The sequence below is a fragment of the Electrona antarctica genome (assembly GCF_951216825.1).
Source record: "Electrona antarctica genome assembly, chromosome: 9".
NCBI classification, from domain to species: Eukaryota; Metazoa; Chordata; class Actinopteri; order Myctophiformes; family Myctophidae; genus Electrona; species Electrona antarctica.
In genome coordinates this window covers 10,275,313-10,347,401 of record NC_136790.1, presented here as the reverse complement: position 1 = coordinate 10,347,401, position 72,089 = coordinate 10,275,313, and the positions used below count along the sequence as shown (strand labels likewise).

Sequence of the window (72,089 nt, the reverse complement as noted above, 5' to 3'; positions counted from 1 at the left end):
CTCATAATGCTCCACTCTACTCATAATGCTCCACTCTACTCATAATGCTCCACTCTACTCATAATGCTCCACTCTACTCATAATGCACCCGCTCCACTCTACTCATAATGCTCCACTCTACTCATAATGCACCCGCTCCACTCTACTCATAATGCTCCACTCTACTCATAATGCTCCACTCTACTCATAATGCACCCGCTCCACTCTACTCATAATGCACCCGCTCCACTCTACTCATAATGCTCCACTCTACTCATAATGCACCCGCTCCACTCTACTCATAATGCTCCACTCTACTCATAATGCTCCACTCTACTCATAATGCTCCACTCTACTCATAATGCTCCACTCTACTCATAATGCTCCACTCTACTCATAATGCTCCACTCTACTCATAATGCTCCACTCTACTCATGATGCACCCGCTCCACTCTACTCATAATGCACCCGCTCCACTCTACTCATAATGCTACCCGCTCCACTCTACTCATAATGCACCCGCTCCACTCTACTCATAATGCTACCCGCTCCACTCTACTCATAATGCACCCGCTCCACTCTACTCATAATGGAGGGGAGGTCGTCTTACCATCACAGGTGAAGGTGAGGGGCTCCCTGAAGTGGTCACTGATGACGGTGACCTTCACGCCGACCCCCAGGTTCTGCAGCAGCTCCTCGCTGCTGACCAGTGGTGACCACACGAAGCCTGCGTTCTTGCAGCGCTCGCTGCACGGGTAGGCTGTGCGCAAGCTGCACGCACACACACACACGCGCGCGCACACACACACACACACACACACACACCGCAGGAAGAGACACCGTCAGTGAATTGACACTCTATATTTTATGTTTTAAAAGATATACGATGGACAAAGGGAATGTTTATTTAAAAAGATATTAGGAGAAAATAAGCTGTGTAATAAAACTACATTGGAACCATAGGAAGGATTATTTTCCATTTCCTAAAAACAGTTTTGAACATAGGTTTCCGTCTGATAGAGACGTGTGTGTGTGTGTGTGTGTGTGTGTGTGTGTGTGTGTGTGTGTGTGTGTGTCACTCACACGTCCAGCATGTGACAGAAGGCAGCCACCTCCTCATCTCTATCTTCAGACACCTGGAAGAGCTCATAGCCAAAACCATTCATCCTGGAGCCCAGTGACACCTACAGACACACAGACACACAGACACACACACACACACACACACACACACACACACACACACACACACACACACACACACACACAGTGCTTTTTCTTAAGTAATCATTTGAAGATTGTGCAAGAGTTGTCTGGCATCCAAGACTAGTTTCCTGCCAACCAGAATTTATAGCGACATCACAGCTGTAGGGAAAAACAAACTTAATCAAAGCAAAGAAGCTGTGTCGACTTCTCAGTGCAGCCTTCATTTAAGTGCGCACTCATGCTGATCAGCTTGTTTTTTTGCTCCACTAAAAACCAATACAAACCATGTTTGTCATTTTGTTACATTAGAAGTGGTTCTACCAGTGTGTTATCTGATATGCTCCAATGGAAATGGAATACAAAAGCCTGATTCATACATGATTGCGCCAAAATAGCTGATCTACAAGCTCAAAACGCATCGCGATTCGTGGTGCAATGTGTTGTTCTCTTGTAGAACAGCTATTTTCACTTTCAGTGACATGATCGTGCAAATCAGGCTAATTTTATTTTGTTAAAGCTCGAGTGAAATGGCCAGTGAAATAGACAATTTGCAATCAAAATTCTGAAAGTTAATTCTAATCTTTTGCAGTTCCTCAGATAAGACAATGTCATTCAATCAATCTGATCTTCTCTTTTTTGCTTAGCTTTATCCTTTATAAAATGTATTTTTATAATTATATTTTATTTATTTATTTCAGTTAACCCATTTAGACCTGAGGACGATTTTGAAAAGGCCTTCTAAAACCTACGGCGTTTTTTATGAAATACACCCTAAAACCCCATGTCTTTCTGAGAAACTTGGAATGGAATGGAATGTGTTAATAACACTACAGAGACTACAAAACTACAAGGAGACGTGCACGCGTTCCCGGCTTCAGAGTAGACTGGAACTCACCTATGCTTTCTATGGCATAGGCAGGAGTGTGTGTGTACGTGCGCGTCAATTTAACAAAGGTGCAGACGATCAGAAATCAGCAGAGAGAGACTGAAGCTGTATGCCGAATTGAAGTGGACTCGGCCCCAGACTTTTTTATTTCTCCCTGGAAATAAAAACGTCTGGGTTTCCGAGATGGGTTTGCAGGCTGCAGCAGCCGGTCTAAATGAGATCTATTCACAAATTGACAACCTGTCTTACATGAACACTGTCGAGGCTTGAACAATAAAAATAAGTATTGAATATTAAATATATTCTCACTGGGTCTGCGGATACCCGCCGCTGATTCTTGTTGCTCTTCGGAACTGGAACGTAAGTCCGGGGCGGTACTTGAGGGGGGAGGGTCTTACTCCGAGCTACGGGCTTGCCCGACTGGTCCCCGGGGGCGCGCCTGCTTCGCGGCACCTGCCAATCCCCGTTGAGCCTGGACAGAGAGTCGTTGAGGTTGTCATAATTCAAGGACTCTCCCACGGTCAGCTTGGGCAGGTCCACCTCAGGGGTAAAGAGGTTGACGTCCCTTGGCATAGTGGAACCACGTGACGATAGGAAGGGGTTCTCCGAGCTCGATGAAGGGGTGATGATGGGCTGCCGCGGGGGGATGGCAGGAGGAGTGTCATTTGGAAGAAATGGGGGGGGACCTTTGGGGACGGATCCCGACCCCGGCCCGAGCGAGTGCCCGTAGCCGGAGTCTGGGTATTCGTGGTCCTTGCGGCCTTCTGGACTCTCGAGGATATACAGGGGTTCTTTGCCGTAGCTGCCCTGGGGAGGGGCGGGCCTGGGCGGGGACAACCGGGGCAACTGAGACCCCCCCGGCTGAAGAAGGTTTAGGGACGAATCCGATCCGGAGAGCCCCCTGAGAAGGCTCCCTCCCGGGGGGCTAGGGATGGGACGGCTGGGACAGGGCCGCGGCCGCTCTATGGAGGAAGGCACCTGAGTCTTGGGAGCGGGAAGGGTCTTGGAGCTGCTTTGATCGGCGGCGACTAGAATGCCGGCCTGGGTGTTCTCCGGGTCCCCCTTGTCCTGCTTGTGACGGGACAGGGCGTCGTACTCCATCTGCAGCGCTTCGGCCAGAACCAGCTCCTTCTGGCTGATGCCCAGGGTTTCCATGCAGCTCCACCCCGACTCGCCGCTCTCCTTCTGCGTCTGAGCTGCTGACATGGTGCTGGTGGCCCTGGAGGACGGGAGGAGGGGGTGGGGGTGGCCCTGGAGGACGGGAGAGGAGGGCGGAGGAGAGGCGGAGAAGAGCAGGGAGTGGAGGACTGCTAGGGGAACGCCCGTGGACACATATGGACATGAAATATGGGCTGTGGAGAGAGAGGGGGTGGAAGGAAAGTGAGAAAAGGAAAGGATGGGGATTGAAAGGGAGGGAGAGAAAAGATGGAGATGTGTGAGCTTTTAGATTAGAAGGTCAGTGGAACAGCATTTTACATTGACACATTTAACCACTTGAACCCAGGCATGCCTATTCTGGATCCTTTTAAAGTGTAGGGAGACCTCCATGGTTAGTTTAGTGGTTGTAACTGAAGATGTGCAAGATTCATATTGGTTCAAATAACATGTCATTCATTAAATTCAGTTCTGGATTGCAGCATTAAGTCTGAGAGTGTACAAACGTAAGCAACAATACTAACAGTAGTAACAAATGGATACATTAACATTGAAGAGTGCATGTGCAATTGTGCATGCATAATTATGTCAAAGGCAAACCTATTAATGTAGGTCAAACGCAACCTTTCTGTGTCATAATGTCACGAGATGAATATGCTTTTATAGGTTTTTGCGTGTGTTTTCATACGGGTTTAACAGACTGGTGTACCTCAGCAGAAAGCTAGCCTAGATTACTTATCCCCTGTGGGGCCAGAACAGAAAAGAGTCGTGACCGTGTTGCTAAACGCACGCATCCACGAGTGGAGCGCACGGACGCGCCACTCGCACTCATTAAGATTTTTCTTTTCCACTATGGGCAGGAAGAAAACGCATGTCTGCAGCACGCATAGTCTCGTAGAAATACAGTACATTGTAGGGTGACCAGGTTTGGCCAGGATTGACGAGTCGAGAATAGTCTAGCACAAAGCCGCAAACCTCTGCACGGTGTAATAAATAGAGGGTATGCGCGTGACATCATCATCAAACTCGGAAGTTATGCAGGAATGCCTACTGAGTGGCAAAAAACTACTTTCTGGCCTTGACAGTCCATACATGCAAACAGAAAAGTCCTGTTTGATTGCATTAAACAACGTTAAACAATGTTAAACTCACTTTGCATGTTGCTTTGCCACTCGATTTGCCACTCGATGTGCCATTCACTTTAAGCATGCGCATACTCTCTATTGCGAGTGCGGACAGACTCTTTTTTTGGTGTCTTGTGTGTGAGAGTGTACTAATAGAACCAATCTGACCCGTAATGGTCCATTTGGGTCCTAACTATCAATAATTTAGGACTCCCTCAAGGACCACTGGGGGCGCTCGAACCTCAGATTGAGAACGATGGACGAACCAAGGGACTAAGCCATGAATAGGGGAACCTCAGATTGAGAACGATGGAGGAACCAAGGGACTAAGCCATGAATAGGAGTAAAGAGTGAACCTCAGATTGAGAACGATGGAGGAACCAAGGGACTAAGCCATGAATAGGAGTGAAGAGTGAAACCTCTTCCCTCTACCAATCACTCACAGCCCTTCAGGCCTGACCCGACCTCCAACGACCCGTCACCATGGTGATGTGGCCAGCCACTCCCACTTGTGGCCAGAGACCATGACCTCCAGCCCACAACAGACTGCTTTCGGAAGTTCCCAACTTCCCATACAGCTGTTCTTACAGCTGTGCGGTGTGTGTGTGTGTGTGTGTGTGTGTGTGTGTGCGCGCGCGCGTCCACTGCAGCAGTTGAATGAAAGACAGCAACAGATGAAACGGAGACAGGGAAAGCGACAGAGATAAAGAGGTATTTTGAGGTATTTGTACATTACTTGGGTATTTCCTATTTCCAATACTTCTACTCCACTACATCTCGGATCCAAATAATGTACTTCTACTACTCCACTACAGAAGAGTTTAGTTACTAGTTATTTTGTAGATTTGGATTATAATTACAAAACATACAGTAACCACTATACATACATTTCAGCCAAAATTAATGATCTAAGCTCACAAGCTCATTGTGATCTTGTAGATCTGCTATTTTCAAAAGATTATTATTATTATACATTTGAAAACTTGGGGGGGGGGGGGGGGATGGGGTCATTTTGCACAATGAGTACTTTTACTTTTGGTCCTTCAAGTACATTTTAATGCCAATAATTTTGTACTTTTACTCAAGTACATTTTGAATTGATACTTTTACTTCCATTTCTACATTGCAGTATTGATACTTTTACTCAAGTACATTTTTAATTCCAGACTTTTACTTCTATTTCTACATTGCAGTATTGATACTTTTACTCAAGTACATTTTTAATTCCAGACTTTTACTTCTATTTCTACATTGCAGTATTGATACTTTTACTTAAGTAAAACAAAATTAGTTTTTCCACCACTGCACATGAGACGAGGCTCAGTCTCTCTCTGACTGACCAGACCAACAGACAGTCTCTCTCTGACTGACCAGACCAACAGACAGTCTCTCTCTGACTGACCAGACCAACAGACAGTCTCTCTCTGACTGACCAGACCTACAGACAGTCTCTCTCTGACTGACCAGACCAACAGACAGTCTCTCTCTGACTGACCAGACCAACAGACAGTCTCTCTCTGACTGACCAGACCAACAGACAGTCTCTCTCTGACTGACCAGACCAACAGACAGTCTCTCTCTGACTGACCAGACCAACAGACAGTCTCTCTCTGACTGACCAGACCAACAGACAGTCTCTCTCTGACTGACCAGACCAACAGACAGTCTCTCTCTGACTGACCAGACCAACAGACAGTCTCTCTCTGACTGACCAGACCAACAGACAGTCTCTCTCTGACTGACCAGACCAACAGACAGTCTCTCTGACTGACCAGACCAACAGACAGTCTCTCTCTGACTGACCAGACCAACAGACAGTCTCTCTGACTGACCAGACCAACAGACAGTCTCTCTCTGACTGACCAGACCAACAGACAGTCTCTCTGACTGACCAGACCAACAGACAGTCTCTCTCTGACTGACCAGACCAACAGACAGTCTCTCTCTGACTGACCAGACCAACAGACAGTCTCTCTGACTGACCAGACCAACAGACAGTCTCTCTCTGACTGACCAGACCAACAGACAGTCTCTCTCTCTGACTGACCAGACCAACAGACAGTCTCTCTCTGACTGACCAGACCAACAGACAGTCTCTCTCTGACTGACCAGACCAACAGACAGTCTCTCTCTGACTGACCAGACCAACAGACAGTCTCTCTGACTGACCAGACCAACAGACAGTCTCTCTGACTGACCAGACCAACAGACAGTCTCTCTGACTGACCAGACCAACAGACAGTCTCTCTCTGACTGACCAGACCAACAGACAGTCTCTCTGACTGACCAGACCAACAGACAGTCTCTCTCTGACTGACCAGACCAACAGACAGTCTCTCTCTGACTGACCAGACCAACAGACAGTCTCTCTCTCTGACTGACCAGACCAACAGACAGTCTCTCTCTGACTGACCAGACCAACAGACAGTCTCTCTCTGACTGACCAGACCAACAGACAGTCTCTCTCTGACTGACCAGACCAACAGACAGTCTCTCTCTGACTGACCAGACCAACAGACTGAGACAGTCTCTCTCTGACTGACCAGACCAACAGACTGAGACAGTCTCTCTCTGACTGACCAGACCAACAGACTGAGACAGTCTCTCTCTGACTGACCAGACCAACAGACTGAGACAGTCTCTCTCTGACTGACCAGACCAACAGACAGTCTCTCTCTGACTGACCAGCCCAACAGACAGTCTCTCTCTGACTGACCAGCCCAACAGACAGTCTCTCTCTGACTGACCAGACCAACAGACAGTCTCTCTCTGACTGACCAGACCAACAGACAGTCTCTCTCTGACTGACCAGACCAACAGACAGTCTCTCTCTGACTGACCAGACCAACAGACTGAGACAGTCTCTCTCTGACTGACCAGACCAACAGACAGTCTCTCTCTGACTGACCAGACCAACAGACAGTCTCTCTCTGACTGACCAGACCAACAGACAGTCTCTCTCTGACTGACCAGACCAACAGACAGTCTCTCTCTGACTGACCAGACCAACAGACAGTCTCTCTCTGACTGACCAGACCAACAGACAGTCTCTCTCTGACTGACCAGACCAACAGACAGTCTCTCTCTGACTGACCAGACCAACAGACAGTCTCTCTCTGACTGACCAGACCAACAGACAGTCTCTCTCTGACTGACCAGACCTACAGACTGAGACAGTCTCTCTCTGACTGACCAGACCAACAGACAGTCTCTCTCTGACTGACCAGACCAACAGACAGTCTCTCTCTGACTGACCAGACCAACAGACAGTCTCTCTCTGACTGACCAGACCTACAGACTGAGACAGTCTCTCTCTGACTGACCAGACCTACAGACTGAGACAGTCTCTCTCTGACTGACCAGACCAACAGACAGTCTCTCTCTGACTGACCAGACCAACAGACAGTCTCTCTCTGACTGACCAGACCAACAGACAGTCTCTCTCTGACTGACCAGACCAACAGACAGTCTCTCTCTGACTGACCAGACCAACAGACAGTCTCTCTCTGACTGACCAGACCAACAGACAGTCTCTCTCTGACTGACCAGACCAACAGACAGTCTCTCTCTGACTGACCAGACCAACAGACAGTCTCTCTCTGACTGACCAGACCAACAGACAGTCTCTCTCTGACTGACCAGACCAACAGACAGTCTCTCTCTGACTGACCAGACCAACAGACAGTCTCTCTCTGACTGACCAGACCTACAGACTGAGACAGTCTATCTCTGACTGACCAGACCAACAGACAGTCTCTCTCTGACTGACCAGACCAACAGACAGTCTCTCTCTCTGACTGACCAGACCAACAGACAGTCTCTCTCTGACTGACCAGACCAACAGACAGTCTCTCTCTGACTGACCAGACCAACAGACAGTCTCTCTCTGACTGACCAGACCTACAGACTGAGACAGTCTATCTCTGACTGACCAGACCAACAGACAGTCTCTCTCTGACTGACCAGACCAACAGACAGTCTCTCTCTGACTGACCAGACCAACAGACAGTCTCTCTCTGACTGACCAGACCAACAGACAGTCTCTCTCTGACTGACCAGACCATCAGACAGTCTCTCTCTCTGACTGACCAGACCAACAGACAGTCTCTCTCTGACTGACCAGACCAACAGACAGTCTCTCTCTCTGACTGACCAGACCAACAGACAGTCTCTCTCTGACTGACCAGACCAACAGACAGTCTCTCTCTCTGACTGACCAGACCAACAGACAGTCTCTCTCTGACTGACCAGACCTACAGACTGAGACAGTCTCTCTCTGACTGACCAGACCAACAGACAGTCTCTCTCTGACTGACCAGACCAACAGACACTCTCTCTCTGACTGACCAGACCAACAGACAGTCTCTCTCTGACTGACCAGACCAACAGACAGTCTCTCTCTGACTGACCAGACCAACAGACAGTCTCTCTCTCTGACTGACCAGACCAACAGACAGTCTCTCTCTGACTGACCAGACCTACAGACTGAGACAGTCTCTCTCTGACTGACCAGACCAACAGACAGTCTCTCTCTGACTGACCAGACCAACAGACACTCTCTCTCTGACTGACCAGACCAACAGACAGTCTCTCTCTGACTGACCAGACCAACAGACAGTCTCTCTCTGACTGACCAGACCATCAGACAGTCTCTCTCTCTGACTGACCAGACCAACAGACAGTCTCTCTCTGACTGACCAGACCAACAGACAGTCTCTCTCTGACTGACCAGACCAACAGACAGTCTCTCTCTCTGACTGACCAGACCAACAGACAGTCTCTCTATGACTGACCAGACCTACAGACTGAGACAGTCTCTCTCTGACTGACCAGACCAACAGACAGTCTCTCTCTGACTGACCAGACCAACAGACACTCTCTCTCTGACTGACCAGACCAACAGACAGTCTCTCTGACTGACCAGACCAACAAACTCAGACAGTCTCTCTCTGACTGACCAGACCAACAGACTCAGACAGTCTCTCTCTGACTGACCAGACCTACAGACTGAGACAGTCTCTCTCTGACTGACCAGACCAACAGACTCAGACAGTCTCTGACTGACCAGACCAACAGACTCAGACAGTCTCTGACTGACCAGACCAACAGACTCAGACAGTCTCTCTCTGACTGACCAGACCAACAGACTCAGACAGTCTCTCTCTGACTGACCAGACCAACAGACAGTCTCTCTCTGACTGACCAGACCAACAGACAGTCTCTCTCTGACTGACCAGACCAACAGACTCAGACAGTCTCTCTCTGACTGACCAGACCAACAGACAGAGACAGTCTCTCTCTGACTGACCAGACCAACAGACAGTCTCTCTCTGACTGACCAGACCAACAGACAGTCTCTCTCTGACTGACCAGACCAACAGACAGTCTCTCTCTGACTGACCAGACCAACAGACAGTCTCTCTCTGACTGACCAGACCAACAGACTGAGACAATCTCTCTCTGACTGACCAGACCAACAGACAGTCTCTCTCTGACTGACCAGACCAACAGACAGTCTCTCTCTGACTGACCAGACCAACAGACTCAGACAGTCTCTCTCTGACTGACCAGACCAACAGACAGTCTCTCTCTGACTGACCAGACCAACAGACTCAGACAGTCTCTCTCTGACTGACCAGACTAACAGACTCAGACAGTCTCTCTCTGACTGACCAGACCAACAGACTCAGACAGTCTCTCTCTGACTGACCAGACCAACAGACTCAGACAGTCTCTCTCTGACTGACCAGACCAACAGACAGTCTCTCTCTGACTGAGACAAAAGGTGGATGCAATAGTGATGAAACCCAGTGTGAAGCAAGGGGGGTGGTTTCACTGTGTCCTTCTAAGCCCCCGGAGCGCGCCGCCAACCCTCGACCCCCACCTCTTATCCGTAAAACTGACGACACGTGAACAAGTATCTCCATTTAACCACGGAGCCTTTGTGAGCGGCGTGCGTGTGAGAAGTTGCGGCTAAGGCCTTTCCCAGACTGACCGAACCTGTGGGGGAAATACTGCTGACTCAGCCTATAAGCCAATCGGCAACCTTACCCCCAAATGTATATGTATTTATTTGGCCATGGACCCGCCATTTGAAAAAGGCTCATGCCAGCCAGGGAAGCCTCTTAAAAGAGGATTTGTCCACATTTTTATTTTATTTTATTTATTTTTTTATTTATTTTAAGTAGTGATCTACAAGCTTGCAGCCTTGCGATAGGGCTTAGGTGTTCCTCAATTTGCTGGGGAACCCATGGAAGACCTTCAAGGACACGTGGGGGTCCCTGGGTCAGTTATTTTTGGTGAAGGGATCTGGTGAGATTTGGTAGGACGACAAATGGAGGGGGCCGAGTACAGACCCCACAGGCCCCCGAAATATGGTTTAAGTGGTCAAAGAGCATTACATCTGTATTGTGGATTACAGGATTATTGTGCATTTATGCATGTGTGCGTGTGCGTGCGTGCGTGCGTGCGTGCGTGCGTGCGTGCGTGCGTGCGTCTGTCTGGGGCTGGCCCAGGGCCAGACATGCTGGTAAACAGTGAAGTCAGCTCCAGACGTCAACAGATGGGCAAGTCAGACACCGCCATGTCTCTGCTCTCTCCAGAGCTGGGACTATTCTCCATATTCAGACCGCAGCCATCATGCCAGCAAGGCGATACCCGGGTGACACTTCCCATAGACAGCCCTTTCATCCAAACTGAAATGTCCTCTCTAATTATATGAAATAACGTCAAAATCACCAACATTGCAGCTGTAGGGAAAGCTTGAATTATCCTCTTTCAATCTGTAAAGTGTTTGTTTCATAAAAATACACTGTAGACATGTTATGAGCTACTTCCTGTCAAGAAATTCCTTGCAGATGATTTTTTTCTAAGTGCTGGAGTTTGGAAGTGCTCGTTGACTATCACTCAACGGCCCATGCGTACCACCTGTTTTGAATGTGCACATAATGCAGGAGGCAGCAGGAGGTTGCTTTACTGATAACGAGCGCTTCCATACTCTGATACTTAGAAAAGAATCACCTGCAAGGAATTTCTTGACAGGAAGTAGCTCATAAAATGTCTAAAGTGGATTTTTATTAAACAAACACTTTACAGATTGAAAGAGGATAATTCAAGCTTTCCCTACAGCTGCAATGTTGGTGATTTTGACGTTGTTTAATATAATTAGAGAGGACTTTTCTGTTTGGATGAATGGGCTCTCTATGGGAAGTGTCACCTAGGTATCACCTTGCTGGCAAGATGGCTGCGGTCTGAATATGGAGAATAGCTGTCAACCTCCATCATTAGTTCAATTAGCCTAGCACTTTGAACACATTGTAAGGGATTTGATTGGTAGACAATGTGACTGTCATGTTGTTACAGAGACTTAGAAAAACAGGAAGGGATATGCACAATCTATCTGTAGGCCTGTGTGTTCTGTACGTCAAAATATGTTTTTACATTTTTATCGCCATTGTTTGTATTTGTATTAACTTTCAATTGTGTCACACAGTATGTGACAAAAATAAAATATGCACCAAACCCAAGAATTTATTGGATAGGATCCTCAAGGGTCTATGCCTGGTCCCATCGTTTATTATATAGAAATAGTCTATCTACAAGACCCAAAAGAGAAATTGGATGTTTGCCTGGGACCCAAACTAGTTAAAATAACAGATCTACAAGCTTGTGGATCTGCTATTTTTGCACTACTTCTTTCACTTCTGGAAATGTTTTTTTCAGAACTACTTTAAAAAAAATTGACATTATTTTTAATTGAAAAGTTTGTTTTAAACATTTTTTTTTTAGCCTTTGAAAGCCTTTAGCCTTTTTTTTAATTAAGGAAACGGAAACAGCGGTATGTTTACTCGAGGCCCATTCAAATTGGTCCGCGACCCAAACATGGATCCCGACCCACTGTTTGGGAAACAGAGATCTAAAAGGACTTAGGCTCATGCTATTGGATCCTTTATGGGGGCGGGGCCGGGCGTAATGGAGAAAAGGATGGCTGGAGGGAAGGTGGTGGGGGGGCTGCCAGACCCCTGCAATCTATCCCCTATCCCCAACAGGGAAATAAGCTCTTTAAATTAGGGGCAGGAGTGGGGGTTCCCCACACAAAGAACAAAGGGGCCAGTGCTGGGGGCTGTGTGCACGCGCACGCACGCACGCACGCACGCACGTGTGTGTGTGTGTGTGTATGTGTGTGTGTGTGTGTGTGTGTGTGTGTGTGTGTGTGTGTGTGTGTGTGTGAGCGAGGTCATACTCAGACAGATTCACACGGCTCGGGCACCTCAAAGACAAAGGGGCTGCTGTCATCGGCATACAAACAACACACACACACACACACACACTTCTGGCCCACGCTCCAGCACATCCCAGTGACAGACACACACACGCACACACACACTGTAAAGAAATGCTGACAAGACATAATGTGACATGCTGTGAAACACACACAAACACACACACACAGGAAGTACAGTTTACACTTTTCCACGCACACTCTCTCCTGCCCCACGGTCCAACACATCGATCCGAGTGACACCAGCACACGCGTCACCGTGCGCACACACAAAACCCCCAAACAGATACCCCCACTCACTCCAGCCAGTCCCACTGGGGCCAGCTGATGCCAGGATTTCTGGGCAAATGATGAACCCCCCCACGCCATCTCTTCATCTCTATACCCCCCCCCCCCCCCCCCCCCCCCCCCTCTGTTGAGGAGGCTCTAAGTACAAGAATTTAACTGCCTGCAATGTGGCCACGGCGGTATTGTAAACTAAAGTGCATAAGACAATAAAAAAAAGCTTGACAAACACCCTCTGACTGCTTGGCTAAATCTGCATATGATCTCGTATTTACCTTCAGCCATTCTCCATCCATACCCTAACGTGAACTTTGACCCTTGCCATAGCCTGATATCTTGTTTCAATCAGGACATGCTGTCGATTAAAGGCAGAATGTACACACAGATGGACACACACACCCACACGCACACACACACACACACACACACACACACACACACACACACACACACACACACACACAGTCAGAAACTGCACAAACAAATGTAATTTTTAACCGATTTCAAAATTCTCAAAGAAATGCGTTTGAATAATTTAGCCAAAGCTTTAGTCTCCAAACTAAGCCCACTAATAGAATAAAACATGAGTCATGGCTGTGTCTTTTTCATGAATTAAATAGTATATTTCATCATCTACTTTGTTCCAGGCCCAACTCGACTTTCTACTTCAAGGATGTAAAATCTATTCTACATTGTGTCTTTTTAAGCTGGAGATCAGACACTGTAATAGAAATCACCACTAATTGAAACCAGCACAATCCCATACCCATGCAAGAGTGTTTCAGAACTATGGCTCTTTGTGTGTGTGTGTGTGTGTGTGTGTGTGTGTGTGTGTGTGTGTGTGTGTGTGTGTGTGTGTGTGTGTGTGTGTGTGTGTGTGTGTGTGTGTGTGTGTGTGTGTGTGCGCGCGTGTGTAGAGGGAGGGTGAGAAATAGAGACATTAAAGTCTACATGAAACTGAAAACTGTATGTCACATGTCTTCATGAAGACATGTGCAGTTGTGCACACAGTTTAGAGACATACTGTAGACTACAGTATGTTCACATTCACAGTATTTGTCAAATGAGTAGTATGACGTCATGATAATGTTGCTGAAAACAACAAAATATTATACATTTTGATTCACAGAGCCAGAGCCTTGTTTTTTGCTCTGAAATTCCTTTTGTCCTATTGCCATAATCGTTGCCATATATGCATATATTTCTCGGTGTGTTTTATTTGTCATTCATATGTATTGATGTAATACACATTTTAATGCTATTTGTAATTGTATTGACATTCATGTGTATTTTGTTCTGACACCCATTATTACAGTTTTGAGCGGTGCACGCCATCTCCAATGTGTGTGTGTGTGTGTGTGTGTGTGTGTGTGTGTGTGTGTGTGTGTGTGTGTGTGTGTGTGTGTGTGTGTGTGTGTGTGTGTGTGTGTGTGTGTGTGTGTGTGTGTGGACACTGGGTGGATTATATGGACACTTGTTTTACATCCAAACTTATGAAATATCAGCTTTTGGTGGAACGTATTATGGCCTTGGGATATAATTGTCAACGTATTGTCCTTGTATTTGGAAGTCTGGGCCATGTCCATAAACTTGTGCTCAGGGGTCTGCAATTGGGTGGATTGCAAAAGACAAATGCAAAAAAGTTGGCTAAATACCTGTTCTGTCTCAGCTATTATGGGCAGTCTGTCTATCTGGAGAAGGCGTCGTTGTTTCATTTATCCCTAGGTGGCTTAAAAAAAATCCTGTCTAGTAGTGTCAAGTAATAGTATGTCATCAATGTGCCATCCTTTTTTCCTCTGTGTGTTAAGCATGTGCAGCAGTTATATCTGGTTGTACCATATAATGTAACCTAATTCTGATCAGTGTTTGGGTCTATTGTATTGCGCCACTTGTGCATATCCAAATAAAATAATTAAAATATGTGTGTGTGTGTGTGTGTGTAGGTCTGTATGTCTATCTGTCCCTATGTCCGAGTATGACCTATTGACCCCTGCAGCTGTGTTGAGCAGTCAGCTAAGTGGGGTCGCATTCCTTTTGACCCTATGTTTTTACACACAAACACGCACGCACGCACACACACACACACACACACACACAATGGAGATGGCGTGCACCGCTCGAAACTTTTTGAGTTTTGTTACTCCTGACGTGTTGTTTTGCACTGTATGGAAAAATAATTTCCCTCCAGGATCTGGATGAGAGTCGAGACCGCCACATAACATTTTGTTCACTGTCATTGGGATAGCTGTATTTTGTCTCCGTGCTCTCTATTGAGACATTTAGAAGAAAATAGTCAGTCAGTTATTCACAGGTTCATTTCGTTCCGCGAATGAGATCATCAGTCATTTTTGATAGTGTGTCTACTAGTATACGTTCCAATGAGGAAAGCGGAACTGACTGCTTAAATGTCTAGGCTGGATAGCAAGTATATCAAAAGTGTCCAACTGGAACTCCAGGAAGTACACAGCTATGGGAAGTCCTGATAGGCTGGACAATGTAGCTCTCTGCTTCCTGTACTACTGGTTAGACACTTTCAGCAGTAGTTCTTTTTCCAGGTTTTATCTCCTCGTGAGATGGAGATAAAAGTGAGAAAAGGGTCACCCAAAAGCTTTATTTCGGCAGCAAAATGATCAAACCGAGCGGAGCTAACGTAGTCTTCATATAATCTTTTCAAGTAATCGTTATAGACAAGTAACAGATTACCTTTCACCAAAATCACGGTGCATCACAAAAGGAATGACAGGGGCAAGCAGCCATGTAACAAACTAACAACACGGACATCATCAGACGTCATAAAATAAACGCAATATTTATACACACCACAGTATAGAAATGTACAGGACAACTAAAGCAATGAACTACAGCTGAGCAGATTGACTGCAAGTACTGCATTTCTTCCTCAGCCTAGTGGGAATATGCATGCACAGTTTCACCGCAATCGGACGCTGCGTTGAGTAGTTGTGGCAATTTGTACAAAACGGGTACAAAGCGGGATACTCCTGAAAGGTTTAGAAGCTAATCGTAGGCAATGGGGGTGGATTATGAGAAATCAAACAAACGTGTCTTGATCACATGACTATGGAGAGCATGTGTACCGATTTGCGTGAAATTTGGATAAAATCTGAAGGAGTAATATTAGAAAATGTGTTTTACATATGTCGGCCTCCTGGTGGCGCTATAAAGAGCAGATGTGAAAAATTCCAGGCAAAGGTTTTTCCTTGGCCTCTAGGGAGTTGGCATACAAAGTTATCCACAGATCCGTGCAGTTAGAGGAAAAAAAACTTTTAGGCGAGTTATAGCGCCACCATGAGGCTGAGTTGAAAATGTTCACGTGGCATTTCTTCCTCGGCCTAGTGGGAATGTGCGTGCACAATTTCACGGAAATCACACGATGTGTTCATGATTTGCAGCATTTTGTTTGAAACTGAGCACTCCTGCGAACTTTGGAAGCCAATCTTAGCCAATCAGGATGGAGTCTGAGAAATCTGAAAGACCTGTTTCGTTGAATCGCTCTAGAGAGACTGTGTACCAATTTGCGTGATGTTTGGACAAAATCTGTAGGTGTACTGTCCAAAAACTTGTTTTGCAAAAATCGGCCTCCTGGTGGCGCTATAACAGGCCCTTCTGGAAATTCTGGGGCAGAGGTTCATCGTTGGCATCCAGGGAGTGTGTGTGCAAAATTTGACATCGACCGGGTTAACGGTGCCGGAGATTAGCTGTTCACAGACGGACGGACGGACACACACACACACGGACACACGGACACACGGACACACACACGGACACACGGACGGACGGAGTGCAAAACATACTCTCTCCCCATGCCTTCGGCCTGGTGGAGACAATAATAAGTTAGCAGCAGGGCCTGACATTATAACTGCCTGGCCTGCTGCTCCAGTCCGGACGTACTACTGAAAAACTCTCGGATATATTTACGTTGGTTGGTCAATGGTCACGTGATTTGAATATGTATCAATGAAGTCTTCCAAGTAAGAGCAAATTGGCTGGTGTGAATAGGATTAATTAGGCCTATATAGCCTTCAGACCTGGTTGGTCAGTCATTCCAATCAGCCAAAGACAGAGATGTAGTGCAAGTTGTGAGTAGACAGTCACACAAACATGTAAAACTAGAAAAAGTGCCCTTCTGGGCACAGGTCTCCACCAGTGTGTGTGATGTTTGGCAAAATGTTTAGGAGTAATATATAAACGTGTGTGTGTGTGTGTGTGTGTGTGTGTGTGTGTGTGTGTGTGTGTGTGAGACGCGGCTTGGTCTGTTGTAGCGCCACCATGAGGCTGATTTGAAAAGTGTCAAGTGGCATTTCTTCCTCAGCCTAGTGGGAATATGCATGCACAGTTTCACCGCAATCGGACGCTGCGTTGAGTAGTTGTGGCGATTTGTACAACACGGGCTACTCCTGAAAAGTTTAGAAGCCAATGGTAGCCAATGAGGGTGGATTATGAGAAATCAAACAAACCCGTCTTGATCACATGACTATGGAGAGCATGTGTACTGATTTGCGTGAAATTTGGATAAAATCTGAAGGAGTAATAGAAAATGTGTTTTACATATGTCGGCCTCCTGGTGGCGCTATAAAGAGCAGATGTGAAAAATTCCGGGCAAAGGTTTTTCCTTGGCCAGTTATAGCGCCACCATGAGGCTGAGTTGAAAATGTTCATGTGGCATTTCTTCCTCGGCCTAGTGGGAATGTGCGTGCACAATTTCACGGAAATCACACGATGTGTTCATGATTTGCAGCATTTTGTTTGAAACTGAGAACTCCTGCGAACTTTGGAAGCCAATCTTAGCCAATCAGGATGGAGTCTGAGAAATCTGAAAGACCAGTTTTGTTGAATGGCTCTAGAGAGACTGTGTACCAATTTGTGTGATGTTTGGACAAAATCTGTAGGTGTACTGTCCAAAAACTTGTTTTGCACAAAGCGGCCTCCTGGTGGCGCTATAACAGGCCGTTCTGGAAATTCTGGGGCAGAGGTTCATCGTTGGCATCCAGGGAGTGTGTGTGCAAAATGTGGCATTGACCGGGTTAACAGTGCCAGAGATTAGCTGTTCACAGACGGACGGACGGACACACGGACACACGGACGGACGGACGGAGTGCAAAACATACTCTCTCCCCATGCCTTCGGCCTGGTGGAGAACACTCTGTCAGAAAAAGAAAATCACACCCATGTGAAGTGAGTGTGGGGGTCCCCGGAAGTTCCCGACCCACAGGACCACAGCCAGGGTGCCGGCCCGTTTCCGGCGAGCCACCCCACATCCGAAACAGTAGAGAAATTAGAGTTACCATGTGGGGGTCTCTGGGGGTCCCCGGGGGGTCCCCGGAACATCCAGACCCCCAGAAACGTGCCCAGGGGGCCGCTCCATGTCCGAAACGGTTGAGAAATGACAGAGTTACCGACGTGTGGGGGTCACTGTACTGTACTGTACTGTACTGTACTGTACTGTACTGTACTGTACTGTACTGTACTGTACTGTACTGTACTGTACTGTACTGTACTGTACTGTACTGTACTGTACTGTACTGTACTGGCACACCCGAAATCATCGTTTGTGTGTGTTAGGTTGCTTGTTAGGTGGTGAAAAACAACCATGCTATTTTCGTGCTCAGACCCACCCAGGCACCCAGCCAGCCAGCCACACACATACTGTAGCTCCGTAAGGGAGTGGTTGCACCACTCAAAAATATACAATACGGACTTGTTGAACATAATGGACATGAGCAGTTGCAAAAACATACATTTTAAATAAAGATGAAAAGGTTAAATGGACTATATGCTGGCAGTGCTGGCACAGAGAGTAGAGTAGGCCTATTCTATTACTAGCTAAATATGAACATTCCTATCCCTGAGCCTCCTTAGCCTCGGATTCCTATACCATACATAGTTGTATGCCGTACAGGCGGCCTTCCTAGCTACAGTCCTGCTCGCTACTATAGGGTTTCCCAACAGCTAAGATCATTCAAGCAGTGAGGAAAAAGAAATTAGTCAGCATTTTCTCCTCTACAACAAGTCTTTAATACAAAGCTTAATCACAATTTACTTTGGCACTAGTGAGATTTGAATTTATTATATCAAATGTAGCCTTTTTTAATATGAAGACTTAAAAGTGTAAAAGTAAAATGTTCATATTTAGTGAGACCTGAATCCTGTTTTATAACAGCTCCCTGGTCTGCATGAGTGTGACTGTGATTGCATTGCATGAAAGGTCATTTTATTGCTGCTGAAGAGGATCAGGGCAAAGTTACACTTGTCCTCCATAACGAGGTTAACTATGGAGCTGTTGTTGGCCCAGAATAAAGCATACAGCAGCTGAGACTATGTGAGGTCACTCACATTGCCGTTTCTCTCGCTCCTACCAGGAAATCAACTGCATTCAATCACCTGTTGACTTTGTCATTCCATATGTTTACTCAAGGTCGGACATGGAATGCAATTTACCTCTCAATAGAATAATAGAAAGCCAGCAGTACCAGGGGTCCCCCGAAGACCATGGGTTGAAGTATCCTCATTCACAGGGTGTTCTGGTGGCTAGGTAGTAGGTGCACAACACATACATAACTAGGTAGTGTATGTGTCCCAAAGATACACAGACCATCTACTACACAGTCACACCATGAGTGTTAATTGAACTTTGATAGTGTAACTCATTCTGTGTTCAAACCCTGCTATATGAGCTCATGACTTAATGACGTGTCATCAAACGCCATCTTACTCGACAGTACTTAAAAGACCAGTCAGTCACTGTAGTGTAGTTAGTAGAGCACTGGTTCCCAAACTTTTCAGGTCGAGACCCAAAAGAGAGATTTATAGACGTTCGCCCAAACTAGAGAAAATAGCAGATGTACAAACTCACAACACGTCGCTTGTGAGCTTGTAGATCAGCTATTTTCACTACTTCTTAAACATCAATTTTGATTTTTCTAATTTATGGAATTTCTTAGAGCAACATTTGTATTTCTTGCTTTTTTGGGGAATGTTAATGAAGGGACCCATAAAAACAATTCCGTGACCCACAGATGGGTGCTGTAGTAGAGAGCTGTTCCTACAACAACAAACACCTGTCCGTCTGGTTATTGACTCTGATTCTCTCTCTTTCCTTACTCCCCCCTCCTCTCCCTATCTCCAGAGGCGGACTTACCGTTGGGCTAGGGTGGGCTGCAGCCCCCGGAATTGGATTTCAAAGTATTGAAATCCAATTCAAGTGAAATGTGTGTATAGTTATTGTATTTAGTTGTATTATGGTTAAACCATTGAGAGCTTCTGCCTGCCTGCCTGCCTCTCTTTTTAGGGGCCTGGGTACCCCAAAATGAAAACAAAATAGCCCAATGTTTTTTTTTTGAGGGCCTCAGCAAGGTAAATCCGGCTCTCCCTATCTCCCAAACACACACTGTTTGCATTACACTACACACATGTCAGGAGTACTCATTCCTAGCCCTATCCTTACCCCTTCCTGCTGTAGTACTGTACATAGCTAACCTTAAGCCCAGCCTCAAGTGTAACCACTAACCTCATTCTAATTCAACCCCCCACCTTAAAATAGCAACACGTCATCATATTTTTCTCCTTGTGAGAAACCTATATCCTCGTAATGTATGTTCACACTGTTTGACTGGACCAATGGCACAGGGCTCCACAGGCACACGCAGGGAGAAAATGAAAGTGGCGATTAATAATTAAAATAGAATGGGCAGCAAATACTAGTTGTGTTGTGTCTTCCACTACATAGATACGTAGATGCCCTATGACTATGTTATCACACTGATCATTGCACATCTGCTTTAATATGTCCAGTTTGGAGATTTATTTGCTTTGCATTTCTGTACGTACTTCTCTTCTGATGCTAAATATCACACCTTCTACTGTATATAGTACTGTAGGTTGCTTTGCTTTGCTTCTATGATCAAACATTATCTGCCAGCGATCAATTATTATTGATCTTAAGACATCTCGTCAATAAAAAGTTGTGGGTCTTGAGCCCTTTCACACTGACTAGAGAATGAATTAACACCGACTATCGTCTATCCGCCTCTAATGTTTTCAGCTGCCGACCTGCAGTCAGGTTTAGAATCAGGCAAACTCTCGCTAGTCTGAAACAAGTTTCAAGTTGCTCTCTGTGAGTGTAAATCACCTCTGGTTTATCAACAGGTCACTTGTAAGCTATCATTTGTGGGACACTGATGTTTAGGACTCGTGGATTTTTGTTAAACATTTTCTGGGGTCGCAGTGAGTTGTGGTGATTCACTGGATCTTTATCAAAACATTCCTTGCATTCGTGTACACATGCCTATTTGAAACTTAGCCCAATACCTTTCACATTTCAATTAAAGTTTGTAATTTATATATTTATTTGTACAACTGAATCATGATTATTTTGCGATACATTATTTATGACACCATTAAAAATACTATGATACAGGTGAAATAGAAGAGATTCATACTGTACCACCCTCAGTTTCAATGTATTGCCTTACAAACAAATATTGTTTTTCACTTTAGGTGAGTGATGATCCCAAAAAGGAAAGTATTGGGTGTTCTGTAGTCACGTGTACAAACTGGAAAAACTGAATCCATTCTCTTTGGATCAAATAGTAAACTCAGCAAGGCAGACAGCTTCTCAGTGAAAGTGGGTGACAATATTATCACACGAAAAGATGAAATGACCTACTGTACCAAGGTTTCATCCTGGAGGCAAATATTTCCGGTGATAAAATGGCCACCAACGTAATAAAAAAGCCAACCAAAGAACAAGATTTGTGTACAGGATCTCCTCACTGGTCAACAAAAACACCTTGAAGACCCTAACAGGAGCCCTTGTACAAGGTTTCTTCGACTAGGCATGCACCTCTTGGTAGCACAGCACCCCAAAGGGCCTTAAAAACAAGGCTCCAGACTTCCCAAAACAAACTGGTCAGGCTACTACTCCCGAACCCACCTCACCCCTGCCCATTTCGATAGGCTGGAATGGCTTAAGGTTGACGACAGAGTACAGCATCTTGCAAAGGGTCTGGTCTACACTCTACAAGACTTGCTACACCACCAAGATACTCATGTACTGTACCTGTCTAAATACTTCCTTAATGTCAACGAAGTCCACACTCACAACACCAGAGGGAGTTCAACAAACCACGTGCAACCCAGATTCGGCTCAAACAAGGGATTAAATTCATTTTGCGCCTATGCCACTAAAATGTGAAACGCCCTACCAACAGCAGAGCACCTACAGATGGCTGCAATTCGAAAGTTGCCCCCATAAAATACAGCCCGAGTCTGAGTCTTTTCCTCATACTGTACATGTTTTTTCTTCCCTTTTTACTTTCTTTATATGATGATTTCCTGTTTTATATATAGAAGTGTATATTTGTACGTCTTTAAAGGTTATGATGAACTGAAAATGGTGGACCCTGTTGTAAACAAGTCTTAATGCTTTATCATGGTTTTGTCCACAAAATAGCACTGAATTTGTGTTGATACTGATAATAGGCTCAATGTCAGAGAGGTCAGTGAGGATACACCTGAATGCCATCCACAATGTAAAACAAAACATGATATTCCCTCGTATGACTAAGTATAAACGGCTTAAAGGACCACTTTATAAATTCTCTTCATATAATTGGTCCGTCATACTTATTATAAGATGTATCATGGTACCATATCTACTTGGTCTCAGAGGAGGGCTGTGGACAATTAAGAAACCTGCCTACCAATGACGTCATCAGTAGGAAGGTTTGGTCATTTCAAATAAGATCTCAAACTTGTATTTTATAGTTTTAATTAGAACAATGGCCTCTACTGCTACCTTTCCAGGAAGAGAAAGGTTGTAGTTTATATTAGCTTGGCACCTTCGATAATGTCAATTGTGCCATCTTGTCATGAGCATTTATAGGACCAATTATACGAAGATAAGGTTGAAAATGGATGAAGTGCCCCTTTATGTGGTTTAAGGAAGTCCCTCCTCCTCTCATGCCTTTATATGACCTCTGATTCCTTGGCTCTGGTGCTATCAAAATCGAAAGACAATACATTGAAAATGAAAACTAAAAGTGACAAAGACAATGGCTTAGCAGGAAAATGTTGAATAGGCCAAACTCACGTAGGTTTTAAGTCTTCATTGTTTGTGGTCAGTATGAAGCATAAAATGAAAAATGTCTCTATAGTATAAACAAACAAGTCAGTCAGCTCAGATAGCCTACACAGTATATGTGTTGAAAGACCACTGGGTGTCTTTATACATTTTCAAAACGGCTAAATTACAAAACAAAAATGAAATAATGTCGTGGTAAATATTAACAGAATTATTTAAGTGATTTTATATAGTGTACTGTGAAGAACTGTGAATGTTTTCGAGCATCTTTGACAGCTGCTACTATCTGATCCCCATGCAGGCTCCCCTGGCCGCTTGCTTTGGCTTGGTGCAATGCCAATGAGTCTACACACCATTCTAACATCTGATATAGTCTATAGCAGATTTCAAAATGTGTTTTAATCCAATTCCAACATTCTTGTCAGCTTCAAATGCAGTCAGTATTGTTAACATGGGACTGCACTGCACACAGCGCTTGTTTGCATACAGGCTCGCCCTCGCCTCAGCAACTGAATAGCGTCATTTGTGCCCATGCAATAGCGCAGTTACTGTGGGGCTACGACAAGTGGACGACTAGACTGCAACTTGTCAAAAACCAAATACAGCTGCTGCTACAGTAATAGCAGCACCAGCGTAACCCCTTTTCAAATATAAATATAATATTGAAAAAACACCTTACCTGTTCTTGAGTCTATGGCCGCCGGGAGCAGGCGGTTGCCATTTTAAAGACGTTTATTCTTCCAGCCATAAACAAGAATTTATTGATCCCAGTTTTAGTGTGTTTGATGTGGCTGATCTGTAATTCCCGAGCAATTAGTAGTTTCCGGCTTCTGATATAAGCGTTGTTTGGCACACACACACATATCACGTCGACATGAGTCCCCCGTGTTGTGTACATTGAACAATGCGACCCTCCTATCCACTCCTCGCGGTCCTCCCGGGTGTTTTGATGCCGTCTCGCTGAGGTTTTCCCTTTTTGCAGCTCGGCTCGTCGGCTGTGCATCGCCCTCTCTCCGCGGCGTCTGCACGGTCAGCTGCTGTTACACGCACATTGGCGAGCTACCGAATGTTGTTGCTCCAGATGTCACTGTTCCGAAATTGCATAGTTAATGCACACACTAGTACATATTACGCAATAATAACGCGCTGAGCAGCCCAGCCAGGAAACGAACCAAAAGTGACCCCGGCGTCCGCCAGGCCAACATTTCGATGGGTCACCAATTTTGCTGTAACAGACTCCGCCGGCGAGCTCGGCCGGGAACAGATGAACAATGGAGAGGAGGAGAGTGCCATCTTGCGGATATACGTTGTAAACGAACTTGGTTTCCTCCCAGCCCGAACACCTTCGAAAGTAATGTCATTGTTATATTTATATATTGTATTGTATTGTTGTTTGTTTTCCTTTTTGTCGTGCTATATTATTGTATGCTGTATTATTCATTTCATTAGACTTTCTGTCTTGTTTTTTGTTTTTTTCTGTTCTGGTTGATTACTAGCTCTGGTGCATAACTATAAATGCTCAACGTTACGTCTCTCTCTCTCTCTGTGTGTGTGTGTGTGTGTGTGTGTGTGTGTGTGTGTGTGTGTGTGTGTGTGTGTGTGTGTGTGTGTGTGTGTGTGTGTGTGTGTGCGTGCGCGTGTACGGTTGTAATGCACGTAAGCCCGTTTGCCCCACCGACTTCACATTTGACACACGCGTTCCAAACCACCACAGGGAGGGAGTTTGATTGATTGATTGATTGAAAAATGTATTAACAGTTTGCAGAATTACAGTACATTTCAAGCACAAACTCAATACAAAGGCTGTTAACTGTGAGTGGACGACCCAATTAAGCATTACACTTGTTTCCAATAGGGTCCACAATGTTCAATTCATCAAAAACATTTAGAGACGTACAAATAGACACTTCTATATAGACAAAGGACAGAACAGGAATTCATCATAAGTGGAGTGGAGTGCACTCAGACACTCAGACAGTGCAGTGCCCGGCCTTGAGTCTGTGGGACGCATCGTTGTCCAGAAAGACCACAAAAGGCTCTGGTCAGGCTCTGCCATAGGTCCCCTCACGGCCTCACCTGTGCAATTTCCAGCCTCTGCCTCAGCCAATTGATTGCCATGGCAACCCCACATCTGCCAATTGGTTACTTAACCAGTCCACTTTTCACAGTCAATTTGCACTCTTCAGACACAGGCAGATACAGCGATCTCCATTATAGTATGGGCACGTATGGGCACAAAAGGGACACAGCAGATAGTTATAACGCCGGGTGCTATGACAACGGGTACTAGGTTCCCAAGTTGCATCGTTCCCAAGTAGGCCGTCAGAAAATATTAGAATACATGAGACAAAATAAACCATCTGAAAAGTATATTAAAAATTCAATCAAGAAGAATTGGGATTAAAAGCTAGTCTATAGAAGTGGTGTCTCACACTTTCCTCTTGACAATACCAGTTGGCTGGTCAGTTAAGCACAGTAATAGGATGATAGCATATGAGTACAGTACACCAATTACTAGTAGTTCCGGCACTGTGGGCAGGTGCAAAGTCCTGCTGGAAAAGAAAATCTGCATCTCCATAAAGCTTGTCAACATAAGGAAGCACAACATGCTCTAAAATATCCGTATACATGGCTGTGTTGACTCTGGACTTGATACACAACAGTGACAACACAGTGGACCAACACCAGCAGATGACATATGGCACAAACCATCTCTGACAGAGAAAACTTCACACTGGTGTGTGTGTGTGTGTGTGTGTGTGTGTGTGTGTGTGTGTGTGTGTGTGTGTGTGTGTGTGTGTGTGTGTGCGTGTGCGCGTGTGTCTGTCTGTGTGTACCGAATGTGTGGCCCTCACCACACATTCTGCCTTTAATGGACAGCATGTCCTGATTGAAACAAGATATCAGGCTATGGCAAGGGTCAAAGTTCATGTTAGGGTATGGATGGAGAATGGCTGAAGGTAAATACGAGATGATATGCAGATTTAGCCAAGCAGAGGGTGTTTGTCAAGCTTTTTTTATTGTCTTATGCACTTTAGTTTACAATACCGCCGTGGCCACATTGCAGGCAGTTACATTCTTGTACTTAGAGCCTCCTCAACAGAGGGGGGGGGGGTCATCATTTGCCCAGAAATCCTGGCATCAGCTGGCCCCAGTGGGACTGGCTGGAGTGAGTGGGGGTATCTATGTGGGGGCGACTGTGGCTCAAGAGGTAGAGCAGGTCGTCCAATGATCCATGGGTTTGATTGATTGATTGATTGAAATATTTATTAACAGTTTGCAGAATTACAGTACATTTCAAGCACAAACTCAATACAAAGACTGTTAACTGTGAGTGGACGACCCAATTAAGCATTACACTTGTTTACAAGAGGGTCCACCGTGTTCAATTCATCAAAACATTTAGAGACGTACAAATAGACACTTCTATATAGTCAAAGAACAGAACAGGAATTCATCATAAAGGAGGTAAAAAGGGAAAATAAATATATACAGTGAGGGGAAAAAGGGGTGGGGGGGATTCAGATTTTACGGGGGCCAGTTTCGAATTGCAGCCGTCCGTAGGTGCCCTTTGAGAGCGGTTTTGAAGGAGTCAAGGGATTCACATGTCTTAATGACTGTTGGTAGGGCGTTCCACATTTTGGTGGCATAGGAGCGAAAATAATTTAGTCCCTTGTTTGTGCAGAATCTGGGTTGTACATGGTTTGTTGCACTCCCTCTGTACTGGTGTTGTGGGTCTGGACTTCATTAACATTAAGGAAGTATTTAGACAGGTGCATGGGTATCTTGGTGGTGTATCGAATCTTGTGGACCAGACCCATTGCAAGATGCTGTACTCTGTCGTCGACCCTAAGCCATTCCAGCCTGTCAAAGTGGGCAGGGGTGAGGTGGGGTCGGGGAGTGAGGCCAAGTAGGAGCCTGACCAGTTTGTTTTGGGAGGTCTGGAGCCTTGTTTTAAGGGCCTTTGAGGTGCTGTAGTACCAAGAGGTGCATGCATAGTCAAAGAAATCTTGTACGAGGGCTCCTGTTAAGGTCTTCAAGGTGTTTTTTGTTGACCAGTGAGGAGATCCTGTAAAGGAATCTTGTTCTTTGATTGACTTTTTTGATTACGTTGGTGGCCATTTTATCACCGGAAAGATTAGCCTCCAGTATGGAACCTAGGTAGGTAATTTCATCTTTTCGTGTGATAATATTGTCACCCACTCTAACCAAGAAGCCATCTGCCTTGCTGAGATTACTATTTGATCCGAAGAGAATGAGAATGGGTTGAGAATGGGTCGGTGGTTCGAATCCCGTCTCCTCCTGTCTACATGTCCTTGGGCAAGACACTGAACCCCAAATTGCTCCCGATGTGCTGGTTGGTACCTTGCATGGCTTCCGCTGCAATCGGTGTATGAATGTGTGTGTGAATGGGTGAATGTAATGCACAATCAATGTAAAGCGCCTTGGATAAAGGCGCTATATAAATGCACCATTTACCATTTATGTGGGGATTTTGGGGTCGATGTGTTGGACCGTGGGGCAGGAGAGTGTGTGCGTGGAAAAGTGTACTTCCTGTGTGTGTGTGTGTGTTTCACAGCATGTCACATTATGTCTTGTCAGCATTTCTTTAGTGTGTGTGTGTGTGTGTGTGTGTGTGTGTGTTCGATGAATTTAGTACAAAGGACCCCAATGGAAACAACTTAAGCCAATAGGCTTTCTTGGATTTTAAATCCTCTTAGCAGACCTTGTATTGAGCTGTACTTTCCTGTGCTTTTCTCCAAAACTGTTAATAAAGCAATCAATGCCGTCCCTATTTATATAAAATCTACAGGTGGACAGCACTGTAGAAACACAATGGTATAGCCTACGCTGGCCAGCAGGCTGCAGCACTGTGCAGCAGTATAGTCTGCAAGGAGAACAGACAAAACTTTATCCGCAATACAAAACATAATACAACTCACAGAGTCACATACGATAAGTTCAAGTCATTGCATTTCCGGAGATCCAATCTCAGTGGGTACCCATTGGAAAAACCACAGAAAAACAGCCTCTTTCCTTTGAATTTGTGTCACAGTCTGTTAATCTGTCAATTAATTAATTTAGCACATCAACATGTGTCAAAATGATGTGTTCTAAATTCTATTACCATCCGAAATGATCAGACCTTTGACAGATTGTCCAGTACTTCCTATGCTGCTCAAAATGTTATTACAATTTCTACAATCATCATTAAACTATTACCAAGCTGAGAACAATTATTTTAAAGAGGGAGTGCCACAATTTTTGTATTTTTCATGTGTCTATGAGGTGACAGTACTTCATTAGACACCCTGGAGTCGTTTTTATGTGCAATGGTGTATTAACTTTGTATTTAGGGTTTCTTCCTTGAGGCTGAACCCTTGACAGTCAAACGGGCCAATGAAATAAACAGTAATATACTGTATATTACTATACAGTAATATACTACTATACATACTTAATTAACTGGTGGGCGTGCCCACATAAAAACAACATTTTAACAAATACTGTACACTCTTTTGGAAAAATTATACCTCCTTATATAACAATATCATGATCATGTTTTAGGGTGGAAAAAATCACGGCACTCCATCTTTAAACAAACACCACCAGACAGACTAGAGTCAGAGAAACCCTGTCAGGACCACCAGGTACATTTGATCTGACACAGTGCCCAAGTTCACACCTTATTTTATTGTCACACAAAATATAATTTTGTCAAAATCAAAAATAAAAGAATAATCACAGAGGACATTAGTTTAGTAAGCAAATCATTTTCAAAAAATATATTTACAAAATAGATTTATACATTATACAGTATATTTATAAAACATTAGTGCCGATGCTAGTAATGCAAAGTATTAGAAAAAAAGAGGTAGAGAGAACTTCTTTTTGTCCAACATCGCACACAACATGACTGCTTCAGAAAGGATCAATATACACAGAATATCCACAAGGCCGCAGGGCTTTGACCTGAAGCCTAAGGCAGACTTGAATCATTTCAAATTCAATATTTACAACAAAGTCAACAAAAGCAAGAAATTGGCTTAGGAAGGAAACTATAGAGAAGAAACTGCCTTCACACAGTAAAGAGGGGAAGACATTTCTTTTTTACGACAAAACGCAGCAGTAGTGATAAAATTGTGAACTGAAACTCAGTGAAAGTAGCTTTTCCTTAACACCCGCCTACCTCTTAAGTAAGAGCATCTTTCACTCTAGATGTAGCAAGTTTGGTTTCCAAATACATATAAATTCACTTCAAGCCAATTAGAATTTGGAGCTTCACTGCTGGTGAATAAGCCTATCTCACAGAATTTCCCCGCCCCCCTAAATACGCCCCCTTTCGGGGTTAGTGGTGATAGCGTGACGTCACTCCATAGACGCTACATGTTAACAGAGGTAATTTAAGAAGTCTACAACTTTTGTTTTCTCAAGGTAAGGTTTGTTCTATCTGTTCGACCTGATTTACCATCTTGTTTGCTTCATAATAATATTGGTCTGTCACATTTTTACATTAGAAAATGTACTTAGATTCTCCAGAGAAAAAAAACGTGTAAATGCTCATGTTAAAGACACCACTATTTACCGGAAGTGGGCGTGGAAAGCGGGCTGTGAGATAGGCCTATTGAAACTGGAAGAAAAACAAGGGGGAGGAAAAAAAACAACACTATTTTCAAATCTGAAACCAATGTGATTTAAAAAAAAAAAAAAAGGATCAGTCTCAAATGGACAGTTTTAAGTTAACATCTAACCCGTAGTTACCATTAAATTAACACAAATTAAATGGCTGCTTGTTGGGAGGAAAGTCCCAAATAATTGCCATTAAAACAACAGTCTATTCGATTACCATTTAGCCACAAAACAAGTGTTGGTTAAGTCAATGGTCTTTTGTGTGGCATCTTTTTGCATTGGATGATAATGCCATTCACATTCAACTGGAGCAACCGATTCTTAATTTATACTTAATATATGAAGGACCTCAATGGAAACAAGCCATAGGCTTTCTTGGGGTTTAAAATCCTCTTAGCAGACCTTGTATTGAACTGTACTCTTTTTCTGTAAACTGTTAATGGTTTTGTTTTAGGAAAAAAAAAATCAGATTGGACATCGCATTTAAACCGAGGAACGAGGGTTGCATTTCAATAAGCAGAGATCTATGAGTGTAACACATTATGCGCTTGCATAATTAGCATTGATGTCATCACACCTGCTGTGTGAATAACTCTGGGGGCGGCGTTTGATTCAGTGTTCATCTTAAGGAGGATTCATGCTTCAGCACTGAGGTGTCTACATTGTAGCTGCCCACAACGTACCCAACAAGAACTGTGACACTTCGACACAGAAGCATAAGATAGCCTTTAGTGGCAAGAGCATTACAATTTTTGCAGTCTTTTAATTACCGACATACAAATTCAGTCAGACTTGCTCTTAGTATTTGCACATGCATATTATCTTTCAAAATGTGTCGAAATATATAAAAAAATATTTGCACAATGAAATGTGCAAATATTTGAAATGGCAGAGTGAGTGTGAGAGCTAGTGCTCACACAATTTCTGGTTTTGATCACATACCAGACCGGTTTGCTGGTCCAGCAAAAGGAAAGACACAAAAAAAACAAAAACAATGACAGGCATCGTTTTCATTGTTCCTGTCCACTGTCCCCCACTTGAATACAAACCCTGCATTCTGTCCTTAGTGGTACCAGTAGTCAGGTACTCTGTGTAAATCTACAGGTAAGATAGAAAACAGGTAAAATAGAAAACCATGAGGGCTACAGGGGTTTCTAGGATGGTCTCATACAATGGAATGCTAGTGTTTGGTGGAAAATTCTACATCTCTTTTGGAAGGCTAAACCAAAAATAACACATTCATTTATCACCACTAATTATTTTATCACTCATTAACATTTTGTTTTATATTATGTAAATATTTAAAACGGGGGAACATTTATGATCATAGTTGGACACTACATTGTGTATTAAACAATTGCAGTACTTGTTGGGGGGTTCTTGACAATATCTGTCATTGTTATGGGCTGTTAATTGGTTTCCAATAATACGCATATTGAAACACTTCAAAACTATCCCTTAAAGATACATTTTGAACATTGATGTTTTAAGATACATTTTTGGTGGCATTTTGTACACTTTCTTTCAGACACAGGACAGAGACAGGAAACCAAGGGCAGAAAGAGAGGTGGCATGCAAGACAATAATAGATTAAGATTGGAACCAGGGCAGGGTCCTCGTGCTCACTATGAGCATGGTCTGTGCACTAACTGGTGTAGTAAGTATAAAACAGATGATTTATTTGGGATTAATTTTGATTTAACTAAGTTTGTATAAAAAAATCATGCTAGTAATCATGATTAAAATAATTTGACAGCACACACACCCACCCACCCACCCACCCACACCTCTCTCATATATACGTATGTGTACGCACACAGTATATGATGGTAGGTGTGGCATTCCACCTCAGCAGTCATTTTCCGATAGACTGTTCGGCTGATACCGAAAATAAGCCATATTATAAGAACATAGCCGTGTGTCTTTCACACTGCTTCTGGCAGTGACAGAGCACTGGTTCATGCAGTCAGGTGCTTATGGTGCCATGCATGTCAAAAACCAATGCTCTTAAATCTAAGTCAGTCAGTCAATCACTCTTTACATCTCAGGGGGTGCATGCAGCTATAGAATATCAACATGTGATATGCATTGGTGAAAGGCTTTTTGTGTCCCCGCACCGAGGTTTGGTTAGTGGCGCCCGTTGATGATGTTCTTGTGGAGCAGCACTTGGTCTTGGTTGTGCTGGGCATGGCTCACCTCCTCCTCCTCACACAGCTGTGCGTTCTTTCTGATCTCCTCCAGCGAGTAGTCCTGCATGAGGGTGCCATTCTCGAACACCGTCACCAGCATGTCCTGCGGAGGAAGGGCGAGTGAGAGAGATGAATGAGGCGGGGCGAGGCATCTGCACAACCTGAAATATGAATAATGTACTCGGTTGTACGGCAGTACAAGAGTTGATCTACAAGTTCACAACTCGTCGCGACACGTTGTGATCTTGTAGATCGGCTCTTGAACACGGAAATGAACACTGTCATACTTTATAAGAGTAAATAAGGCATTGGGTGCAGTAGTGTTATGACTTCGTACTTTACTGGGGGGTCAAGTGTACTATAAGTTGTGATACATGTTAAACATCTTGCAATCATCATGCATTCTGTTCATGTCACCATACATAAATATCAATATGTTTGCCTGTAGCCTAATCAAATGCAACAGGAACTTGTGTCTAAAATAATGGTATTCAAATAACCACCATCAGAGTCAACAATCCTCTCATGAGGACTAATGATGTTTTAAAATATTACTACAAGGTTAATATTAACGGGACCATGCAAAGCATCATATTTGAAAAGAAAGTTAACCAAGTGAGAATCTGTAGTGTATAGATTCAAGTAGTACACAGTTCCTGCTGAATGCATGTTCTGCAATTGAAACAGCACATCCAGTTAAGATCAATCACTTGATATGCCATTATTACCTGTGAAAATACAAGTATTGAAAAAGAAAATATACTATTCATTAGTTAGTTATTAGCAGCACATTAATGGTGGTCGTATCAAAGACTCAATCAATCAAGCTCAAGGACCAACCTCCTCCGGCTTCCCTGCTCCTCGCTCTATGGTCTCTAGGAAGCCATCAGAATTCCTCCTCAGTGACAGGCGACCTCTCTTTGACCCCTTGGTGGGGTCAGTCACAGGCTGCTTGTACACGTCCATCTAGACAAAGACAAATAGAATAGGTTCATTTTGTACTGAATATAGAATAAAGAGCATGGCTGGTCGTGCTCATTTACAATGACCCTGGCGACCCTGGCGAGAACAACTTTCAAACAAAGAACAAGTTATCCAGAGAGTGTTGTAATACCAAAGAATTTCAAAATCTCCCAAAGAAGCAAACGAACACAATACACAGGATGTGCTGGAACTAAGCCTTGTGCTAGTTAGAATGAGAAACGGTTACAGCAGATGCTATTGAGAATGTGTGTCATCATATCAAAAGGATGCCTTGAGCCCAGGCGGTGGCGTAACCGTCTGGGCACCCGACTGGTAATCCAGTCGCAGTGTGCCGCGGGTTCGACTCCCGAGCCCGACACGGCCTTTACTGCATGTCTTCCCCCATCTCTCTCCCGTTTCCTGTCAGCCTACTGTCTGTCCCTTCAAAAAAAAAAAAACCAATAAAAGGCGTAAGCCGCAAAAAATATCTTAAAAAAAAAAAAAAAAAGGTGTTTTGTTTAATTAAATATACTGCAACACCTCCTCCAGAATGCTCAAAGGGGAATTCTGACTGCCAGACTAACATCTAAGTGAACTTCTAAGACCAGTGGTGTCATGCTCGTAGAACGCAGTACCACGCCGTGGTAATGTTTTGACGTGCACCCGCACTCGCGCAGGGATGGAACGGAACGGTGCACGTGCAGACACTAGAACGCACCCCCCTAGATTCAAGAGAAGACGCACCTAACCTCAGGTCACGAGACTTTCCAAGACGCACCAAGTATCCAACCCAGTGCTGAGTTGTCTAGGTTTACTGGCGGTGGGCGCCGGCGGTGGGCGGTAGTTTCGTTACTGTGCAGTAAAGAAGTTTATCTGATTATTTTAAGTCTACTTTTGTGTTTGTGTGTCTAAAACGCTCATACACTATAAACAACATAGGCTAGGCTATCAGCTGTTCTGTGCGCATCACACATGCAGGCACGTGCACGGCTGCGCGCGAGAGTGCACGTGCGTGCATGTGCGTGACATTCCGTGGTACGGGGGAAAAAAAATCACCATTGCACCACTGTCTAAGACAGAGTAGCGACAACTCCATTAATACCAAGCGACAACTCCATTAATACAAATGACCCAACACTAGTGGTTCAGTTGAGTTGCAGTAGAACAAACTGTTTGAGATGAGCTTTAATTAGCTTTAGTTAAAGGTAACAATCAAATATTAGCAGCTCTTTCATTTGATAGAACTACAGTACATAAATATTGTAAATCAAAGCATTTATTGTCTACTAATGACCAAAAAGTGCAGTTGTGTCTCTCTGTATAATGCATTAAAAAGGCCAACAGGGAGTAAACTAATTCATGTCTACAGGAGTGACATGACGATCAGGTATCTTGGAGTTCCGTTCACTCTCTCTTTTACACCACTATGTTGCATACATGCAATGAAATTCTTGAGATTATGGAATTAATTTGAACCTCGACAATGACACCCCACGAATACCGGTGAAACATGCCAACATACCCCCTTGCCGTTGCTCTCCACGTAGCTGCACTTGAAGGCACAATTGAGTGTGTCTCTGTTAAGTTTCTGCAGCAAGGAGCTGCCGCAGCCAAAGAAGACGTTCTCTGCACTCCAACCCATATCGGTCAACTTCTGGAGGATCTGCGTGGAGTTGAAACAAGGCTCACAGTCAGGATACACACAGGGCAGGCACCATAACTACACGCACGCAGCCATTGCCTGTAGGGACCTATGGGACCGATACTCAGTGAGACAAAGGATCATAATAATCATTGCTGTCAGGAGGAAACCACCTACCTAACTCAATTTGAGGTTTTAGATTCATAAATCAATGCTGTTGAACACCCTTTACATCTGTGTGTTGGTTAAAAAAAACATTAAACCAATGAAAAGTAGTAAAAAGAGCTAAAACCTCTTAACTCCATTGGTCTGCTAAAGCAACTAACTCCACCCCCTCTCATGCAAGTAATTCAGTCACAACACCAACTTTGCTTTGTTTCCATCCTGAAAACATTATATTTTTCATTTGCTTTCATTTTGGAGTTAGGTGGTTAACAGCAGAGATATGTAACATTTTTTAGATTAAAACAAACCCAGAAGATAAGGACCTTGACCACAACAAAGCAACATTAGACAAAGGGGAGAGAGTGTTCTGGGAAGAACTTCAGCCGGGTGAAATGTCAAGCTGACTTCTGTTGGCAGCGTTGATGAAACCGCAGGGAAAGTAAAGACAGCAGTCAAATCTGTCTCTGGAAGAACTGTAGCTGAACTGCTAGATATAATGAATTTGTTCAAGATGACTTCCAAAGCACTCATTTGATTGTGTCACCCTTATCTGCTATGTGAAAGAACTGGTGGAGCAACCAGCATGGCACATGATATGTAGACAAAGATATGGTGGGTGTCGTGTATGTAACTCATATTTGTCAGTCTTGCTCCCTTCCTCCCCGCCGATTATAGAAAGCAAATAGTGAGATAGGCAGAGAATGAGGGGGAGTGAAAGAGACAGATAGAGTGAGAGAACAGGCGATCCAGGGAGAGACATAGACAGTGAGTTTCTTACCTCCTCCACTGAGTTGAGGTCAATGCCGTCTCCTTGGATGATGCGGAGGTAAGAAGGCAGAACTTTGTAACCAACAGAGTTCACTATACATCCGAAGCACTCCTCTAGAATCCTGATGACCTAAAAAGAAAGGGGAAAAGGAGGGAGGGTATCAGAGACCTCTCCCTGAGTAATTCTTCTGCATTCCTTGCAAGTGAATTTTTTTGTTCAGCCATATAACAGTAAATAACAGACATTACCGCCGTCACTATTTTTGTATGTTAATTATTATTAATATCTCTCCACACACACACACACACACACACACACACACACACACACACACACACACACACACACACACACACACACACACACACACACACACACACACACACACACACACACACACACACACACACACACACACACACACACACACACACACACACACACACACACACACACACACACACACACACACACACACACACACACACACAGTGCAGTTAGGAGTGCATTTAACCCTGTGTGTGAATTATCATCAGTGGCAAAAAAAAACTACTTTCTGGCCTTGACAGCCCAGGCCCCATACATCCATACATCCAAACCTGATTGCATTAAACTATGTTAAACTCACTTTATGCATGAGCATACCCTCCATTGTGCGATTCCTCCTTACCTCGAGGAGAGTCTCAGCAGGATCTCCCGAGTCGGGTCGGATCACCAGACAGTTGTCCTGGTTACGTTCCATCACGCGCTCCTTCAGCTTGTCTCCCCAGATGTGCTTGCAGGCCTTGAAGATGTCATAGCTGTCGCTGACCACGGACACGGGCCCCGTGGAGAACTCGTCCAACAGCCTCTCGAAGGCGTCCTTCTCCCGACTCCTACCCCAGGAGATGATGGTGCTGGAGATGAGAGTATAGATGATGAGACCTGCAGGGCATCAATACATACCCAAAAAAGTTGTGTGTGCGAAAGACAGCAAGCAATACCTGTGCTCTGCTGCTGGGATGGAGAAGCCCGCCATTGGGCAGCTATAGTAACGCTGGGCCATCAGCAGTCCTGCCACTGTGTCCGTACTGGAGAAGTTGACCAGGTGAGCTGCCCCTCCTAGTGCTGCAGACTACACACACACACATGCAGGACACAAGCTGTTAGATGTGTCCGTACTGGAGAAGTTGACCAGGTGAGCTGCCCCTCCTAGTGCTGCAGACTACACACAACACATGAAGTTGACCAGATGTTGACCAGGTGAGCTGCCCCTCCTAGTGCTGCAGACTACACACACACAACACATGCAGGACACAAGCCGTTAGATGCAACCAGTTCATCTAACCAATTGATTTGATTGATTATAAAAGATAATAGGTTAGAATTAAATCCCTATTTTGGGCATGACATTATAGGCAAAAATTGTTTTTTTGTAGCTATTTTCACCATTTATAAACAGCTTCAGAAATGTCACTCACCTACTCTACAGCACCACAGAGATCAAGTCTAATGTTTCCTTGTCCAGTTTCAGAGTCACATCTTTGAACATTAGCCCCAACAGCACAGCATGTGAGAGAACAGCTCAGCTCACACACAGTATATTGAAATCCTATTGAGGTTCTGAGAAATAATCATGTGCTGGCAATTTGCTCCTTTAGTCACAATTCAATCCTAAACCAGCTTTATTCAGTTAGGCCTAGGGAAAGTATGCATGTTGTGAGTGAGCACATACAGGCATCCACGTGCACTAAACTATACTGTATGAACAGTTTGAACACGCAAGAGAATGTTACATTGTTCCACGAAGCTGGTATAACCAACCATGTATAATTCTTTGTGGTCATCTCATGTATTATATGCATGGCACTGTGTTGCAACTCTGGCATGTGACCAGTGACCACCACATGAACGCTTCAGGCACTAGTCTGAATGACATGAACGCTTCAGGCACTAGTCTGAATGACATGAACACTTCAGGCACTAGTCTGACTGACATGAACACTTCAGGCACTAGTCTGAATGGCATGAACGCTTCAGGCACTAGTCTGAATGACATGAACACTTCAGGCACTAGTCTGAATGACATGAACACTTCAGGCACTAGTCTGAATGACATGAACGCTTCAGGCACTAGTCTGAATGACATGAACGCTTCAGGCACTAGTCTGACTGACATGAACGCTTCAGGCACTAGTCTGAATGACATGAACGCTTCAGGCACTAGTCTGAATGACATGAACACTTCAGGCACTAGTCTGAATGACATGAACACTTCAGGCACTAGTCTGACTGACATGAACACGTCAGGCACTAGTCTGATTGACATGAACGCTTCAGGCACTAGTCTGAATGACATGAACACTTCAGGCACTAGTCTGACTGACATGAACACTTCAGGCACTAGTCTGATTGACATGAACACTTCAGGCACTAGTCTGACTGACATGAACACTTCAGGCACTAGTCTGACTGACATGAACACTTCAGGCACTAGTCTGACTGACATGAACACTTCAGGCACTAGTCTGATTGACATGAACACGTCAGGCACTAGTCTGAATGACATGAACACTTCAGGCACTAGTCTGAATGACATGAACACTTCAGGCACTAGTCTGAATGACATGAACACTTCAGGCACTAGTCTAACCCTAACCCTAACCCATTAATGCAGCCACGTAATGCAATAATAATAAAAATTAAAATAAAAAATAAAAACTGGAAAGGTGCAATTCTGGGAGAAAAAAAAGTGTGGTTGTACTGACACGAGCCGCTTCATGTGGGAAGCTATTTGCACACTTGTAATACAGTAGAAAGTTATGTTCTTTCTTGCCATTTATATTACATATTGTGATGTCACTCCTGTCTGATTAGACATTATATTGTCCAATCAGAAAAGGGACAGAAAATTGACTTTTGGGACGACACTATACAAAAGTATTGGCATCACAATATATTTTAAGTAAAAGTACTCACATTTTCCCAAAGATTGTCGAGCTTTTTCCAAAATAGCAGATCTACAAGCTCACAGGGACATTTTTGAACAATCTTGAAAGTGTGAGAACTACTGATTTGGAAGGCATTTGTAGAATTGGCCTTATGTCTTAATTAAGTGTCTTGCTCAGGGACACTTTGATACATAGCCGAACCAGCAACCTTCTGATTCGTATTGGCCTCGGTCTCTACCCAGAATATCTCTGCATTGTGACCTTATTCCTCGAGGCTGACCGGTGCGTGTTTGGAGGACCATAAATATCAGACTGGGGCCCTAACTACTTGAACTGAACGATCTTCTTTGCCTGAATTCCTTGATGTCAAGAGTGTGCCAATACCTTTTTGTGGGTGCAAACTATTTTCTCTTTCATAGGTCTTCCCTCAAACATCCTGTTTCAAACAGGATGCCTGGGTAATTGAGCAAATAATTGAGCAAATCCCACCTGTGTCCCCTTGACAGTCTCTCTGTTCATTTAACTCTAAAAAAAAAAAAAAAAGGAATTGTAAGGCTCAACTTTATGCTTTCAGAACCCTTTCTTGCAAGTGTCTCTTTGTGGAAAGATCGACTTCAATCTGACCTCTTGTGAAGAAACTCCTCTGTAGCCAAAGTCGTGGAGCTTAAACTCCAGGCCCTCCAGGCTCCCTGAGGTGGCCTTCAGGTGCTTAGCCAAGATCTTCTTAAACTCTCTTGAGATGGTGGCCACTGTGATAGGATACCACATCTGGACCAGCATCGTCTGAGCACAGCATAGAGAGAAGGAGGATATTAAAGAATAGTTAGAAATGAGAAGCGGATAAGGAACATAGAATAGTTAGAGTACGAGGCAGGGTTGGGAGGAGCTGTGATATGTAGGCGCAAAAAGGAAGGACAGATATGCATGTATATATTGTTATTGTGACTCAGATTGTCTGCAGACTAATGAGATAAAATGACAAATGTAACTCTTGTTCTTGGTTTGCATATGAGCTGTGTTCTTCTTATCTATTATTTTTGTCTTTTGTAAGACTGCTGTTAACAGCCATGGCGACAACATTTCCCTCATGGGGTCAATAAAGGCCCATCTATCTATGGCGTAGAAAGACAAGGAATAGGAACAGATATCAAACAGCTGAACATACACTTCAATAAAAACGGTACAGTATGTATTAACAATGATGCCGTTCAGCTGCAATATATTCAAATTAAACTGACCAAACACTCAACAAACCTGTTTTAAGGTCAACCACCACACCAATGCAACTCCTTGCAACTGCCATTGGGGATTTGTTGCGTGACGTATAGTCGTATACTGCATGTTGCAAGGAGTTGCGTGGCGTATACTGCATGTTGCAAGGAGTTGCGTGACGTATACTTCATGTTGCAAGGAGTTGCGTGGTTCAGTGTAGGCTTAAGTGTGAGACTAAATGTCATTACCTATAAAAAGCCTGTATTATGTGATCTCTCACACACACCGCATATTTCCTAGAATTCGGAAATTGTTCTTTCTCAAAACCACATCACTTATTTTCCTAGAACACACACACACACACACACACACAGTACTCCAATTGTACTCCAAGTTGTTATCACACACCTTATTGTACTCCCAAGTTGTTATCTGATCCCACCACTGAGTCCCCACACTGGGATGAAATCCCAGGGTGTCACAGAACAGAATAAAGTCTATATTTACCTCAATGTAGTTTGTAAGCCAAAAGAAGTCGGGGTCTGTGTTCTCCACTGTGAAGAGCACATTTCCTCTGGGTACGATCGTGCCCTCAGGGACTGCTTTGATCCGGATAGGAAGGCGGCCATCATATTTCTGAAGGAACAGCGACCACATTGGCGTAAGCACAAAGCCCCTTTCCCACTTGACAAAAGGCCCATTTTCACCGACTAACATCTGGCTTTTGTGTTTAGTGGGAAAGGTTACAATCGGCACTCATTCCCGGTACAAATGACGTCACATTAATGTATTGGTTCCTGCTCTGATCAACGATGTAAACATGACAGCTCAGCTTCTCCTGATTAGTGAAGGAAGAGGAAATACTAGGGCACGAACTCTAGTGTACTTCACTGCCATTTGCCCCTAAAAGTATGTGCAAAATAATAAATAATAACAACTAGAAAGTGCTCCTCTGAGCACAGGTCTTCACCAGGTCAGGAATGTTTGTTGTGGGCGTTGCATTGTTTGGCATTATTTTGGTCTGGAGGCGCTATAAAAGGCAGATTTGAAAAATGCATGCCAGATGTTTTTCCTTGGCCTCTAGGGAGTGTGCATAGAGTTTTACGCAGATTGGTGCAGTTATAAGAAAAGACGTGAATCGGCCTATTATAGCGCCACCATGAGACCGATTTGAACATTTCTTTCTCGGCCTAGTGGGAATGTGTGTGCAAAATTTCACAATGTGTTTATGATTTGAAGCATTTTGTTTAAAACGGAGCAGTCCTGCAAACTTTGGATGCAGTATGAAAAATCGGAAAGACCAAACATAGGCTCTCCCCATCGGCCTGGTGGAGTGGAGACAAAAAGGAGAGAGAGAGAGCCCTACTTACAGGCACTTCACTGGTGCACACAAAGCTGCATCAGTGAGCCAATTTTGGCAGGAAAAGATATGGGCCTTGCCTTTTTTTTACCGTTTTGAAAAACATTTTAAAATTATTCAATTATCCGATCTACATCAACACGTTGTGAGATCGCCATAGCATGCATCAATGTTGTATGCTAGATCGGGCCCTAATCAAAACAAAGAATTCAGCTGCTCTGTTTTCCCAGAGCGCAGCAAACTCTGTGGCTAGGCTAGCTAGTTTCTTGGGACATTTGTGGTCGTAGTGACTACATCTGTCATTAAAAAAAAATATGTTTTTTCAGCGATTTTCTTAGTTTTAAGGGTAACTGTTGTATAATTGCAATATTACACTCGAGGGTGTGGTTTAACGTGATTATTGCCACTTCAGTGATGCTTGCGGAACTCGACTACGCCTTGTTCCTGACCGCATCACTGTCGTGGCAATAATCACGTTAAACCACACCCTCTCGTGTAATATTGCTTAATTCTTCTTTTTAGAGCAAAAGCTTGATGTGCGGCTCTTTTCCCCAAACGATATGATCCTAGCTTACAAAAAGTATGTTTTGGGTGGATTAAATGACAATCGCGGGACATGTTACATAGCAGATTTTGACTTCCCGACTGGCAGTTTCCGGCCAAATCGGCCTTTAAACTAAAAGGTGCCCGCCGTTGAAAAGGCATGTGCGGCGCTCTGAGCCCTCCACCAGATGGTGCTACATGAGTAAAAGCACTGGCGAAAATTGGGCCCCATGATATATAACCCATTTAGGCCTGACATCGAATTTTTTTTAAAAAGTCTTCTGAAAAATATATATTCAAAGATTTGTGCCGCATTTTTACGATTTTTCAAAAATAGCAGACCTACAAGCTCGTAGCGCGCCACTCGGTGGCGTGCTATGAGCTTGTAGATCTGCTATTTTTCAATAGCTAAAGCATAACATAATGCTTGAAACACCAAAAGGGGTTCCCGTTCTGAATGTGATAAATGGGCACTGTATGGGTAGATGTATGTCTAGTCTACCTGTTTCACTGTATGGGTAGATGTATGTCTAGTCTACCTGTTTCACTGTATGGGTAGATGTATGTCTAGTCTACCCGTTTCGGTGAGTGCACCTTTTCAATACCTCTAAGACTTTCCTCCAGCCCTCCTCGTCAAACACACTCTGTCTGAAATGCATCAGGTAGAAAAGCTTGGCCTCCTGAATCTTCTCCTCTGTGATGACCGGCCCTGTGGAAATTAAAGAACGCAGAGTTACTGACTGCGACAGTGAGCCCGGCCAAGCAAGCAGCGGAGCTAACTAGGGACAGCAAAGAACAACACAACACAACCAGAAAAACAAGAAATTACACAAAAGTGTGAGAGTCAAACCTAATGACATTTGGAAAGTAAAAAATGTGCTTTGGTTTTCCGGGGTAAGAGAGGTCACTGTTTACACATTCCACACAACACAACACGCCACTATCACACCAGCCTCCTTATCGGACTGCCTTGAAAATCTCATGCCGATTTTCAAAAAGACAGACTAATGTTTTCCTTGTTCAGCATGTGTTTGTTATCGAGACAGCAGTAAAGCTGTGAGGGAAATTGTGAAGTTGGAGCAGAGGTTTTCAGGGTAGAATCGAACAGGCCAACAAGGACCATGTGACTCCCATTGGAAAAGCATTGTGGTGGCCCAAAAAAACAAAAAAACAACCAAACATTGCTTGATTGGTGTTTGGAACGTGTGAATGAGGCCTCAGCGAGGTAAATGCAAATGATTTCTAGGTCAGAGTTGATGACAGTCATCTCCATTCTCTAGCAAAGAAGAGGTTACCTATTTGGGGTGTATCCTTGACCTTGACAACAAAGAATTTCCATGCCACTAGGACTATTCACTATACTTGCACCTCCTGGTTCTCCAACATTTCAATGTCACTAAAGAGTAAGACTAAGCCTCAAACCTCCCAAAATAAAACTCCTCGGCTACTAAGCCTACCATTTAGATTTATTTACAATTAAGGCATTGAGCAGACTCTTAATCCAGAGCGATTTAACAGTACAATACAGTAAGCAAGAACAAATTATAATACATCAAATCCATCATAGGGAATCATAAGCAAGCTAAGAACCTAGCATCTGTCAGAATCTAGAATATCTCTACAGTGAAGCTATAAGTATACACTATAGAGTGCTATGTCTACATAAAATGCTATCTATATTACATACATTTAGCCTTTACATATTCCTGTGGGTCGTCCATGTAAAAGCTGTATTATGTTTTGTAATACATAAAACATATTTTCTTGCAATACCAAAGATTACGCTGAGCGTAATGTGTTTACATTATTGTAATCACAATCAGTTGATTAAACAAATATGCCTTATAGGCCTGTTTGTTTACATAATCCTCTACACACGACACTACTTTCATGGTCATGCCATAATTTATCATAATTTGTCTGCACAGCAGTTCAGTCAGGTGTAAAGGAGCAACTTGGACACTCAGGCATGAAGGAAGCATGAGTTCAAGTCCGTTGCTCTACCCATGTCCCCCATATATGGGGACTAGGTTGGCGGAGGGTGTGTAGAGCCCAGGATCACTTTAGATAATTGACACAGGGGTGAAAAATGGGTTACAAAATCGTGGGATAAAAATTATATATATATATAAAAAAAAAAAATCACGATCCCAAGAATCTAACTCGGATCAAATGTTCAGATACCGAAAGATTCACACCCCTACTTTCCACGCTCACATGGTTTCATGACAGAATGCCAGTGGTGGGCCACTGGCAATAGTCACTAGTTTCAGACTTAGTTTCAGCCAAGCAACAAGATGTCAAAGAGCAAGACACATTCCAGCATTGCTGACTAAGCAGTGTTTCTCGTTTTCTACAGCATTTACTTTCATGTCTGTATGAGACTTTGACAACAGAAATTCAGCAATTTGGTACAGACTTCTGGCCAACTTGAACGTGCTTGTTCACATAATGGGTACTTTGTCTTTGGTGCTGCAAATGTCCCTCTATGTCTCTGTGCCTTATGGCCAGGGATGGCTGGTACCAATGGGCTGGTGGGGCTCAGCCCTCCCTATCTTATAGAGTAAAGATGAGAGATTATTATTAAAATGTTTTAGAAGAGATACTTTCTGGTAGAATCTAAAGCAGCAACAACATCAAATAGTTACAGGAAAAACACAATAGTTTAAAATGGGCTGATTTATTACAGCCCAAATCGGCTTCCATTGGCTTTCATTGAGTTGAGTAATTGACAGCTGACATGAATGAAACGCCTCCGTTGATTTCTCAGCCCCAGAGCCGTGAGGTCACTGGCTTTTGTTTTCCCTGTGCGCATGCACGTGTGTGAGACAGACAGACAGAGTTGTGTGTGTGCGTGTGTGTGACAACATCATGCTAAGCGAGAGAGAAGGGAAGAGGTCTACTGTAGGAGATGATGGGTTTCAGTTTATATGTAACAGTGCCACTGTCTGCTATTATTTTTAAAGATGCATTACACCTCAAGCAGACTGTAATAATTCATTGTCTGGTTTTGGTCTTATTTTGTGTATAAAGTGCATGCTATACTTGTGCGATTTATTATTCGTTTTGCCACCACCATCAAAAATCATTGCGACTGCAGGTCACATTTACTATGAAATCATGTGATGTGATGAATATTAAACCCATATATGGAGATCCCTGATGTCATCATTATTGGCCAGCAACTCTGCATCTGACCTCAAACCCTGAGATCTCCATATATGGAGCTGACCTGTTCTGACATTCCATATGTTGATCCTTCCCCATCCATCCTTCCTCTTCGATGTCTCCCTTTTGACTCATACCTGTCTATTTAAACTCTAGACGGGCCTGCCCCAAAGTTATTAGTGCAGGCGCGCCCGGCAGCAACAAGTGGAGTTCTCAATAGGCCCGAGATTGAGACTGAGATTAATGACGACTGAGATTAATGATATCAAAACCGGTCGCATCGCTCCACAGCCTAGGAGCACCTGTTGCGCAATCCTCTATGTTGCGCAACAGTGAGACGTCATCGAAAATGTTCCCCCCCTGTTTAGCCGACGACAACGGAAATCTTAAAACGTTAATAACTCGCGATCTAAATCATCCCGTCTAATTCTAAAAAAAGATTATGTGTTAGACGGGCCCTCGCGGTCCAGTAGCTAGTCGCGTTGTTGTCGATCGCATCGAGAGTGGTTTGGCTACATTTAGCTGCTACAGCCACATCCGGGACAACATCCGGTCCGTCGGTAAAAGTGCTCCGTGTTTATAAATCGCTGGGCACATTTTATGAATGGATTAAATAACCCCAGGCAATTAATTAACGGCCCTACCTGATCTCACCTCATCAAACCCTGTACATTCATGACACGCTCCATATATGGCCAGTACAGAATTCATTCCATATGTTGATCTGACCCCCCATGCCAAAAGCGCCAGCGCTTGCCCAGCAGTCTGCTGTCACCCAGGCGGATGCGTGCAAGGGCGAGGTGGCTTCTCGCCCTCAGGCGTCTTACTGGTGATAGTACAGCAGCTGTCTGCACCACGGGTCATCACCATGCCAGCTTGTGATGGACATTTCCATTAATATTATATTTTTGCCACAGATATGAAAAACAAGTGATCAATAATATTACCAGAAACACATATGTATAGCCAACAGACTCTTGATGTGCCATAGTGTCTACTCTATTCCACTGCGCTACACGTTTTAAAACAAGCCACTTAGCAAAAATAATTAATATATTGTTTTTTTGGGGATTCATTTTAGCCTAAAATGACATGCTCAAAATTGAGATGTCAGGGTTAAAGTGTTTAGTTACCCAGCGAAGACTGTGGACCATACAAATGCCACAATATATAACATGTAATAATTGGGTCTTATCAGTACAGTTGCAGGAGAAAAGGGGCCACTAATTAGCATGTCATCCTGACACTTTATTTAATATTATTCAAAAGCATTTAAGATTACATTGTGAATATTAAAAAAATCACACCCGTGTGAACTGAGTGGTGTAAGGTATTATATAGCCTGATCAGCTGTGGTCTGACGTAATGTCTGACGTAATGAAATCACACCCGTGTGAACTGGGTGACCATAGCAACCATGCTCATTTTTTGAGCACAAACAGACTAACAAAGCCAGTTGTAGGAGTGGTTTACACCACTCAAAAAGAAGAAATTATGGACAATATATTTCGTAAAAAGAAAAAAAAGGACCACGGACAAGATCTGCAGTTCTGCACATACAAACAACGTTCACTGGAGCAGTGGAACCCGTTTTGTTGTTTGTGCTTGTGTTGTTGTGGAGCATTTGCTATACCGTGTATATATAGTAGTGTCATTGCTGTACATTGGTATCTGGAATGTGATGCTGTTGCTGCAGGGTAGCATTTAGTATAATGGATGCCTCCACCCAAAAGCACCACCTCTGCTTATGCCTATTGCATCACCATTGTATCCATAACAACTCAAGTTGAAAGCCTTATAGGTATTACTGACAGTGATAATAGAGCCAATAACACCAGACATGACTTCAAAGCACCTTCTGACAGTCTAGACATGCTACTGGAAACTGACAGATCATGCGCAAAAGACAGTTACTAACTTACTAGTACTCCTACACATTAAAAGGTGAATTAACTGTCTGTAATACAACTGAACTTGTATCTTGTGAGTCACCTTAAACCTGTATTTAATACATTCGTTTATTCATATGCTAGCCTTTGACTTGAGTGACAGTTTCACCTTTTTAAAGCATCTTCCCAGCATCAGTTAGAAAGAATATCTTTTCCCCCCACATCATGTTTATTTATGAAGTACATGATCTCCTGATGGGTCAGGGCTGGGGTTGGGCCATATGACAAAATCAAATGTTACAATATGTTTGACCAAATATACCTCGTCATTGTGACGATTATAAAAAAAAAAGGATCACAATGTGTTATGATGCGACACATTTCATATTGGCTATTTTCACCATATTTGAGCAAGTGGGCTTAAGTGATTAAAACCAGGAAAAGACAACACATATGCCATATAACGTCATTCAAAATCCCAGACGATGTCTAATCTCATATCACGATATTGAGCCAGTCCTAATCAGAACAACTATTAACTCATTCAACTCAAGTTAATGCCAGGTGGTTTATAGTCAAGTATGGATGTACTGTACCTGCCAGGTACTTCTTGAGCAGGTACTGAAGACCGAAGAACACCACCTCGTTGAACTGGGAACCTATCTTGCGTCTGCATTCAAAGTAAGAGTAGATTTTACTGACATTGGGCGGGTACTGTTTGTAGTGTGTGATCTGGAAGAGAGAGAAATGGACACAAAGGTTAAGCAAGGACAGACAGTAGGCAGTAAACATAAAGTGTTTTGAAGCATTGCCCTAGATCTTAAATGAGTATAGGCAAGTTTATCGATGTCTAATCTTATTATTCAGTACAGAGACTATATAGACCAGGGGTTCCCAAACTGTGGTGCGTGCACCCCTTGTGGAGCACGGATGTCATCTAGGGGTGCGTGACATGATTATGGGTAATGTCGGTTTTATGGTGTTATTTAGCACAAACGGCAAAATCTGGTAAAACACTTTTGTAAGGATATGTATAGAGCAGCTGTGGGAATATACAGCAGCTGCAGGTCTCTCAGTGCAGTGACATTCTGTGATTATTTGCCATAATCATATTAAAAATGTATCATTTTCGGCCAAATACAACGAGACTTAGTGTTGGGGGGTGCGTCAGCTATGTCAGGAAGTAACAGGGGGTGCACGGCCAAAAAGGTTTGGGGAACTATATTATAGACAATCGGATTTGCACTACATAAAATGGAAGAAATGTTCCAAAATAAAACACTGAGGATGGCCTAGTTAGATGTTCAACGTGATGCTAGCGTGTACAGTAAGCATGTTTTCTGCTTTCATTTGGGATTCAGAGGCTAGGGTGATGACAACATTAAGCACAGGCCTCTCTTTGTGCCGGTTGAGCCCAAATTAAATAATCAGGAGCAACAGCCCCTCACTTGGGGACTTTTCCCCCCATTTCTTCCTCCTCCAGACTCCTCCTACAGTATACGACTCTCACCCATTTCAAACAGCTGATTTGGGAAGAAATCTCACAGCTCATCTCACAGTTCTACTAGTATGTAGGCGTAATTATAGCTACAATGGCGATTCACAAACAACACGGGTCACACTCGTATCATGACAGGAATTCTACAGAAGTAACCAGAAGTAACCACGGCGACAATGATTTTGATGTTTTTCAAAAGTATACAAATTTTCGGCCAAAAGATTGGGAATATTGTGTGTCTGTCTAACTACTGCAGGTAGTTGGGGGTGCACGGCACACTATGCATATACAATTTACAATTTAGGCATTTAGCAGACGCTCTTAATCCAGAGCGATTTACACTAAGCAAGAACAAAAAGCATGGCAATACATGACATATATAAAAAGTATTTATCATGAAACATGCGTAAACTAAGAACATAACAGTGGAATATCTATATAATGAAACTATAAACTATACATATTCTATACATATGTACTATGAAGTGCTATGACTACATACAATGCAATTCTAGTGCTGTCTACATAACATGCTATAAGTCTGTATCAAATGCTATCTAAGTCTACAAAAAGTGCTATCTAAGGGGGTAGGGTAAGTGCTACAGGCGTTAATCATTCTGCTTTGTGTATCTTGCCTTGCAGAAAGATACATCTACTGTTGTGTACAGTAGCCTGGGGAACCGACCGCTCCCGAGCCAATATTTGTCCCATGGTATAGATATTAGATAATCACATATGTGAACATGTGCTGTACATTCAAATTAAACACAGCTCTTCAATCAGGCTGCTTCCCACAGACCCTGAAAATGGTAATCATCAAGCCACTCGTCTTTGGTGTGTCACCGTTGTCATGGTCAGATGTCCAGCTCAAAGTGGCTATTCAACTAGTCGACTAGTAAATCCACTAGTTGACTAGAAAGAAGAAAAAAGGGGGGGAGGTTTGTAGGCCCCAAGATCAGCTTATAGTTCAGACTATAATATAGTGCACCAATGTACAACTATTGACCTTTCACTGTCGGGTGTAAAGAAGATGTTGGCTTGATGGCCCGGGTATCGGAGGAGACCCGAGGCTTTCTTCACCCTCCCAATGACTGATTGTGGGGTTTAGCAGAGATGGAGTACTTGTAGAGAGGCTGGGGAATTGGGAATTGGCTATACTAAATTGGGGAGAAAATGTTTTTCTTTTGTCTTGAAGGGGCATGTTTTGCACAATAACAGTCTTTTCATTTAATATGTCCCACGATCTCTGATTCATACAGTAGGCTACGTTTGTTTACCTCAGTCACTGATACTAAAAGCTGATATTTTATTTTTTCTATGAACCTGTGACTTGACACCCATACTGTTATAAAACGGAAATAAAAAGATTTTGAAAAGAAAAGAAAATGTACAACTATTAGTTGAGTCACAGACTAAGGTTCTGTGACCATCCATATACATCCCATACTCGGATTATGGACAGATATACTGTAGCTTCAGTCAGGCCAGTAGGCCTAAATCAGTGGTGCCCAAAAGGTAGATCGCAATATACCAGTAGATCACAAAGGCTGTACAGCTAGACCACATGACGTTATATATCATTTAAATATTAAAAAGAAATGGCATCAGACACTTGAATTATGGTGACTTAATTGATTGACATAAAAAGCACCCATCAGCTCAAACGCACAATGCAACACTCTGTTTTCAGTAGCATTACAAAGTTAAATAGGGGGGAAAAAAACTCTACCAATTCCTTTTTTCCCCCACTCCATTTCCCATTCCAAGTGGGTTTGTCTCACATGTAATGCCAGTGCCGCTATTCTGCTATTCCAAAGCCAGGGAGGCACTCCCTGGCCTAAATGCATTCCCTGGCCTAAATGCATTCCCTATAGAGCGTCGCAGTCCCGCCTCCTACCCTGGACCAGGAAATGAAACCCAATGCATTTTCCTCAGACATTTCTTAAAGTATTTAATTTAAAGACGGTTACGCCGCGGACAAAGCCAACTGGAGTCGTGACAACTCATGACAACACAAACAATATTTTGGACCAAACAAATAATTAGAAAGAAGAAAAAAACGGCAGGTTACAACACTTTTTGTTGTTTTTCTTCTTTGTAATTATTTGTTTGGTCCAAAATATTGTTTGTGTTGTCATGAGTTGTCACGACTCGAGTTGGCTTTGTCCGCGGCGTAACCGTCTTTAAATAAATACTTTAAGAAATGTCTATGAGAATAAAGCATTGGGTTTCATTTCCTGGTCCAGGGTAGGAGGCGGGACTGCGACGCTCTATTCTGCTATTCCAAAGCCAGGGAGGCACTCCCTGGCCTAAATGCATTCCCAATGAACAAAAGCCATTACTCATCATAGTATGAGTCTGTCTGGTACCGTTATGATTTGGTGTACTAGTTACTCTGGTTATTCATTATGCCGGTTACACAAGTCGGCGTTTAGCCCCTTTAGGCCTGACCTCGAAAATTAAAAAAAAAATCTTCTAAATCCTCCAGTTTTCTGAAATAAATATTTTCACGATTTTTCAAAAATAGCAGACCTACAAGCTCGTAGCGCGCCACTCGGTGGCGCGCTACGAGCTTGTAGGTCTGCTATTTTTCAATAGCTAAATTATAACAATGTTTAAAACACCAAAAGGGGTTCCCGCCCAAAATGGGTTAAATGGTAAAAACAAAACAGCCCTACTAACTTGCACATTACTTTTTTTTGGGCTGGTGAAAGCCCTCAAGCAGGCATCCAATTCCACATTGTAATCCACATCCTCACCGCTGTGGAACCCGTTATGCAACAGGTGGCTATTGGCTAATGACTCACTAATTCTGAGACCATGGATTACATAAATTAGAGCCTATACAAAACAAGAATGGGCCACTGTGGAACCAATCACCACGGTTTACAGAAAATACAAAGATTATGAGTCTAGGCTTCATTCACACATGAACTGTAACCTGAAAGTTATCTAGACATCTAAAAACGCTCCACACGTCCCAAACTCTTCTCCCTTCTGGCTCCAAAACTATGGAATGCACTTCCCATCACAGTCAGAACTGCAGCCTCACTCCCAATCTTCCGCCGTAGTCTGAAAACCCACCTCTTCAGACTCCACCATGGCCCGTAGCACTTGCCCTAGCCTAGCCCCTTAGATAGCACATTATGTAGACTTAGATAGTATTTTAAAACAGACTTATAGCTTGTTACGTAGACAGCTCTAGAATTGCACTTTATGTAGTCATAGCACTTTATAGTACACATGTATAATATATTATGTAGTATGTATAGTCAACATAGATACTCCACTGTTACGTTCTTAGTTTACGCAACTACTTTTTATATATGTGATGTATGCCATGCTTTTGTTATTGCTTAATGTAAATCGCTCTGGATTAAGAGCGTCTGCTAAATGCCTAAATTGTAAATTGTATCTTTACATTATCTGTATCGGTGTACTGTATGTTTCAATGCATCTTGTTCATGTTTTATGGGCCCCCCTTGAAAATGAGATGCTGCATCTCAAGGGGCTATCCTTTCCCTTCAATAAAAATCTAAAATCTGACACGCAACAGACTCTGGCTCCCCCGAGTTAATGTGTGAATGGACCAGGTCAATGTCCAGTGAATTTACACGTTGTCACGAGAGAGATTTGATCATTAAAAGATCTTGGTGCATGGGTGCGTCAATGGGAGACTGCATGTCAAGTAGTACATTTCCTAAGCATATTTCAATTTTTATTTTCACATCTGCCATGATCTGTGGGGGGGGGGGGATGATCACAGTTGATCCTCGCATCCCTCTCATGCTTTTAAGTGGGAGGAGCTAACGCGTGCATCTCTGTCCAGACACTGTCCCTCGCCTAATCAAACAAAGTATTGACAGTTATGCGAGTACGGGTTTGCCACAGACAATGTACTGTTGTGTTCTTGCTACCAATGCTACACATGTTTGAAAGGGCAACACCAGACACTATCCTGACCCGATTCCCCCGACATTTTCCAGAGTTCATATGAAAATAAATTGAGTGGAATTGAGCCTAGAGTAGACAATGCTACCACCCACCCCCATCAGACCACAACCGAGGACTCGGCAGCCCGCCCCCACCAGGAGTGTACAGCAGTGGTCTGAGGAGGTGGAAGAGGACCTGAGGGAATACAACAAATGAACAGACTGGGACTCTTTTCCGAGAGTCCACAACCGGACACTGATGGCACTCTCATTGTACTACGGATTACATGAGGATGATGAGGTTATGAGAGGAGAGCACTGTCTGTACACACCAAAAAGGTATGCTGCTTCAGTGCTTCTCCAACAACAAGCCCTGGAACAATGTGGACATTAAAGGCCTGTTGAACAGGAAGAAGAGCGCTTTCATGTTGGTGGATGTAGGGGGACACTGTGTGTGGGGGCCAGAGAAGGGACGTCCCACACTAAAAATGACAAAGCCAATGTGCAGTAACCTACGTTTTTGTACCCAATTTATTTGTGTATCCCAAAGCATTTGTGATTTTGGGGGATAAACAATTACTTCAAGAACACTTTTAAAAAGATTCCCGTAGTTAGTTGGTGTACATTGGCTTTGTAGGGCAGTATAGGCTGACTTGACGTCACATAATATAAAGCTATTCGATTCAACCAAAACATTTCTGAATCGGGCAGTCCTAGTACAGTGAGTGGGCTACATAATTTCATCCAAAAGGATAGTCTGTAACACTACATAAATTGGAAAATATAGTATACAGGTATATTGCTGATATATATATATCGTTAGTGGAGCTGTCTAGTGCCAAAATCTAAGCTCAAAATCTAATTCCAAGATTTTATTTTACGTTTCATTCTTGACTTTTCCCTTACCTGTACCTCTCCTATGTTTCACTCTTACTGCTGTTGCTGCCATTACACCAGCATTTCCTTCTGGGATCAATACATATATCATTTTACTTTAAATGTCATAGCAATCTGTCAATTTAATTTTGAAATTGTTTGCCTTAAGTCTAGACGAAAGGTCACAGGGTCAACACAATGAGTAGGGTTCAATCCTTCAGGGACCATGAATATTCTCAGCATGTTTAATGGCAAACTGCAAATTAGCCGTTCGCTAAGTCCCACCCAAGCCCGTTCTTGGCCAACACCACGTTAGCGACGGTTACTAGGTAAGGATCCTGGTCAAGCTTTCAATGCTGGTCAAAATGGTTAAGCAGTGTCAATAAATATACTTGCTGTGTGGACCTCAGAAAGAGGGTTTGTTTTCTTACCTTGTTATGAGCAAACTAGTCCATTCCATGAATACTTTCGCTCCATTGTGCAGTTTAATAGTAAATATTAGAAATAAAAATAGGCTCTCATAGACTTCCATTGTAACGGGAAACAGCTCTCAAAGTCACTCTTTTAGCACATATAAGCGACCACAACAAAAGCTGATTCTGACAGTTTATGACATCAGGAAAACTCATGGAGTTTTATTTTCGTCTTTTGATAGATTTATAAAGTAACTATTTTGGTCGGAGATATACTGAAGCAGTACCACGGTGTTCCCAACTCTCTCGGGGACAAGCTTGCGAGGTTCCGTTTGTAAACAAGTCGCCACGCCACGCCACGTTTTTTACTCAACGCGAACAGAAGTTTGCGTAGGCAGGATCTTCTTTCTACACAAACTAGTCAAAACATGTCAAACGTTGACATTTTTTATTGTTGAGTTTTCAATGAGTTTTCCTGATTCCTGTCAGAATCAGCTTATGTTGTGGTCGCTTATGTGCTAAAAGAGTGACTTTGAGAGCTGTTTCCCCGTTACAATGGAAGTCTATGAGAGCCTATTTTTTCTAATATTGAATATTAAACTGCACAACGTAGTGAAAGAATTCATGGAATGGACTAGTTTGCTCATAACAAGATAAGAAAACAAACCCTCTTCCTGAGGTCCACACATGCTACAGAAAATATATTTATTGACACTGCTTAACCATTTTGACCAGCATTGAAAGCTTGACCAGGATCCTTACTTAGTAACCGTCGCCGTGGTATTGGCAAAGAACGGGCTTGGGTGGGACTTAGGGCCGATTCATACTCCTATTTTACCGCTGTTTCGGCGCTGTAGTGCCGAAATGATTTCGGCTCGTCAGAAATTTTCAGTAGCACCGAAGCGCCGACTTTAGGACGGTACCCGCCCCCCCGAACCTCAAATGACGTCACATTGTAGGCTCTACAGAGCCGAACCGACTTTTATTCGGCTCTAAAATAGGAGTATGAATCGCGCCTTAGCGAACGGCTAATTAGATCATGAGATATTGTGTGTTCATGAAAGGTCATGGGGTCACACAAATCAGAAAGAGTCACCCCCTCTGAGGAGCATGAAGGTGCACAAACTTCCATGGCAAACCACTTTGCCAGGTTCAAGGTTCAACTTTACTGTAAACAACACCAATTACCAAGTACCAAGTAAAAGGCAAGTGAAATTAATTGTACACTAAAACCCAACACAACAGCTACAGTCTCAAGAATACCACATTAAAAGGCTCAGTGTCAAGAGTGATTTATGTTATATAAAAAAAACTAAGCTGCTTAAATAAACTATAATCTCTAAAACAAGTGCAAATAGCTCTGTGTAAACTGTGCAGTCCGACGTCCTAACAGTCAGACACGCAATAGTCCGACACCCTACCCCAAACCCTAACCTCACGTGGAAGCCACGGGTGAGTCTTAACCAGCCACGTATGTGTTAACCGGCCACGTATATCGGAGCCACAGGTGAGTCTTACCGGCCACATGTCGGACTATTGGTACGTCGGACTAACGGACTAATGAAACCTAAGGAGTTAGGTTTCATTTTCCTCATGGAAGTGTTTCGCAACAATGATAAGGCAGCAATTATGTGATGTGCTGTAGTCCCTTATCTCTCCACACACACACACACACACAAAATGTCCCAACACTGTAGCCTTACGCCATAGGCCTACATTGACATGATGACAGCCTCCCCCATTTTCAGGGGTTAGTTAGCTAGTGCTAGGTGCACTTGTCTGCCAATATAACAGCCAGGCCGTCATCATCAAGACCTTTGGCATTTCACCACCAGATGTGTGACATCTAACGGTGACATCTGACATTTAAAGTCACTGAGCTGAGTGTATGCCATGTTAGGCCTACTGGGGTAGGCTCACAAATGAAAATGCATTTTGAAACACTTCAGGCTACAGGCAGTTTCTGTTTTCTTTTGCCTGAAGTGAAACTAAAAATGTAAACAATAGCCAATTGCTACAGAAACATAGAAACGAAACAAACACGATACAAAAAAATAAAGCGAAATGGTTTGAGATCCATACTACATGAATTGAGATCAATTTAACAAGTAACGTTAGCTGTTATTATGTTACAATATTATAAGTCAGTCAATGTGAGAACCGTACGTGAGAAGACTGGGTGGGAGGACTACACAATGACGTAACATATAGGCATGTTACGATATGCGATGCTTTGCAGTTGCACACACAACCACAACATTAGAGAGGGCAAAATGTCAAATCTACTACACAGGCTACAATATGGTCAGCTACAGTCCACTCACAAAAGCAACTCGAATTGAATGAATTTAAACAACTCGAATTGAATTAATTTAATATTTTAGACACATGTTGAGATGTCGAGAACAACAAACATGCAGCATTTTGCCGACTTTAGGGGGGAAATTCTTGCTCATATAAGCTGCCTCGACTGACCTGCCTGGCTCACCAAATGCGACACTGTGTATGAACTGAATATGAAACTGAACGCAGTCATGTCTGCTACACCGTGACCTATTCATCAATATGAACTAGGTATAATGCAATGCCTTGTGTATGTATTGTATCACAACACGGGAGTTTTTCTAAGTATGAAGAACAATACAACGATCTTATTTTTGTAAACAGATTCGACCTTTCTCGGCATTCAGAAACATCACACCACTGTACATTTGTAACAAACGTGTGGAAATGTCAAAGAGGACATGCGGGTCAGACCACTCACCTTGTAAGAATCGGTCGCCAGCAAGAAATTAAAATCGTGTGCTGCCATTGTTGTGAATGAATGACCTGAATGTGACTTTATGTCTTCCCTCGTCTTCCCTCCCCTCTTTCAAGCCAAACTGGACGGATGTGGTGCAGATTAAAACGGAGTAGAATGAGGAACGTGATTCTGTCCTTGGTTTTGTCCTTCGGATTTTAGTAATTTTATCTCGGGTAAAAACAATCTTTCGTTTGTGAAATGCGGCGGTCTTATAAGCATTGCATTTTGGACTGGGGGTTGTAAAAGGGGCGGGGCGGGTGTGTATGTCAAAATGCACGTCGCACGTTCAGCACCGCCCCGTGGTTCGTCATCACCAGCAATTAGCGTGACAGCGCTGACCAGCGGCCATTAACAGGCAATACAGCAGAGGGTACTTGGGTAGGCCAAAGAATGTTGTTGTGTAGGCCTATGTGGAAAATCTAAATATGTTGGACAATATAATATAATAATATAATAACTTTATTTATATAGCACCTTTCTAGGCATGAGCCACAAAGTGCTGCACAGGAATAACAAGAAAATTCACAATAGAAAATTAGAAAAACAAATAAGTGACATGATCTAACATAATGAACGCAATACACAAGAAATACCCAAACATTAAACAAATCAAGATAACACAAGATCAGTAAAAGGCAAGGAAAAACAAAAAGTTATTTATAGGAATGCTTTTTGAAACAAATGGGTTTTTAATAGGGATTTAAAACGTGTGAGGGAGTCAGTGAGGCGAATTAATTTTGGAAGCTCATTCCAGAGCTTTGGTGCTCGGATGGCGAAGGCCCGATCACCCTTTGTGACGTAGTTTGCGGAACGGATTTTTAGGAGCCCCTTGCCTGCAGACCTCAGGCTGCGAGGAGGGTCGTGAGGGGTCAAGAGCTCCGCGATATAGCTAGGGGCAAGACCTCTTTGAGCTTTAAAGGAGATTAAAAGAATTTTAAAATCAACTCTATAGTTGACCGGAAGCCAGTGAAGCGACATCAAGACAGGGGTAATATGATCACGCTTTTTGGTATTGGTTAAAAGCCTAGCGGTGGCATTTTGCACTAATTGCAAACGGGAGAGTGATTTTTGTGTTAGACCTGAGTAAAGAGCGTTACAGTAATCTAGACGGGACGTGATAAATGCATGAATGACCTTTTCTAGATCGGCGCTAGACAGGAAGGACTTGATTTTTGAGATGTTCCAAAAGTTGGAAAAAACAGGTTTGAACCACTTTTTTTAGTTGAGCATTAAAATTAAGGTCTGGGTCCATTAGAACACCTAGGTTCTTTGCAGTGGATTTTACATTTATGGAGAGGTTGGCAAGATTGTCTTTTAGAATTTGGGTGGATTCTGGAGGGCCGAAGAGGATTATTTCTGTTTTATCTGAGTTTAGTTGAAGAAAGTTTTGGGACATCCAGGAGTTTATGTCCGCCAGACAGGCTTTCACACTGTCTAGGCTCCCAGATGTGGGTGACTTGATGGGGACATATAACTGCGTGTCATCTGCGTAGCAATGAAAGTGAAGGTTATGGCTATGTATAATTTGACCTAGGGCAAGCATATAAATTGAAAATAAAAGAGGTCCAAGAACGGACCCCTGGGGGACACCAGAGGTAAGGGGAGCGGATGAGGAGGAGGCATCGCCAGACACAACAGAAAATGTTCTGTTGGCGAGGTAGGAACGCACAAGTTCTAGGGCAGTTCCACAGAGGCCAAGCCATGTATGCAGGCATTGAACTAGAATGGCGTGATCGACTGTGTCAAATGCCGCACTTAAATCCAAGAGAATTAGGATTGCACAGTCACTATTGTCGGTTGCAAGTAGGAGATCGTTTGTGACTTTTATGAGGGCAGTCTCGGTGCTATGTAGGGCTCTGAAACCGGACTGAAATTTTTCAAAAATGTCGTTATTGTTCATGTATGTTGTTAGTTGGGAGTAGATGATTTTTTCTAAAACTTTGGAGAGAAATGAGAGTTTTGAAATGGGCCTATAGTTTTTTTAGTCAGAAGGGTCGAGGTTTGGTTTCTTAAGGAGAGGTTGGACGATGGCATGTTTAAATTCAGAGGGAAAATTACCAGAGGACAGAGTGGAGTTTATTATCTGTAGTAAATGTGGTAGAACGGTGGGAAGTACTTCCTTTAAAATTGAAGACAATGGACATTTTCTTTGGATGTGGTGTTCTAATGTAATTTAATGTTGATATGGAACACACTGACTATCAAGAGAAAATAGAAACATGGCACAGTTAGTTGGCACTTCATGTCCAAAAGGTTGCAGACCCCAGAGAGTCTCTATCAGTGGTTCTCAAAGTGGGATCTGGGGACCTCTGGACCCAAGCCAAGGTATATAAAACAAGGAGGTAGGCCTATTGCATGTATTGTATTTGTAGTCCATATTAAAGTGAAGATTTTGTGTTTTCTTCCACAGAACAGGCAGTGCACAAAACGTTTGTGCATCCATGTAAGTGCGTCAGTGGAAATTCCACAAGGGTAAGTGTACCAGTTTGCCTGATTGTCATCATTATCAGGAAATGTGCCCATATATAATCATGTCATCATGTATCAGGTATCAGGTATCAGATACCTGATGAAGGTCGTTTAGACCGAAACGTTGTCATCTGAATAAAACTACTGTTATAAGTGAAGACAGTGTGCGGGACCCTTTTCTTCTCAAGTCTAAGTTTAAGAAATTCCACAGTAAAGAATCTCAAGAAGGGTAAGTGTAACCAGTTTGCCTGATTGTCATCATTATCAGGAAATGTGTTCATAATCATGTCATGTGTCTGCTCTATACTGTATGTCAGTTAACCTGAGTTTAATGGAAGGGTGGATAAAGTAAGAGAATGGAATAAGGGCAACCGTGGGATGGCATAGCAAGTGTTACAAAAGCACTAATCTTAGCCCATATCCATCCCAACACAACAGTGCCAGTGGTCCCCAGATTGATTCTTAGTCAGGGTGATGGTCCCTCCCTGGTTCACAATCAGTTGAACCCCTGTCCTATATATAGCAATCAACCACTTTAATATGAACTCATGGCATGCCCTATTGGAACTTTGGTGTGGTCAGTATCATGATACTGAGTACTGACAGTATGATACTGTTCATTGTTTTATTAATTAAATGTAATGCTACCCTCTGTTCCATGTTGTTTTACTAAATATAACTGATAATGTAACATCATACTGTGTTCTATGTGATGAAAGTTAATTGATTGTTGATTGTTTTCTCAGAAATTACAATTACATTACAGATAAAAATGGGTGGCCCATTTTAGATGACGGTCAGGTCAGCTCCATATGGAGATCTAAGGGTGGCAGTGGGGGCAGTGTCTTGAGTGTACAGGCTTTGATGAGGTCTGGCCATATATGGAGCATGTATTGAGTGTACATGGTTTGATGAGGTCAGATCAACATATGGAATGTCAGAACAGGTCAGCTCCATATATGGAGATCTAAGGGTGGCTGTTGGGACAGTGTCTTGAGTGTACAGGGTTTGATTAGGGCCCAGGTAGGGCCGGGCCTTACATTTCAGGCCTGTTGAGAATTCTAGTTTTCGCTGGCTGCACTAATAACTTTGGGGCGGGCCCATCTCGGGTTTGAATGGACAGGTATCAGTCAAAAGGGAGACATCGAAGAGGAAGGACGGGTGCGGTAGGAATGTAAGAACAGGTCAGCTATAGGCTATCACAAAAAATAATCTGCTGTGTTGCTTTTAAATGTGTGCACTGTATTCTTCTGCCTACACATGCGTCACGCTATGTGACGTTTCATTCAGGTGGTGGTCTGGGCCATTTTGAAATGGGGCTAAACAGCCATTTGAAACCACTGGGAACCGGTGCAGAAGTCGTCAAAAGTCGGGTTTTCGGTGAAAATTCCTAGTTTTCTGTCTGAATGATATTTACCAGTTAAAGGAGGACGTCACCCATTTTCAACCGCATCATATAATTGGTCCTCATTCTCATTAAGTCTCATTTCTGTCTACTCTTGCTGAAAATGTGGTGTGGTAGGCTACTGTATGGACAGTTGAGAAACCTGTCTAACAATGACATCATCGATGGGGATTCCAAGTTAATGGACACTACAGCCTTTAGGCCTTTTCAGATGGGGTGCGACTGACGCACCTATTAATTCCTTTTCAATTAATTCCTTTTTCACTTCCTGGAAAATTTGGATGCTGAAATAGTTGCCATTGTTCTTGCATTAATCAAAAATAGAGTGCCCAGGCGGTGGCGTAACCGTCTGGGCACCCGACTGGTAATCCAGTCGCAGTGTGCCGCGGGTTCGACTCCCGAGCCCGACACGGCCTTTACTGCATGTCTTCCCCCATCTCTCTCCCGTTTCCTGTCAGCCTACTGTCTGTCCCTTCAAAAAAAAAAAAAAAAAGGCGTAAGCCGCAAAAAAAAATCTTAAAAAAATAAAAATAGAGTTACTAAACTTGCCTATACAGCCTACCAGTGATATCACTGGTTTGGATAAAAAAATAAAAATGTACGCTTATTAAACCCATAAGTTGGCAAATTCCACAAAGCCGGAAAACTGTGATCATAATATTTTTTAACTGACCAGACCAAGCAAGCAATTACAGACCAATTTCTGGAACAGCTGGATGACTACCTTGAAAGCAATGAACGTTTGTAATTTGTATCCTAAACTATTTGGATTTAGGCCAAGATACTCAACAGAAATGTTCAACTGACGGGGCGCCCGCTGGCCTAGCGGTCCAGGCGCATGACACATAGGCTCTGGCCTGACAGCGTGTTTCGTGTTCGAGTCTCCTTCATGACGACCTTTGCTGCATGTCTCTCCCCTTCTCTCCCTCCCTCTTTCCTGTCCATCTTCACTTCAACTATCAATAAAGGCAGAAAAGCTAAAAACTAATCTTAAAAAAAGGGGGGAGGGGGGGGAACTGTTCAACTGCTACCCCTGAAGTGCAAAAGTCTGAGTAGTGAGTACATGGGATACATCATACAATGAACTACTACTTTACCTTTACTTTGGTCAAGGCAAGTAAATCACTTTACCTTTCTCCTAGTCCTTCCGCCCAACACACCCTGCTGACAGGTGCACCACTCCAGCTCGTATAACAATACGTGCAGTGATATTACCCTGCAGTCGCAACAAAGCACTGTGGTGGATCAGCACAGCACCCAAAAGAAATAATAGGTTATTTATAAATTAATTATAATAATGTTTGCGAAAGTGAAAGGGAATGAGTACTTTTGCAACTTTTCAATAGCCTATTGCACAACATTCCTAGATTAGACATCCACAAAGTTTCCTTATCACTGAATTGATGATGATGACGATCATTGTGTTCAACCAAGGGTGTTGGCTGATATCCCGTAGCCCGTAGCACTTGCTGTAGCACTCGCCCTAGCCCAACAACCTTACAGGCGAATGCAAATGCTCAACTTAGCATTTTATGACACTGACATAGCACTATATTATGCATAGTTGTGTGGTTGTCTTATTATTTGTTTTTTATGTTTCGTCCAAATGTTATTTGTTTTGTAGACCCTGTACATATGTTCTACATTCTTATGTAATAAGGATAGGCTGCATACATAAGCTATAAGCTTCTGCCTATTCCTTTTCGATTGTGTTTAAAAACGAAAAAAATGTTTTTTGAAATTGATCGAAATAAACCATTCATTCATTCATTCATTCATTCATTCATTCATTCATTCATTCATTCATAGTTTCATTATATAGTTATATTCCACTGTTATGTTCGTAGCTTACGTATGATTCATGATAACTAGTATTTTATATGATGTATTGCCATGTTTTGTTCATGCTTAATGTAAATCACTCTGGATTACGAGCGTCTGCTAAATGCCTAAATTGTAAATTGTAAATTGTAAATTGTAAATTGTACAGATGTTCTAACGGAGGCGGCTGTTTTGACGTGCGGCATTCACAGACAGTGTGTGTTGGGCTTCAGACAGATGCTAGGTCTCCTTATGATCCTTGATGACAATTATGTATTTGATGTATGTTCTTGCTTACTGTAAATCGCTCAGGATTAAGAGCTTGTGCTAAATGCCTATACATTCTAAAAGTGCCCTTCTGGGCACAGGTCTCCACCAGGAGGATAGGAGTGTGTGTTATGTTTGGCTAAATGTTTAGGAGTAATATAAACATGTTTTTTTGTTTGTTTGTTTCTTGCAACAATTTTCTTCATTTTGTTGAGGAAATGCAGAGCCAGATCACTCATAGCATCTCTGAGGATAGAATTCTGGATGAGCAGGACATGTGCAGAATTTTGTACAAAACAGGCTACTCCTGAAAACTTTGGAAGGCAATCTTAGCTAATCAGTGTAGAATCTGAGAAATCCAACAGGCTCGTCTTGATCACATGACTACAGAGATCATGTGTACCGATTTGCGTGAGATTTGGATGAAATCTGTGCGATAACATAAACAATGTGTTTTGCAGAAATCGGCCTCATGGTGGCGCTATAACCGGCAGATGTGGAGGGATGCAGAGAAAATGTTTTTCCATGGCCTCTAGGGAGTGCACATTCATAAGTTGTCGATGCAGTTATAGGTAAAAACAGGATTTGGCCTGTTATAGCGCCACCGTGAGGCTGATTTGGGAAAAGAATTGTGGCATGTCGTCCTCGGCCTAGTGGAAATGTGCGTGTATAATTTCATGGAAATTGGACACTGTGTTTGTGATGTGTGGCATTTTGTTCGAAACGGACCAATCATGTGAGCTTTGGAAGCCAATCTTAGCCAATCAGGATGGAAGATGGGAAATTGTGCAGATCTGTGTTGATCACATGACTATGGAGATAGTGTATACCGAATTGTGTGTATGGACTATGGTGTAATGTATGGATAAAATGTGTACGAGTCATCTACGGAAATGTGTTTTGCCTAAATCGGCCTCATGGTGGCGCTATAACAGGCCGTTGAGGAATATTTGGGGCAGAGGTTCGTTGTTGGCATCCAGGGAGTGTGTGTGCAAAGTTTGGCATGGATCGGGCCAACGGTGCCGGAGATTAGCTGATAACGGACGGACGGAAGGACGGACGGACGGAAGGAAGGACACACGGACGGACGGAGTGCAAAACATACTCTCTCCCCATGCCTTCGGCCTGGTGGAGACAATTATAAACCCAGGGGGTGATCAGCCCGAGGCAGTAGTCACTATTGTCCCTATTCTGGGCATAATAGGTGAACAATCAGCAAAAATAGGCGATCGCCGATCATTCAGTGAAAATGTGAGCTTATGTGCTACTTTCTGGCAAAGAGATTTGGTGTAGAGGAGGAAAAGAGTGGAACAAGAACAGGCAACAAAGAGGAGAATATGAGTCAGCTGGTTGAGTCCCCTCTGGTCCTGAGGCTGACCTCCACCAATCCTCCCCTAACACAGGACTGCCCTCAGACAACCTGGCCTAACCAATTAATTATAAAAACACAACTAGAAAATTAGATTGCGCATTGGAAAACAACTACTAAAAATAAATTACAAATATAAATTAGAAAGATTTTTCGCCATAAACCAAGATTACGCAGTGGCAGACAACCTGTCCACTGTTACTGATTCAAAACCGAGGGAATTAATGATGTAGAGACTCATGTGACCACCACAGCCTAGCAAGTACAAACAGGCAGACCTGGCTGCCTAGGCCCTATAGAAAAGAGAAGTCTGTGTTCTCTCTGCTCCCAAACAGAGGTGGAGCTGGAGACAGAGGTGCATGTCCTGTTGCACTGTGGCATACAGTACACAAGACATTCTTCCCTAAAAGTACAGAACAATACTAAGAGTTTGAATTCATCATCTATCATAATTTCTATAAATTCTAGGAGAAACCTTTTTGGCGGAAAATATGTGTGGGGTTGCCATCAAATGAGGGATAGCAAACAAACAAACAAATACACTTCACTGAGTAATTTATGAATATCATTACTATCATTGTTGTCTCCACCAGGCCGAAGGCATGGGGAGAGAGTATGTTTTGCACTCCGTCCGTCCGTCCGTGTGTCCGTGTGTCCGTGTGTCCGTCCGTCCGTCCGTCCGTCCGTCTGTGACCAGCTAATCTCCGGCACCGTTAACCCGGTCGATGCCAAATTTTGCACACACACTCCCTGGATGCCAACGATGAACCTCTGCCCCAAAATTTCCAGAACGGCCTGTTATAGCGCCACCAGGAGGCCGCTTTGTGCAAAACAAGTTTTTGGACAGTACACCTACAGATTTTGTCCAAACATCACGCAAATTGGTACACAGTCTCTCTAGAGCAAGGGTTTTCAACTGATTATGAACCAGGGACCACTACCCTGACTGAGAATCAACCTGGGGACCACCACCCTGACTGAGAATCAACCTGGGGACCACTACCCTGACTGAGAATTAACCTGGGGACCATTGTTGTGTTGGGAGGGGGGATATGGGCGTGGTGTGGGGGAAAACCGGTACGGTTTCCCTTGAGATTCTAACTCACCTTTCTGTGGAAGTTCTTGACATCCGACTTCCCAGTAACTGACAACATCGACGCGTCATCGTTTGTCACCAGATCATTTACTGCATTGTTTCTTAACTTGTGGTCAATGCAATAAATCTTCACTTTCCTACATTACTAAATGCATGGTCAGGGACCACATGCAACACCTTCACGGACCACCAGTGGTCCACGGACCACCTGTTGAAAACCCATGCTCTAGAGCCATTCAACGAAACGGGTCTTTCAGATTTCTCGGACTCCATCCTGATTGGCTAAGATTGGCTTCCAAAGTTCGCAGGAGTGCTCAGTTTCAAACAAAATGCTGCAAATCATGAACACATTGTGTGATTTCCGTGAAATTGTGCACGCACATTCCCACTAGGCCGAGGAAGAAATGCCACATGAACATTTTCAACTCAGCCTCATGGTGGCGCTATAACTGCACGGCTCTGTGGATAACTTTGTATGCCAACTCCCTAGAGGCCAAGGAAAAACCTTTTCCTGGAATTTTTCACATCTGCTCTTTATAGCGCCACCAGGAGGCCAACATATGTAAAACACATTTTCTAATATTACTCCTTCAGATTTTATCAAAATGTCACGCAAATCGGTACACATGCTCTCCATAGTCATGTGATCAAGACGGGTTTGTTTGATTTCTCATAATCCACCCTCATTGGCTACGATTGGCTTCTAAACTTTTCAGGAGTAGCCCGCTTTGTACATGTTTTGTACAAATCGCCACAACTACTCAACGCAGCGTCCGATTGTGGTGAAACTGTGCATGCATATTCCCACTAGGCTTTCGAAGAAATGCCACTTGACCGTTTTCAAATCAGCCTCATGGTGGCGCTACAACAGGCCAAGCTGCGACACACACACACACACACACACACACACACACACACAGGTCACCTGGTGGAGACCTGTGCCCAGAAGGGCACTTTTTCTAGTTTTATTTTATTATTTGCCTGTTGTCCCAAATAGAGCTTATAGATCTACTAATTTCGGTGAAGATTTTTAATAAGTAATACGATTTTTATAAGTGGTGCAACCACATCAAGGATCAGCAATGTCCGTCCCTATATGTATGTTCTATGTATGTCTGTTTGTTTAGGGTACCAACAGGTGCAAAAGTGGCGCTGCTGAGCTAGAAACAGAGAGAGAGTCTTGCACTGTTGTGCTAATTACAATTTGGAGCATGTGTGCATGCGAGAGACAAAGAGAGGGAGAGGGGGAGAGGGAGAGGGAGAGGGAGGGAGGGAGAGGGGGAAAGGGAGGGAGGGAGAGAGAATACTACTCTCCTGTGTGAGAGAGAGAGTTCCCCCACACGTCGGTAACTGTCATTTCTCGACCGTTTCGGACGTGGGGCGCCTCGCCGGAACCGGGCCTGCATCCTGGGCGTGTTCCTGTGGGTCTGGAAGTTCCCGGGGACCCCCACATGGAGTTGCACAACTCATTTATGTACAGTAAAGGTAAAAAAGCTGGGGGCCAAGTATACCTCTGTTGCTGGTGGACACTGGACAGTTACTTCAACTATACTGTAGTATATGCATTGCATACGTAAAGCACTTTATCATGCCAATTAAAGCTTTTTTGTTTTTCATAGATTCCTATATGTATTTAATTTTGAAAGTCAGTGATTACAATATCTCAAGCAAGACTGGGTTTTAATAGAAGCAAACAGACTTCCCGAAACTGCATTGAAGCCAGATTGAAGCCCACTGAAACCAATGGAGAATGGTGAGATTTGTAAATCATACATGGCTCCAGTGTGGTCTCACCAGCAGCAACAGTTTGTAAATCATACATGGCTTCAGTGTGGTCTCACCAGCAGCAACAGTTTGTCTGCCACAGGTAAGGCCTGGACAGAAAATATGTATGCGCATGTTGCTGCATAGAGTGTCCGCCCTGAGACTGGGAGGTCGGGGTTCAATCCCCGGCTGGGTCATACCAAAGACTCTAAAAATGGGACCCAGTGCCTCCCTGCTTGACACTCAGCATCAAGGGTTAGATTGGGGGTAAGTCCCTGCGACATACTAGTGTCATGTCCAGGGGGTGTACTTGTACATCAAGCTGCCTCACACTACAGAAACAGGAGATAGGCTCCTGCCCTATGGGCCTCATGGCTTGGCAAGGCTACTTACTTACTATGTTGCTGCATGTGGACCACACACTAATACTATCACCTGTAAGGTGTGAACACACCCGAAACCTTCCAAAAGGGGTTTTACATGACAATGTTGGGCATGACAATATTTGGGGGCAGCGGTGACCAAAAGGTTAGAGGAGCGCACTTGTCGCCAGAATGCTCCCTGTTCGTTTACCCTGAATCTGGAAGTGAATGGTTACCACTCAACCCTTCCCCCAACCCTGCTAAAAGTGCCATTGAGCAAGGCACTGACAACTGTTCCAGTGGAGCTGGCTACTGCTCAGTGGCCAAAGGCATATAAGGCCCAAACCACACCAGCTGCAACTCCTTGCAACTACTCGCAACTCCTTGCAACAAAACAAACCACACCAATGCAACTCCTTGCAACTGCCATTGGGAATAATGGTTGCAAGTAGTTGCATGAGGCAAGGAGTTGCGTGGCGACCCTCTGGTGTGGTTAGGGCTTTAGACTCGATGTACTGGTCAGCTCAGCTCCCAGGTTTTAATGTGCAGGGGGTTGCTGAAAATGAGCTTGTGCTCAGCTACTACCTTGTGTAAATAAAGGGGAAAAAAGAAAGTCTGTCGATCCATCGAGCAAATAGGTCCTAAACGTTATATCTTGAAAACCACTGGCTGGATTGCCTTGGAATTAGCTGTGCTTATTTGGGTGTGCTCTACTCCCCCAAGGACGACCCATATTGATGACCTCGGGGCCTTATTTCGGTGTGCTCCCCCAAAGACGACCCATATTGATGACCTCTGGGCCTTGTTCGGTGTGCTCCCCCAAGGACGACCCATATTGATGACCTCTGGGCCTTGTTCGGTGTGCTCCCCAAGGACGACCCATATGACCTCTGGGCCTTGTGTCCAGGTCAATATGTCAATTTGCATACTGTACCTAAAGGTCAATTTACTGGAGGACGAACGAACCCTAAAGCATCCTTCATGCTTCTCTTTAAACCTGCCTTTGAAGGTGCGAGGTGTCATATGGATCCAATCATGGTGACAGTCTCAATCCTGGTTGTACACAAGCCATAAAATGAAACTAGCTGACAAGGTTTATGGTGACATCGATCAATGCTCTCACAATGGCTCAACAATGTGGCCATATGGGTTGGTAATAATTGGTGGAAAGAACAGAAAATGTGGTTGTGTTTGATTGGTTTTATTTAGGTTAACTTCGCTGCACCTGATTCAAGTTATTTATGTCAAATAATGTGACAAATGTTATTAGTTAGCATTTTTCACCTCAATTCTGCAGTCACAAACAATCAATGTTACAATCAATAGACTCGAGTAACACTTTGAGAGCTACAGCTTCCACTTCTGTTTTTATTACTAAACATGGTGACCAGATAGATAGTGGTGTCATTTAACATTAGCATTTACACGTTTTTTTCTCTGGAGAATCTAAGTACATTTCCTAATGTAAAAATGTGACAGACCAATATTATTATGAAGCAAACAAGATGGTAAATCAGCTCGAACAGATAGAACAAACCTTACCTTGAGAAAACAAAAGTTGTAGACTTCTTAAATTACCTCTGTTAACATGTAGTGTCTATGGAGTGACGTCACGCTATCACAACTAACACGGAAAGGGGGCGTATTAAGGGGGCGGGGAAATTCTGTGAGATAGGCCTATTGGGAATCAGGGTTTGATTAAAGGGAGGGAGCCATAGGACGGAGCCCATAAAACGGCTACCACATCAAAGGGGTACCAGGCACTGGGGGGTGTGGGGGGGGGGGGGGGGGGGGGGGCTATAATTGGAATGAGAGGACTTTCAATCTAAAAGGAGAAATGTGCTGCACAAAATTGTTGTAAGGGTTTGTACATCTAAAGGTGTGGAATATGCATTTCCTCTCTATTCCATGCATTGCTTTCATGTAAAAAATATATTAGTATTTTGCCCTTTAAAATAAACAAGCGTGTTGTTGAATCAGAAATAAGTGTATTTTGTTGGTCTTTCGGGGTGATTTACTTGTTTCTATTTTCACCTTAGATACAGTGCACATTGAGAGATGATCAATGTGTGGATGTCAGGCAGTCACTAGTACCTGTTGTTGTTTTGCAGATGGGTTCGCAGATTGCTAGTACTGCAGTAGGCCTATTGCATGGAAAAAGTACTCAAAGTTTTTACTTAAGTAAAATTATCAATACTGCAATATAGAACTACTCTGTTACAAATAAATGTAAAAGTAAAAGTACAATATTTGGATCCAAGATGTAGTGGAGTAGAAGTAAAAGTAGGCTGTTCGAAATTGGAAATACTCAAGTAATGGTACTTAAGTACAGTAATTAAGTAAATGTACTTAGTTACTTTCCACCACTGATGAACATAGTGACTGCAGCGGCTGCCTAGTGACCATGGGGGTGACCTCATTGCTTTTCCTTTGGCACCACCTTCAGGCCAAAAAAGCCAGCTTTGCATACATACAAGTTACCTCAACATCTAATGGGTGAAACTGAAACTTGCCGAGTGCGCAACGACATTATGTTACAGACTAATTGAATAATATATTTTGATGTGTGCTGAGTGCTTGATTGCTTGTTTAGTTGCACCTGGTGCAGGGCTTTGATGTCAAGTTAATTATACTCAGTCCCAGCGGTGGCCGAACGGATAGCGGCGCGGTCTTGATACCGGAAGGTTCCTAGTTCGAATCAGCCGTCCGACACGTTAAAATTACCACCGCTGAAGTGCCCTTGAACAAGGCATTGAACCACTACGATGAAATGTGTTCTATGAGCAGGGCCTGGCTGGAAACAAGTTCTTGAGCTTAGCCCAGATACCCTGGGTAAATATAGATTTCATTTCCCTGCACCTTGTAGTAGAAAAGTTTGCCAGTGTGGCATTTTTCTGTTTGCCAGTAGAGAGAGCAGCAGTTTTACAGGATCACTTTTGCCAACATGCATGTGCGTCCATTTGAACTTTTGAAGTGAGTTATGTTAATCCAAATGAATCCACAAAACTATAGCGTAATTTGTGTCATTGACCTATTTCAACCATATAGCGCAACTTTCGTTCAACTTTGACCCCTGTGCCACGTGGAACTATTTTTTGTGTCCATGAGTATCACTACGCCAGCAAAAACCTAGCCGCAATTTGCAACTCTAGATTTTTTGAGTGGTGCAACCACTCCAAGGAACAGCAATGTCCCTATGTCCTAACCTATGTGACTATAGAGCACCGAAGTCTGACGTCACTTTCAGTAGAGGGCACCAACACACAGGTTTATAGGTTTTTTATTTGTATTGAAATCTCCATAGGGCGATTTTATGTCGCTTCATATAAGAACTGTGTTTGAAAATAAACCGACCACCCCGGCGTTTCTGTCAGGGGAGTGGCTGTGCGTCGTTAATGATGTCCATTCATATTTGATACAGCCAGTTTCTAGAGAAAATGAGATTCCTCGTTGACGTAAGCTCAGCTGGTGGTGACTCGACTCGTACTAACCACGATACATTATATATCAATAAAATAAAAATAAAAATAAACGTAATTAACGTTCAGTTTCTGTTGTGCGACGGGCTGCGGGCAGAAGCAGCCTACCCGGAAATGTAGTCTCTGGGTTGTTTGGCTCGTTTCTAACGCTTATTTTGTTACTCTTTGGGTATATTTGTACATTTCCACCTTCAGTCGATGCTTCATATCCATATGAGTGAAAAGGCCGGGGTGATCGGTTTATTTTTCAAACACAGTTCTTATATGAGGCGATCTAAAATCCCCCTATGGAGAGTACAATGCTTATAAAAACATACACGAACCATGGGACTGGCGCCCTCTACTGATAGTAGAGGGCAGTGACGTCAGGACTTCGGTGCTCTATGTCCTAACCTATGTGACTGTCACAATGTTTAGAGTACCAGTAGGGGCAAAAGTGGCGCTGTTGTGCTAGAAACAGAGAGAGAGAGATAGTGTTGCACTGTTGCCTGCTAATTACAGAGAGAGAGAGAGAGAGAGAGAGAGAGAGAGAGAGATGTCTGCTAAATGCTAATTCCCCCACACAGTAACTCGCCGGAACCGGGCTGGCAACCTGGGTGCGTTCCTGTGGATCTGGAAGTTCCGGGGACCCACCGGGTACCCCCACACGGAGTTGCACCACTCAGTTCACACGGGTGTGATTTTTTTATAATGGGATGAATTTAGAGTTGCAATCCATTGACTCCCCACTCATCCGATTTGCGTTTGTGATCTGCTTGTATTAAACAACGTTAAACTCACCAACATTGCAGCTCTAGGCCAAGCTTGAATTATCCTCTTTCAATCTGCAGAGCTTTTGTGTCATAAAAATCCACCGTAGACATGTTATGAGCTACTTTCTGTCAATAAATTCTGTGCAAGTGATTCTTTTTCTAAGTGTTGGAGTTTGGAAGCGCTCGTTTTTGTTAAGGGGTCGCGCTGCTGCCTCCTGCATTTGGAGGTGGTATAACAAATGTCCATAGACTATGGTTTCCACATGACGTCAAAGAAGGCAAAGCTCTCTGTCTAAAGAGCAATCATGACCGAAAAGATAAAGTCGCGGATACAAGTGGCCGAAATGAGTTTTCTCAGATGGGTGGCTGGCATCTCTCTTAGGTCCAAACCACACCAGCTGCAACTACTCGCAACTACTCGCAACTCCTTGCAACAAAACAAACCACACCAATGCAACTCCTTGCAACTGCCATTGGGAATAATGGTTGCAAGTAGTTGCATGTTGCAAGGAGTTGCATGGCGACCCTCTGGTGTGGTTAGGGCTTTAGAGATAGGATGAGAAGTTCAGTCACGCGAGAGACTCGGAGTAGACCTGTTGCTTCTTCACTTGGAAAGAGATGGGAGGATTACATCACCACACTGGCCCTGAAACACCTCGGGATCCCCCAGGAGAAAGTTGCTAATGTTGCTCTGGAGACAGTGAAGTGATTAATCCCCACGTGACCATGTCTGGAGAGGGAAGTCTGGAGCTCTCTGCTGGAACTGCATGTTGCCCCCGCGACCCAATTCCCAAAGCGTTTGAAGATGGATGTCTTCCATAGAATTACATAGACTTGGCTGCCACTCTATGTTTATTAAAAAATCAGACCGGCCTGAACTGAGTGGTACTGTACTGTACTGTACTGTACTGTACTGTACTGTACTGTACTGTACTGTACTGTACTGTACTGTACTGTACTGTACTGTACTGTACTGTACTCTACAGGCTCTCCTCCCTGGTGTGTGTGTGTGTGTGTGTGTGTGTGTGTGTGTGTGTGTGTGTGTGTGTGTGTGTGTGTGTGTGTGCGTGTTAGACTGCGCAACAGGGCCGGTTCTAGGGGGGGGCAGGGGTGGGCATAGCCCACCCAAACGTGCGTCCTGCCCACCCAATGTGGGTTTGACACCCCACCCGCGCCGGCGGAGTCGCCCCCCCCCTTACAATTCTGTCTGCCCACCTGAGTGGGGCTGGCTAAATCCGGCCCTGCTGCGCAACAGTGACACTTGGTGGTCAACAAACGCTATTTCCGTGCTTGGACGGACACAGGGAC

At 43.6% G+C, this 72,089-nt stretch overlaps 2 protein-coding genes across 3 annotated transcripts in view; both read right to left on the bottom strand.

The window, feature by feature from the left end:
- pik3c2b (phosphatidylinositol-4-phosphate 3-kinase, catalytic subunit type 2 beta) overlaps nucleotides 1-24,077 on the bottom strand; it is a 98,324-nt gene extending 74,247 nt beyond the window's left edge. For both annotated transcript variants that reach the window (XM_079511297.1, XM_079511298.1), the window contains exons 1-4: nucleotides 23,695-24,077; nucleotides 2,381-3,423; nucleotides 1,063-1,163; nucleotides 590-750 (exon numbers count right to left, since the gene is read on the bottom strand). In XM_079511297.1, coding sequence (XP_079367423.1) covers nucleotides 590-750; nucleotides 1,063-1,163; nucleotides 2,381-3,277 — 1,159 coding nt within the window. In that variant the 5' untranslated portion in view covers nucleotides 3,278-3,423; nucleotides 23,695-24,077. The remainder of the gene's footprint in view (nucleotides 1-589; nucleotides 751-1,062; nucleotides 1,164-2,380; nucleotides 3,424-23,694) is intronic.
- A 4,612-nt stretch (nucleotides 24,078-28,689) lies between these two features.
- On the bottom strand, nucleotides 28,690-56,220 carry nampt2 (nicotinamide phosphoribosyltransferase 2). The gene is made up of 11 exons (XM_079510336.1): nucleotides 55,959-56,220; nucleotides 47,072-47,207; nucleotides 42,024-42,127; nucleotides 40,023-40,151; nucleotides 38,928-39,086; nucleotides 36,357-36,487; nucleotides 36,044-36,269; nucleotides 35,383-35,502; nucleotides 34,320-34,460; nucleotides 32,675-32,800; nucleotides 28,690-31,937 (listed from the first exon to the last, which is right to left on the bottom strand). Exons 1-11 carry the CDS (start codon nucleotides 56,004-56,006, stop codon nucleotides 31,773-31,775), a joined length of 1,485 nt encoding a protein of 494 aa, XP_079366462.1. The 5' UTR covers nucleotides 56,007-56,220; the 3' UTR covers nucleotides 28,690-31,772.
- Between the last annotated feature and the right edge of the window lie 15,869 nt (nucleotides 56,221-72,089).

What these genes read in the sequence shown, in the direction of transcription:
- nampt2 (XM_079510336.1), bottom strand. Translation starts at nt 56,006, where the DNA reads ATGGCAGCACACGATTTTAATTTCTTGCTGGCGACCGATTCTTACAAG. An exon ending in GCTGGAGGAAAGTCTTAGAG is followed by an intron (nt 40,152 to 42,023) that starts GTATTGAAAAGG and finishes CTGTTCCTTCAG; the next exon opens with AAATATGATGGCCGCCTTCC. An exon ending in GAGGAGTTTCTTCACAAGAG is followed by an intron (nt 36,488 to 38,927) that starts GTCAGATTGAAG and finishes GTGTGTGTGTAG; the next exon opens with TCTGCAGCACTAGGAGGGGC.